At 39.8% G+C, this 61,361-nt stretch overlaps 1 protein-coding gene and 1 pseudogene across 1 annotated transcript; both read right to left on the reverse strand.

The window, feature by feature from the left end:
* Positions 1–3,461, reverse strand: part of LOC104568324 (uncharacterized) — a 13,847-nt pseudogene extending 10,386 nt beyond the window's left edge.
* A 4,338-nt stretch (positions 3,462–7,799) lies between these two features.
* LOC104568323 (poly(A) RNA polymerase GLD2-like) lies at positions 7,800–55,224 on the reverse strand. The gene is made up of 14 exons (XM_010215212.2): positions 55,037–55,224; positions 54,274–54,399; positions 52,189–52,438; positions 51,260–51,374; positions 51,048–51,139; positions 50,226–50,292; positions 39,327–39,396; positions 37,259–37,335; positions 33,046–33,174; positions 29,528–29,571; positions 23,514–23,650; positions 14,350–14,441; positions 9,052–9,131; positions 7,800–8,333 (listed from the first exon to the last, which is right to left on the reverse strand). The coding sequence occupies exons 1-14, from the start codon at positions 55,189–55,191 to the stop codon at positions 8,259–8,261; spliced, it is 1,509 nt and encodes a 502-aa protein (XP_010213514.2). The 5' UTR covers positions 55,192–55,224; the 3' UTR covers positions 7,800–8,258.
* Between the last annotated feature and the right edge of the window lie 6,137 nt (positions 55,225–61,361).

The raw sequence follows: 61,361 nt of genomic DNA on the forward strand, positions 1-61,361 counted from the left end.
CTCAGTTACTTCAGTAGTGCATGAGAAATCTGCATGTTCTGTTTCCAGTTGCGCACTCTCTGTCTGCTTGTTTTGTTCAGGGAAACTAATGTGGTGATCCAAATCTACTGCTGTACTTACAGGCAAAAATTTCTGTGTTTCCTGTGTTTCTGCATGAACAGGATATGAAATGCCAAAATATTTCAACTCTATTTTTTTCCAGAATACGCAAATGTGATTTAATTTCTTGCTCTTCTGCTTTCTGAACAAAGCGGGGAGAGTCTTGTTTTTCAGACTCTAGCTGAGTGCTTACAGAGCGAGCCTGAATACTTTGCTTCTCTAAATGAACATTTGCGGTCTCTGGTACTGGGGTCTTTTGTTTCTCTGCTTTTTTAGCAGAATAGGGCAAAGCTGAGTACTCAGTTTCTGACTTTGCAGTTGCTGATAACTGATACTCAGTTTCTTGTTTCTCTGCTTCATCTCCAGAATGTGAAAAAAAACACACACACAGCTTCTGACTGTGTAGTTTTGGATGATGGAGGAGTTACGTCCTCCTGTGTTGCTTTGGATAGCAGGGATTATTTGGATTTAACTGATGGAGCGCTACATAAGTAAGACTGAATCGCTGACTTCTGAATTTCTTATATTTAAACTATTAACTCCAGGTGGTACTAGAAACAACAGACATCCGTTGGGATGATCATCTCCCACAGGACAGTACCCAAGGGTCAGACCAGGCTGAACATCGAGGTGGGTATTTGTGCAGACAAGGATGCGATGCCTCAGTCCATTCTCCTAACCCCTTCTGACACCCCACATTAGCCTTGCTGCTTGGATTGAAAAACTGCATTAGAAAATGCACAATGATTTAAAGATTACATTGAAACGATTGCTAAAGAGGTAAAGCCCCAACTTTTCTGCTCTTTATAGGCAGATATGGTAACTGTTGGGCAATTCCTACATTAGGCTGCAGCAGTCTTTTATTGTTTTATTTTTATATGTATATATATATATATTTATTTATTTATTTTAAACCACCTTCTCAGTGGAGAGTGCCCTGTGTGAGGGGAATCGCAGTCCCAGCGGTGGCAGAGGGGTGGCAGCAGCAGTGGCTCCGGTCGGCCCTGGTGTTTGGCAGCGACGCGGAGAGAGCAGCATCCTGGGAGCCTCCCCTGATGCTGCCCTGCAAGCACTTTGTGACCTTGGGCCTCTGCTTTGGGACATAATGCTTTAATACAATGGGAATATTTAGCACACTTGAGAGAGATGACACCCATTTCAATGGAAATTGGAGGCAGCAGCGAGCAATTTCCTGCTGTTCGCAGCTCTACAGAATCAGGTGCTATTCGGCTATGCGGAGAACGGGAACAGCCAAGCAACAGGCAGCTCCGAGCTTAAAAATAAACCAGTGACATCAGGGTCCAGCACAGACTGTCTTTAGCCAAGTTTAGGTATTGGTCACCTCTCCTCCAAGATGTGTTTTCAAATCACTGAAGAAATTCTATTCTGTAATAGAGTCTTTAAAATGTGTTTCTCAACTAATAATTAATTTACAGACCAAAAAAATACATGTTTAGGGCTTGGCCAGTCCTTCCTCAGAGTTCTGCATGGACTGCAAGCATTAGAGAAGACCTAAAGCTCAACAGACATACTGATATCCTCAACCACAAAATACAAGCCTTAGAGAATCTCCTTTACTTAATAAGCTGTTCCTGAGCTCTCAGAACTGTGCCAAAACTCAACATTTTAGATCTCCATTGGACTAATTAAACTAAGCAAAGCTCAGTAGTGCAATATAGGTAAACACACTCAGTTACCACAGAGCACAGCCTCTCCAGTAAGCTCCAATCTATTTTACCATCAAACTGAGCAAGGATAGATAACGAACACAATACTGAGAACTAAAAGGAACAACTGCTGTGATTCAGTCAATCACCAAATTTAACGTCCTTGCAAGGCAAGGCCTGAGCTTGCATTGCAGAAGCTCCCAGCCAGGAGGGGGCCCCAAACAAAAGCCGCCCTCCCAGCGTGTCAGGGAGCTAACTGCAATCGATGGCGAGCATGCCTGCTGGAGGTGTTAGACATTCCTACCTGTGTTTTAAATTTAAATAGAAGTATTTGCTATTTAAAGGCAAATGGCATCAGGAATATCTACCTGACTGACTATGTTTTAATTGTTTGCAAGGACTAATTGCTTTCCCTCAGCTTCAGTTGGTTTTCTTGGTTATTTTTACACATATGCGCAATTCATCTTTTCAGTTATGTAGTCCATCTGCTGCTGGGGGATGTAGCGGAAAAGCAAAGTGTCCCTCAGAAAAAAATCAGCTTTCACTTTTGGGAATGTTCACCCATTTCTCTGGAAAACTAGCCGTTCCTTCTCACTGCGCTTTCCTAATATCCTGGCCTCTATTTCCCTTCCTGCAGCTCCTGGCATGGCTTGGTTTGTGCAGAGGCCACCACTTTCCTGCCCTCCTGTGCTGCCAACAGAGATGGGTAAAGCAGGAAACAGCTTCCAAAAGTGATATGCTCAGAGGGGCTGGAAATAAAGAATGGCTCAAGAGATTTTAGGAACTGCACAGCCCCTATTTCTTAAGGAAGACGTGAACATGACTGCTTGGGCTGTTGCGCAGTGCACAGTTCAAGCAGGCAGGCGTTGCTCACAGAGCACGGCAGAGCTGTGCAATGCGATATGGCCAGACGCACCCTCAGCCCCATTGTTTCCTGCGGCCCCCGCAGGGATCCAATTGCAGCAGCTCCACAGACTGAGCTGGAGCCCACACGCTCCCATGGGAGCCACTTCCTCTGCCGCTTCCCCTGTGGTGGGGCCTTTGCGCAAGAGCCCGGCCTGCGGCTCCCCCCTGTGGCCCCCGTGTCTGGCGCCCAAATCCGCACCCACAGTGAGGAACGCTGAGAGAAAAATTCCCTCTTTTTTGGGGAAAGGGGAGGGAGGCACAGTCAGGCAGTAGAAAGAATGAGCTAAAACGCTCTCTTCTGGCGCTGGGCCGTGTTCCCCATGTCAGGCAGCTCTCCAGAGCATGTCAGAGCAGTGCATGACAAGGAGGTGCCAGGGAGGGAGGCGCAGGGGACACCGCTGCACGAGCTGGCACCACACAGCTCCCAAAATAGAAAAGTTTCCCTGGAGCCAAGGGCAGCGCTTACTGCCCAAAACTTACAGCTGCATTCATCAGAAACTGCCCAATTAGCTGCACCCACAAATGTTCACAGTTGTGGTGAAAAAAGAGGAAAAGGGAAAAATAAGGGGGGAAATATATATATATATATATATTTCTGGGCAGTGGCCCAGAGTGGCGCTTTGCACCAAAACCGTCAGCTCCGTCAACGACTGCTGCCTCTCCAGGGAGGCTGTACCTGTTAGTCAGCTCCTCCGCTTCCTCAGGATCCACAGCCTCCTCTTCTTCATCCTCTAAGATGGAGGAGGTCTCGGAAGCCTGGTCGCGCTTGGCGTTGCAGCGACCCTCCATGTTGCCAGTAGCTCAGGCACGTACCGGTGATGTTTACCCCCAACCCTGTCCTCCCCAGGGAGGCCTGAAGCAACTGTCATGCCTGTCAGAACTTGCTGCTCCTGACTCAGGGCAGGCTTTAAATAGCAGGAGGCAGCGTTACAGCAGTAGCTCAGCTCGCGCCTGCCACAGCCCTGCGTCCCAGCACCAACCAGGTGTCACAGGCCAGGGTGGCATGTGCCTGGGGCCACCACTGCAGCACAAACACTGGCTGTGCCACGGGGAGGAGGGTGCTTGGTCCCACCACGCACCTGCCCCACCAAGCCCCAGGGGCTGGGACACTGACAAAGCAGCAGATTTAGGAGGCTCTGGAAAGCCAGACTCCTGGGCTTGGCTCCATAGAAAGGGTGGATAAAGTTACCATTGGATGAGCCTGACACACGTGTTTAATTAACACAGCACTCTTAAAAAATTACAGTGTATGGGATATCTCTTAACAAAGTGCAGGAAATGTATTTGAACCCCTAAACTGGCCGAGACATTAAATCATTGGACATTTCAAATTTCCTCTCCTCCCCTTCCAAGGGGTTGGAAGCAAAGAAAACTCTACCTGGAGATACTGGTTGAAGTAGAGTCACCTTTTTTTCTTTATTATTTTCCCATTTTCATACAAAATGCAATGCTTCCAAACTGTATTAACCAAATATATATGCACATATATATATATATATATTTAGAGACATAGTCAGACTCAGTTTATAAAGAACTTCCACATGCTTTCAAGTATGAATATTATATACACAGTACAACTCTATTCCCATTTCCCCTTTTTTGGATCTTCAAATAAATGGCTGGTTGTAAATGAATCAGCAAACTCATCCTAGACTTATAAGAATAGAAATACCCAAGCTGGTATTTCCATGTACAAGCTTTCCCTACAGTGCAAAATTAAAATCCTCCTGATAAATTTACACATTGCAAAATATTTCCGAAATGGCACATACAAAAAAAAATTCCCCAATTCACCCACTGAGGCCTATGGTGCACAGTTTACAAGGCATACTCTATACCCGAACACCACTTGTTAAACAACTATCCTAGAAAGAGACACTAAAGTTACACTCCAGATTTTCCCACGAGCACAGCGGAAGGAAACACAGCACAGTGGAGAATTTTCTTTTAAGGTATTCCTTACCTATAGAAGGCACAGTATTGTGGTCCTGCAGAAATGCTTATAGAGGAAAAATATGTACAAGTTTGTTTTCATCTTCAACACAACCAAAGAATGGTGACGAAACTTTTACCAGGACCCATTCAAGTTATTTTCAGAGCTAGTGTAGCTCTCGCAATTTAATTTGACCTGTAATTAGACCAAGATAATGTGCTCTTGCATGTTCTTTTCACAAGCACCATACTCTTTATATAATAAATGTAAGAGCGAAAGATGTATATCAGTACCTACAGGGATTAACAGGTCAACAGGATTCCTAACAAAAACAAGAACTCTACAAAACATATACAAGATCCCCAAAGCAAGAAGAACCCATTGGATCAAGAGCAATGTTCTCCAATAGACTTACATTTAACATTAAGTAAACCAAGAACCGAGTCCAGAAACCTAAGTTCAATTAAAGCATAGCTTCTAAATAGGCATTCAAGATGCTCTACACAAAGGCTACTTCAAGTTGACTACCCTTCCTCTTTCATCCGTTTACTATAACGGATAGATAAACATTTCATCCTGTTTCTCCCCTATCACTCTGCCACTCCTCAGTTTGATTCTCAAAACCATTATGCATTGAATTCTTCATAATGGATTCCTTAAAAACAACCTCTTAAAATATTAAAACACCTTAAAATACACTGACTACAATATGTATACATTATTTGATGCTATGTTTCTTTCACAAGTTAGTTCAAAATACATGAAGCCTCAGAGATGCTGTCATCTTGCACAAACACCAAGACTGTGGTCAGTCGGGGAGGGGGAGACTTTTTACAGGTCTCCCATAAGACTATTCCTTAGTCCCTATAAGGAGCACACAAAGGTTTTTATTTTGAAGTGGAGGAAAAAGGGAAAACTTTGTGTTAACACCAAGATTTATGATAGCTAGTAGTGGATTTCCTCACTCGATACTTGCCCTGAGTAGATAAAAATCCAGGTCATTAAATCTTCTCCCAAAACCTTCAGCCTATGTAGAACCTCCACCCCATCCCAAAACAATTTATGTTGTGACATTCTATCTGATATTTTCTGTCAAAAGTTACAGCCCACTATGCAACAACTCTCATTACGCTCACTGGCTGTTGGTCTGTCACTTCCACACAAAGTGCTGCTGATTTTGTTTTGGCTTGAGGGACGAATACTACAATTTCATAAAATTTACTTTCTCAGTCACTCAAACTGTTCTTTAACATATGTGACTACTGCCACCCTGTGCTTTTGCCAGATGAACCACTTGCCAATAGCTACAGAGTGCTTATTTTGCACAAAACTATGGCAGTACTCTGTGGCCACTGGGCCAGGCCAAGACACACACACCTTGCATTTTTCAGTGGATAGTTCCTGCAGCTCAGCTAGCACACAGTAAATTAGCAGTGAGTTTTCTGTTGCTAGAGGATGCGATGAACGTGTCCATCTCCCTATGCTTGGGAAAAATTACCATCTGGTCTTCATGTTTCTGATTATAAATAGAGCTTACCAAAAGTACAAGAACTTAAGAACAAAATTGCAATAAGATTGTTTTTAAATGCACAGGCCAGTATAATCACAGATCTTGCAGTGTATTAAAAGAACCACCGAGTTGGTGTGGCATAGGCTGCAAGAGAGACATAGAGAAGTTATCATGTGGCAGGAAAAACATATTTTTATCTATTTTAGAATAGATATGAAGAAGCAATTTCAAATATTGCTCTATAATTTGAAGTGTGGTGTATATTAATTCCTTAGGTGACACTTATTTTTCTTTTTGCTGCAAAGTTCTCAGATGCAAAGTCTCATGAGAAAGACATACATATACATGTAGTTTCATACCTCACATCCGGCTCACTCAAAATGTAATTTTTTTTAAAGTTTAAACATGAATATCCCTGTCTGGCTTATCTTATTTAAAGAAAATTTTGCAAAGGGCACATTATAAAAATATTATAAAAATCCATCTTGGGTTTGCAAAGCATCTTAAAATCCAGACATGATTCTGTACTAAAACAAACAAACAAAAAAAAAATCAAAAACAAACAAAACAAACCACACTTTGGTGTTTATAAAGGGCATTTATAAAGTGAATATTTCATTAAGATCAAGTCTACCATCTTACTAAGAGAGGAGAAGTTAGTGAGGGAGAGCAGAGATACAGAATGAGAATGTTTGTGTATTGCCAGAGTCCAATAAAACCAAAAAGACTGCTTAAACTGTAGAAGCAAGCCAAAAATATTTGATAGACCAGATCCCAGTAAAGGCTGTACACTAAGTAACCTCACAGTGGGCAGAGTTTACAATTTCTAAACATTAAATTCAAAACCCTGAAAAAACTTAAGAGCTGCCAAAAAAAACAACAAACAAACATAAAAAACACAAACGTAAAATAAGTGTGGTGAGTTTTTTTCATCGTTAAAGACTTTCAGAATCTCCTTAGAAACGGTAGTGGTAAAGCATTTACCTGTACACACATGCAGTGCAAAAAAGACCTTGACCTATACATAGCATTTTCTTTTCTACATAGTTATACAAGTAACTATGTATATACATTGTATTTGTATTATTACATTTGTATTGTATTTGCATTGTATATACAATACAAAATAACATCAAACTAGAAAAAGGAGCTGTATTTTCCATATAAATTTTATTCCACAGGACACCATACAAATTATTAAACTAAAAAAAAAAAAAAAAAAACCAACAAATACATGAGAGGCACAAACTGTGCTACAGCAGGTCTAAAGTTTCACAACTTTGGGAAAGCTAAAATTTTCAAGATGACTTATTTAATTTACAGTAGCTGACCAATTTACAAATATTTACACAAAATCAAAACAAAAGCCCAGCTTGCTGCAGCAGGAGGGAGTGTTTGTTTGCAGACATCACTAATACTACAAATATGTAAAAGGAAGCACGAAAAGGTATCTGGACAATTCTGTGCAAATATAAAGTATTTACATATATTGATTTGCCATTTTTTATTTCAACTTCTTTGTAGTAGATCTGCTGCTTGAAAATTCTAGTTTAGATTACAGTTCCTGGTATCCAGAACGCTGTCGAATATAATCTGGTTTAATTTTCATAAACTGTTGCTTGTTGTTCCATGTAAGAAGCAAATTGAATTGGAAGGTGCCAAGTTGAGCAAAAGCGCATACTGCGTTAAGCAGATGGAAAGCCCAGGCTGTATGTTCATTAAAGTGTGTACTGTGTGCAGTGCCTTAAGGATATAGTTGGGCTAGTACATTGCTTAGCTCTGAATTCCTTTATTTCATGGTTAAGTGTGTCTGAATTAATGATTACACATATTATGGAAGCAACAAGTCAATATATTCCAATACTTTCCTTAAAATAGTTTTGGGTAGCTGTGGGCTGCTTTTTGAATGACATCAGTCTCTTCTAGAAGTCAACAATGCAAGCATTTTCAGAAAACATATCTTGAAAGTGAAGCTGTATTAACAAATGTCAATAATAAAATATGCAATCTGTCTTATAAAGATTTTCTTAACAAAAGTTTAAAGAGAAAAATACATCATAAAAAACAATGGGGTAACTGCATCGATTTTGATACTGTTCTTTATTTCAGTAGGATCCAATAAGGAGGAAATGAAAAAATTTGATTATCTTTTCTGTATGGTTGTTCTTAAAGGTAATATACAGTTCAAGTCTTTCTTGTCTCGTAATATCTGCCAAGACTGGGGAAAAAAGTACAAGGTTTTAAAAGGCTAAATCATCTTCTGTGCCATTAATACTTAAACACCATTGTAAGCATTAAACCCCAAAGATCTACAAGAAATAAAAAGGTTGGCACTTTTTCTCTCTAGAAAAGAGATGTCTGTCTTAGGGAGGAAGAATTTAAAGATGCACAAAATGTAATGAACCATTGGGAAATATATGTCTATCCAGGAAGAGAGAGTATTTGAGAAGATAGAGATGTTAACATTCTTTATGTTAAGAATGATCATATCTTAACATTGATATTCTGACTGAAAAATGATTGTCTCAAATATACACATGCGGAAATGCCTGATATAAGAACTTATCCTCTGATATCTCCAGAGCTTATAAGTAGGTCTTTAAAATAGGTTATTTCCACTTCTTTCTGTATTCTGTCCTGGATTCCAGGACAACTCTGTCATATCTGTTAGGCCATGAACCTGCAAATAATTGCACCAAACCTCCTTTCTTTATGCAGAGCCTATTTTAACCACAGTGCATAATGAAACTCCATCTCGATGACAATAAGACAAATAGATTCCTCAGTGTTTTTTTTTTTTTTTTTTTTTTAAAAAAAAAAAAGGAGGGTGGGCACATAAGCAGACATTCATAAGTACATTGACTACCTTTCACATATGTAACACGTATCTTGAATATCAAATTGACTGGAAAAATTAAACTGGATGCAATTTTTACCTTCATAAATTCATCTTTGATAATGTCAAACTTCTGTTTTTCATGTACAGCTCTAGCTGTGTTCGTCCCATCAAAAGGCTCTGCAAGATCAAACACAAACATTAAAAGTGTTAAGAACACTAGTGTTAGGCTGTCTTCACTGAGCAAGCAATCAGGAAAAAAACAAACAAAAAAATAAAAAAAACACCCACAAAAAACACAGAGGAGTTAACATATCATTACATCCCAAGAGGGTTTTAAGCACCTGAGTCCACTTTGCTTTTGCATTTCTCTGTATACATATTATTCATTCCTCCCATCAAACACTCTAATATTATATAATTCACAATAAAAATCAGACTATTATTTCTAAAAGTACACCACAGCTGTGCTGAATTCATGAATCTGTAATTATTTGTGATGGTTTAATGATTTGTTCTGACCTACAGAATATGATTTGGCATAATAAAATGTTTTGGAACTTACTGCACATATCCGTCCTTGGAACTGTTCACTTTAGATTCATGTCATTCAATAATCAGTGAAATACAAGAATTACAGTAAAATATTCACAACTTTTTACATAAAAGAGTATTAACTAGTTATAAAATACATATTTTATTACTTATGAATAGATGAAGTAGAATAGATTTTAAGTAGACAACTTGAGGCTTCCTTCTTGTTTCCAGACTAATAATTTATATGATGCTTACCATTTTTTTTGCCAGCAAAATCAGTTAGGTGGACAGATTTTATTTTTTTTTTATTAAATATATTGACAGATTTAAAAGTACTCCTTGTTACTGAGATGGTTGTCTACCTTACAGTAAATAAGCCAATACTAAAGAACTGAGATGCAAAGACTATGTGTTGCAACACATTGCAAACAGATTTTATACAGTTTATTTCCTTGCCTTATTAGAGAAATGCTAAATAAATGTGGCATATTTTAGACTGGCAGAATGCCTGAAAAGATCCTAGAATCCAGGGAATGACAGAAGTCTTTGTTATATCAGGTAACATTTATATTGAGTTGGTTATGAATTGGTTGGAATATTCACACATCAGAAGTGATTTTGACATTATGGAGACTGGGACTTTAAATCTGGAAAATGTTCCATGGCATTGGGTTTTTAATATGAAAGCTATTTAAGCTCTCAATCAGGGAGATTGTTCCAAGCAATAAAAGTTGCATTTAGCATATTCCTAGAAGGTTTTTCTTTAAACTACCTACAAAGTATTTGAATGGATGTTTACACACAGATTTATCTTAATCTAGACTACATCGTATAGTGCAACATCATACTGGATCACAACACTGGCAAGCAAATAATTAAAAAAAAGTATCTAGTTCTCTCATTCTAGTCACACAATTTGATACAGTGACAGGCACATAATTTGATACGGTTAAAAGAATTACACGTGAAGTAGAGCACTTTGCATTTTCTACATTTCATGTTTCTTTAATGCTAGGATGTTTATGTATTTAATCTTGTATCAAATAAATGTTTTTAAAAAGTAACAAGAGCAAAGCTGTACCATCTTCTAAAACTGACAGCTACAAAAGCTGACTCGCATCTTCCGTTTACTGCATATTTACTAAGTCTCTAAAGACATTCATTCCCTGAGACACAGCAAGAATTTTGCTATCAGCAACTATTTACACCGCTAAAATTTTTTAAGCATGAAGGCAGTGAGAATCCTTCATTAGGGAGTTTGTCAACAGTTTTAGAGGAAAAGTTTTTCAACTTCAACACTATGATACCTGAGGAAAAGGGATCACATCCCCAAATAAAAATACAAGAAACCATAAAAATTCAAAGCAAGCTTTGAAAAATTATTTTTAGAAATGAAAATGTGTATTAAATTCTCATGGAGATGAAAGATTTATAAATACAGACATGAATCAGGCACAGCAAATGACTGTCAATTAATTGTCTTACAAAATTGCCAAATTCATACAATCATAGAATGCTTAAGGTTGGAAGGGACCTCTAGAGGTCATCTAGTCCAACCCCCCTGCACACGCAGGGTCACCTAGAGCACGTGGCACAGGACTGCGTCCAAGCAGGTTTTGAAGATCTCCAGAGAAGGAGACTCCACAACCTCTCTGGGCAGCCTGTTCCAGTGCTCTGTCACCCTCACTGTTAAGAAATTTTTCCTTAATTTCCTGTGGAACTTTTGGTGCTTCAGTTTGTGGCCATTACCTCTAGTTCTGTCAGTGGCCACCACTGAAAAGAGACCAGCACCATTCTCTTCACTGCCTCCCTTGAGGTACTTGTAGACACTGATCAGATCCCCTCTCAGCCTTCTCTTCTCCAGGCTGAACAGGCCCAGCTCCCTCAGCCTCTCCTCATAGGGCAGATGTTCCAGGCCCCTGATCATCCTTGTGGCCCTGCACTGGACTCTCTCCAGCAGCTCCACATCCCTCTTGTACTGTGGAGCCCAGAACTGGACACAATACTCCAGATGTGGCCTCACTAGGGCTGAGTAGAGGGGCAGGATCACCTCCCTCGACCTGCTGGAGACGCTCTTCTTAGTGCACCCCAGGATCCCATTGGCCTTCTTGGCCACAAGAGCACACTGCTAAAAAAAAATCCAATTTTTTTTTCTCCTAAATATGCTTTTTTCAAAAGGATATGATACTATCTGATATAGACAAGAGTTAAACTAAACCAGAATAGTCATTAACAGTTTAGATCTTCTGATAAGGGACATTCCCAAAGGGTCACTGAGAGTGGCCATTCTTGATATCACCATAATGCTAATGCTACATTCGTTTTTCAAACAGCAGAAATACAAGTGAGAATCAGTGTTAAGACGTATTAAAAGAAATTAAAACAGAACTTTTTTTTCTTTCAGCAAGCTTAAATATAGTGCTACACGTAGAATGATGGCAACTTCCAGACAGATTTATATAATCTATACTTTTAAAAATACATAATATTCAATAAGTAATAACAACTATTGAAATTTTAGTCTACTAAATAGATAAAGCTTACAGAGACTTTCAAACTAGAATACGTCAACATGTTTATCTAACTTTTCAAAGCTTCTCTTCCTCTCAGTACAGGTTCATCTACCTATTTTCAGTTAAACTAGTTCATCCTAGTAGGTCTTACAGATATGAGGCCTACTTTGAATATAAACAGGAAATCTAATTTTTTCCTTCAGAATTATTAATAGAAACTTGATACATGAGGATCATGTCCACACTAATAAAGTCTTGAAGCACGTGGAAACAGGAAGGAATCAGATGAACCAGCTACAGGCAGTTGCTGCTTCAACAGTTCAAATGCAAAATGCACCCTCCTCGGAGTTATATGTAATCATGCACATTCAATACACACTCTAAAATGCCTAACTTCTGTGTTGAGTTTCTATTTCCCAAATAAACTGAAGAAAAGGCCAACTATTCATCCACTTTCTAATGTTCAGAGAGACAGTGAGCCTGAAACAGCTCCTGGCTCAGCCCACACGGGTGCAGGGGGGGCAACTGTGGAACATTCCCAGCTCCCACAGTGGGAATAGCAGTGCTTGGGCAATGTCTACATGGCACTATCCCATTTCATTTCAGCTGTGCAGATACTCCACTTCTCACATTTCTTAACTCTGCATGCTTCACTTCGTAAGCTTCACTTCTAGTCCAACCCTCCTGCTCCAGCAGGGACACCCAGAGCACGTGGCACAGGGTGGTGTCCAGGCAGCTTTGGAAGATCTCCAGGGAGGGAGATGCCACAGCCTCTCTGGGTAGCCTGTGCCAGGGCTCTGGCACCCTCACAGGAAAGAAGTTCTTCCTCACATGGAGGTGGAACTGCCTGTGTTTCAACTTGCACCCGTTACCCCTTGTCCTGTCACTGGCCACCACGGAGAAGAGCCTGGCCCCATCCTCCCTACAATCACCCCTCAGGTACTTGAACATGTTGATCAAGTCTCCTCTCAGCCTTCTCTTCTCCAGGCTAAACAGGCCCAGCTCGCTCAGTCTTTCCTCATACGATAGATGCTCCAGTCCCTTCATCATCTTCGTGGCCCTACGCTGGACCCTCTCTAGAAGCTCCACGTCCCCCCTGTCCTGGGGAGCCCAGAACTGCCCCCACTACTCCAGGTGCGGCCTCACGAGAGCTAAGCAGAGGGGCAGGATCCCCTCCCTCGCCCTGCTGGCAATGCTCCTCCTCATGCAGGCCAGGAGCCCATTGGCCTTCTTAGCCACGAGGGCACATTGCTGCCTCATGGGTAACCTGTTGTCAGCCAGGGCTCCCAAATCCCTCTCCGCGGAGCTGCTTTCCAGCAGGTAAATCTCCTCATCCTAACCGAGTCTCCCATTGAGGGCCAAGGCTCCCTCCCTCATTCTAGACCTTTCCTCTTCATCCCAGTATACTCAACCACCATTTCTAATTCTACCTCTACTCCACCTTGGTTCCTTATCCATGATGTCTTGTCCAGTTGATTTCCACTCACTTGCTACCTACCAGTACTCACTTCCTTTTCTTATTTGCTTGTGTTAACTGTTTTCTCTTTACATTGCAGTTCCCAGTCCCATTCCTGCTTTTCCTTCTCCCTTCTAACATCATAATCCTTCTCTTAATTTATTATTTTTTTCCTTTTCCTGTTCCAAGCTTCATATCTCCTATGCCTGCAAACTGTTCATATTCCTTCTTCATGGAGGCTCCCAGTGGCAGCTTTAAGACATCAAGAGGACACAGAACAGTTCAAACATGCAGTGAAGCTAGCATTCAAGAGCTGTAACTCCAAAAGGAGGCCCGAATTAACCCCTTGTTGATGTTTTGGAGAAGATCATGAATGTCACCACAGTAACTGTATAAAGCCAAGTAGCCACAAAGGGACCAGCATACGCACATTCAGTCACTAGAACTTGTGATGCCAAAGCATTACCGGAACAAAGTATAGTCTTAGAGAGGAATCTGATTCTGTGCCCACTGTGTTTTTGCAGAAGCTCAAACTTGGAAAAAATGATCACTATTTTTTTTAGAACAGCAAAAAACAGATTACTGTCACAAAGACCATTACTTCTCAAAATCCCCATCTCTGTTTCAAAAGTAACAGGGCAATGAGTCCACTTGAAGAAAAGGTCAGGAGAACGATTTTTTAAACATTATAGAAGAACTTAAAAACATCTGAGAAGGAAGCTTTAAGAGATACTCTGTTACATAATTATAGAACAATCTACATTGTAGAATGTGTTATCAAAATGTGTTATCAAAAACATCACATTTAAATATGACGGGTAAAGTCCAAGTGACAGATTCAGGTGTTTGGAGTATTAACAGTCCAAAATAATAATGCAGTTTTACATTTTACCTTCCACACAAATATACTTGTTTCTCCATTCAATACCACCAGGTCTTGGAATAGCTTTGGCCTCACGAACTGAAATCATTTGATGGCTCCAGCTAGGGAAAAGAAAAACAGTTTACTGACCTTATAAACTGTTGATTTTGAGTAACATCAGTTTGCCTTAAAAAGATGTCAGAATACTATGGATAGCACAATCCTTTTTCATAACCTGTAACAGAGTACAACAGTTTAATCTTCACAATATGAAGTAAGGAATAATGGGTAGGAAACAAGAAACATTTTTTCAAACACATTTATTTATGAAAACATCTGCTAAACAGAATACCACAGGTTTCTACAAGTAGCATACTTTTTTTTTTCCAGAAACCACTGTCAAATCGAACACTGAAACTTTTTTTTTTTTTTCTTTTCTAAATACAAAAGAAATTAGCACTTTGTAAATCCATCTTTCACAGTTTTCTGTAGGGAAAAAGGAAGGTAAAGACTTTTAAGTCCAGATTAAGTTACATAACGGATGTCATTGCAAAGTATGTGATGGGCCAATATAAAGATAGCCCGCTTACAAGTCAGCATTCCTGCTGCAAGGAACCTATTAAAAAGCAGTCATGTTTCGTTTATGCCAAATTTTAGATCCTCTACAGCTGTACTGCCAGTGCAGCAAATACACATTTGTAGATAACTTACTTTTTACATACAATTTTCTAAAAGTGAAAACATAGGAAGTAATCTTACCAAAGAGGGAATAGCAATACAGTTTAGAGGGAAATAATGAAAAATACTGGATATATGTGTTTGGCACAGCTGTAGGTCAAAAATAATGGCAACCAAATTGAACCATTTACAGTTTGATGATCTTAAACAATCATATATAGCCAGTTCCCAGCCGCTCTTAACTAAACCAGAAAACCACCATTATCAACAAAAAGCCAGGAATGCCAAGAGCGGGTCACCACTCCCTGGCCATTAGATAAGGGCTAGAAATAAGGGAGCAGCACTGCTGACAGCAGCAATGTTTTGTGCACGGCTGACTGGAACTGCTGACAATATGGATCTTTTGATATCTTACAAAGAGCGAAGAACCTGGCTAAGTAACATTCCTGCAGCTATGTAAATATCCACTGTAAATTAAAATACAATCTGTAAATCATCAGTTAAATCTGGAAGAATTCTGTGCTTCTTAGGTCATAGCTCAGCTGTCATAACTCTATTAAGTCAAGGGTGATAAGAGTTTGCACCAGCTAATAGTCTGCCCCCACAGATTCTACAAATTATCTTGGAAACAACTCATGATTAAAGCTACTTAGGAAAGTCAGCTGTTTGAATAACTGCACTTCCACAGGCATTATTCTTGTATTTATTATATGAATAGTTCCCCCCCCAGTATTTCAAAAGGTTGCAGGCAGAGCACATGAAGCACACATCAGGATATCTTGGATTACTTATTCATATATGTTCATTTATATTTCTCTTGATCTACTCTTTAAAGATCAGTATAGATGTTGATGACCATTTCCAGCATTCGAAGACTCAAAGCAAAGGGAATTTTCCTTCTAATCCATTACTCCCTAATTCCCAAAGTAGACCACATTTGTAAGAATCAGATACACTGTGAAGTACCAAACAGTTTGCTGCATATATAAAAAATATATATATATTTTTATATATAAAATATATAAAAAAAGTAGGGCCCCAAGTGCCCAAATGATAATTACTAGTTTCCTAGCAATACGTTCAGGAAAGAGAAGCAAGGCCTTGTTTCAGGGTCTCACTTGGCAAAAAGCCAGCCAAGCAAAAACCTGCTGCCTTCACTCACAGCTGCACAAGTGAAATCAGACACTCTTCAGAGGGCCTGGTAAACATGGGACAAGCTTCCAAATATGTTGGTTTGGGAACACTGCCATACGTTTTTCTGCTTTTTTTTGCTGGCAGATGCCATAGCTAAGCCGCTCTCCATCATCTTTGAACGATCCTGGAGAACGGGGGAGGTGCCGGAAGACTGGAAGAAGGCCAATGTCACGCCAGTCTTCAAAAAAGGTAAGAAGGAGGACCCAGGCAACTACAGGCCAGTCAGCCTCACCTCCGTCCCCGGAAAAGTGATGGAACGGCTCATGCTGGCCGTTGTCTCCAAGCACATGGAGGACAAGAAGGTGCTCAAGAGTAGTCAGCATGGATTCACCAAGGGGAAATCTTGCCCGACTAACCTGATAGCCTTCTATGATGAAATGACTGGCTGGATAGACGAGGGGAGAGCGGTGGATGTCGTCTATCTCGACTTCACCAAGGCTTTTGACACCGTCCCTCACAACATCCTCCTGGGCAAGCTCCGGAAGTGTGGGATAAATGGCTGGATGGAACTGGCTGGATGGTAGGGCCCAGAGAGTGGTGATCAGCGGTGCAGAGTCTAGTTGGAGGCCTGTAGCTAGCGGGGTGCCCCAGGGGTCAGTCCTTGGTCCAGTCCTGTTCAATTTATTCATCAATGACCTGGATGAAGGCACAGAGTGCTCCCTCAGCAAGTTTGCTGATGACACGAAACTGGGAGGAGTAGCCGATACCCCAGAGGGCTGCGCTGCCATCCAGAGGGACCTGGACAGACTGGACAACTGGGCGGTGAAAAACCTCATGCAATTCAACAAGGCCAAGTGCAAGGTCCTGCACCTGGGGAGGAATAACCCCAGACACCAGTACAGGCTGGGAACCGACCTTCTGGAGAGCAGCTCTGCAGAGAAAGACCTGGGTGTCATGGTGGATGACAAAGTGACCATGAGGCAGCAGTGTGCCCTCGTGGCCAAGAAGGCCAATGGAATCCTGGGGTGCATTAAGAAGAGCGTCTCCAGCAGGTCGAGGGAGGTGATCCTGCCCCTCTACTCAGCCCTGGTGAGGCCGGATCTGGAGTATTGTGTCCAGTTCTGGGCTCCACAGTACAAGAGGGATGTGGAGCTTCTGGAGAGAGTCCAGCGCAGGGCCACAAGGATGATCGGGGGCCTGGAACATCTGCCCTATGAGGAGAGGCTGAGGGAGCTGGGCCTGTTCAGCCTGGAGAAGAGAAGGCTGAGAGGGGATCTAATCAGTGTATATAAGTACCTCAAGGGAGGGAGTGCAGAGGACGGTGATGGTCTCTTTTCAGTGGTGGCCACTGATAGGACTAGAGGAAATGGCCGGAAACTGAAACACCAAAAATTCCATAGGAACTTAAGGAAAAATTTCTTAACAGTGAGGGTGACAGAGCACTGGAACAGGCTGCCCAGAGAGGTTGTGGAGTCTCCTTCTCTGGAGATCTTCAAAACCCGCTTGGATGCAGTCCTGTGCCACGTGCTCTAGGTGTCCCTGCGTATGCAGGGGGGTTGGACTAGATGATCTCTAGAGGTCCCTTCCAACCCTAAGCATTCTATGATTCTATGATCAGATTCACTGCATAATCAGCATAATTCTGATAATGAGAAACACTGAATACTAGAACTGTGCTAAACGCATACTTTAGTCTGCTGAATCATGTGAAATGTTATATAGGTACTGTCACTTGAACTCTGTGGCAGGCTAGTTACACAAGCCTGCTGGCAAACTGCATGAGCTTGGCCAGATGTGGTGTCGAAGCCCAACACAGGCAGCCATTTCCAAATAACACTACTCATAACTTATGAAGGGGAAAACAGTTACTTTCTATACAAAGAGCAAATAAAAAAAATAAATAAAAATCAGAGTAGGAATGTTGGATGGGCACTGTGTAAGTATATGGTAGTCAGTCTCTTCGGAAAGAGCTTATAATCTAAATAAATGAAGCAAATGAAATAACAAAAGGGAAAAACAACACACGGAAATAAAGTTCTTGAAAGCTGCAGATCATGCAGAGCTATTCTTTCTCCCTTTTGTGGCCTACTCATTGGTCCCATCCTGCCAGTAAGTATTACTTATTACATCAAGTAAAAGAACATATAGCTTTTAATGGAAATACCTACTGGCCTTTGCTAGACCAAGAGGGAAATTTAAAATAATTCATCTCTAGCTTCCCAACCAATACATGCGAGTGTATCCCTATCAGTTGACCATTGCAGGCAGGTAACTTGAGTGACTCATTCTGTTCCAAACACTGATCTTCATATGTTATCTGATCATTCTTGACTAGGCTGTTCTTTCAGCAAAAGACATCCTGTGTATCAAATCTTGTAGTTGTGTCCTACTTCATAGATAGGAATCTACTCAAGTTACCTGTGTGACTATTGTAGTAGTATTTTATTTAGTAATCTTTTTATCAAAACACATTACAGTTCAATAGCAAGAAGTTCACTGGCACAGTACAGGTCATTTAAATATGTGACGTGACTTAGCAGTCATGTCATCTGGAACTGAATCTCAAGAATTCTGCACAAAATGAGACCCTAGTAAGTGTCTTACAGGAAAAGCAAAGAATGATAAAATTGATTAGAGCATTAAAATATTCTATATGTTCAGGAATGAAAATATTAATGCCATAAAAGGCAGAAGTAAGAGCCCTCTGTTACGTGCATTTAACTCTCATTCTAATTCCCATGTGCAATAATATTTCTGTCATTCCAAATATAGTTTCCATCAGCATCAGCAACCTGAAAGCAAGGATAACGTACACTATGGACAGCTTGGAACTACATTTGTTCTTAGTGACTGGCTATCAGACAAATGAAAATATTTAAAAACTATGTTCTACCTGCCTTTCTGAGCATGGGCAGTAATTTGGGATTTTCTCCTCCATCCAATTAAGAGTTTTCCTAAAACTTTAAGAAACTCCAATATCTTTGAGATCTCCATCCTGCTCCTTTCAAACAGGGTTTAAAGTTATCAGGGAGACATGGATGACTACAGCCAAGTAATGAGAACCCATTAAGTTGTATTTCCATAGCACAAATAGCTAAAAATAATATAGTTTGCTGCAGTAAGTGTGTCATTTCCTGATACGATATCTCCGCATAATATTCCCAATATGGAAGTTAGAGTATTTTCTATAACTTTTTAGCATAATATCACTAGTCAAAAGTTTAAATATTGAACAAGTAATTAATGTTGAAAAACTGGCAATATGTTCACTGTTTGTTTTTGAAATATTTTCTTCTCTTGACTTCAGAAACTATCCTATTGTCACTCTGTACTTGGAGTCTTAGTTTTTCTTTTAGGAGGTTTTCATATCCACACCCTCAAATCTTCATTTTCATTCCAATCTTCTTTAGAGAATCCAAAGGCCTTTTGATTTCTGATTCCATTTTCTTCTGCTTCTAGACCTACACTAAGCCCCTCAATCTTTCCAGGCTTTCTTTTTTTTTTTTTTTTTTTTTTTTTTTTTTTTTTTTTTAAACCAGAAGTTCCTACATCACACTAAAATTAAATGCAGATAACATTTTTCCTTATTAAATTAAAATATAATATATATAAAATATATATATAAAAGATGTTATCTGCATTTAATTTTATGTATATTTTCCAATGATGATGACGATTGCTAAAAAGTAATATTTAGGAATTACAAACAGTTCAGGTAATGATACTTTAAGCAACAAAACCCAGACACCAACTTCCCAAGAATGTGCTCCAAACTGTATGCTGACAAGCACATGAATGAGGAGAGTCACATTAGATGTTTTTCACAGATTTGGACAAGAACTTACCTGGTAGTTTAGGCAGGCAAACCAGAAGCTTCTTCCACCATGGATAATTATTTACTAAATAGATCACTTTCCTATAATTTCACCATCCTATAATTTTGGGGTTTAGCAAGCAGTACCTGGACAGGTAAAAAGACACAACCCAAATGGAATCTCTAGGGGTGGATGATGAGCAAGTTGAGAGCTTGTGGGTAAGGGTTAAAGGGCAGGCTAATGTGGGAGACACTGTGGTGGGTGTCTGCTACAGGCCACCTGACCAAGACGAGGAGGTTGATGAGGCCTTCTATAGGCAGCTGGATATTGCCTCACAATCACAGGCCCTGGTTCTCATGGGGGACTTCAACCACCCTGACATCAACTGGAAGGACAACACAGCCAGGCACAAACAGTCCTGGAGGTTCCCGCAGAGCATCGATGATAACTTTTTGACACAGGTTGTGGAGGAGGCAATGAGGAGAGGTGGGCTACTGCACCTTGTGCTAACAAAGAGAGAGGGACTCGTAGGAGATGTGAAGGTGCTGGCGGGGGAGGGGGTAGCCTTGGCTGCAGTGACCATGAGGTGGTGGAGTTCAGGATCCAACAAGGAGGAAGCAGAGCTGTAAGTAGCCTTGCACCCATGGACTTCAGGAGGGCCAACTTTAGCCTCTTCAGAGACCTCCTTGGAAGAATCCCATGGGCTAGAGCTGTAGAAGGTAGGGGGGCCCCCAAGACAGCTGGTTAGTTTTCAAGCAGCACTTCCTCCACGCGCAGCAACAGTGCATCCCTCTGCGTAAGAAGTCAAGCAGAGGGGGCAGGAGACCTGTGTGGATAAACAAGGAGTTGCTGGCAAAACTCAAACAGAAAAAGGCGGTGTACAGAAAGTGGAAAAAAGAACAGGCCCCCTGGGAGGAATATAGGAAAGTTGTCAGGGAATGCAGGGATGTGACAAGGAAAGCCAAGGCACGTTTGGAACGCAATCTGGCAAGAGACGTTAAAAATAACAAGAAAAACTTCTTCAAATATATTAACAGCAAAAGGAAGACCAGGGAAAACGTGGGTCCGCTGGTGAACGGGATGGGCACCCTGGTTACAAATAACACAGAAAAAGCAGAGTTGCTGAATGCCTTCTTTGCTTTGGTGTTTACCAAGGGCAGCCCTTTAGAGCCCCAGGCCCTAGGGACAAGAGAATAAACCTGGAGAGAGAAAGACTTGCCCTGGGTAGAGGAAGATTGAGTCAGAGAGCACCTAAGGAAACTCGATACCCACAAATCCATGGGCCCTGATGGGATGCACCCCAGAGTGCTGCGGGAGCTGGCAGAGGTCATAGTTAAGCCCCTCTCCATCATCTTTCAAAGATCCTGGAGAATGGGGGAGGTGCCAGAGGACTGGAAGAAAGCCAATGTCACACCAGTCTTCAAAGGCGGCAAGAAGGAGGACCCAGGCAACTACAGGCTAGTGAGCCTCACCTCGATCCCCAGAAAACTGATGGAACGGCTCATACTGGCTATTGTCTCAGGGCACATGGAGGACAAGAAGGTGCTCAAGAGTAGTCAGCATGGATTCACCAAGGGGGAATCTTGCTTGACTAGCCTGATGGCCTTCTATGATGGAATGACTGGCTGGATAGATGAGGGGAGAGCAGTGGATGTCGTCTATCTCGACTTCACCAAGGCTTTTGACACTGTGTCCCTCACAACATCCTCCTGGGCAAGCTCTGGAAGTGTGGGATAGATGAGTGCACAGTGAGGTGGATTAGGAACTGGCTGGATGGCAGGGCCCAGAGGGTGGTGATCAGCGGTGCAGAGTCTAGTTGGAGGCCTGTAGCTAGCGGTGTCCCCCAGGGGTCAGTCCTCAGTGCAGTCCTGTTCAATTTATTCATCAATGACCTGGATGAAGGCACAGAGTGCTCCCTCAGCAAGTTTGCTGATGATACGAAGCTGGGAGGAGTAGCTGATACCCCAGAGGGTTGTGCTGCCTTCCAGAGGAAACTGGACAGACTGGACAACTGGGCGGTGAAAACCTCATGCAATTCAACAAGGCCAAGTGCAAGGTCCTGCACCTGGGGAGAAATAACCCCAGACACCAGTACAGGCTGGGGACCGACCTTCGGGAGAGCAGCTCTGCAGAGAGGGACCTGGGTGTCATGGTGGACATACACACACACACACACACACTTACTTCATATAAATAAGAAGTCACAGAAAATGCATAGACAAATATTAGGTGATCCTGCCCCTCTACTCAGCCCTGGTGAGGCCACATCTGGAGTATTGTGTCCAGTTCTGGGCTCCACAGGACAAGAGGGATGTGGAGCTGCTGGAGAGAGTCCAGTGCAGGGCTACGAGGATGATCAGGGGTCTGGAGCATCTGCCCTATGAGGAGAGGCTGAGGGAGCTGGGCCTGTTCAGCCTGGAGAAGAGAAGGCTGAGAGGGGATCTAATCAGTGTCTATAAGTACCTCAAGGGAGGGAGTGAGGAGGATGGTGCTGGCCTCTTTTCACTGGTGGCCACTGACAGAACTAGAGGAAACAGCCACAAACTGAAGCATTAAAAGTTCCACAGGAACTTAAGGAAAAATTTTTTAACAGTGAGGGTGACAGAGCACTGGAACAGGCTGCCCAGAGAGGTTGTGGAGTCTCCTTCTCTGGACATCTTCCAAACCCGCTTGGACGCAGCCCTGTGCCACGTGCTCTAGGTGACCCTGTGTGTGCAGGGGGGTTGGACTAGATGACCTCTAGAGGTCACGTCCAACCTTAAGCATTTCTTTAAAAAAAAAAAAAAAAAAAAAGACAACACATCTGCAAAACATGTTAAAGGAAAGCTTAAAGATTAAATAAATAATTTTGTCTTTAGACAAATACAAACATCTAGTGTTTTATATGCACAAGCAATCTTTGTAATAGATTCTCAACTAGCAGTTTGGTAAAACGTTCATAACCTATGGTTTTCTAGGATTCTTCTATAACTTTGTCTTCTATTTCTCTTTTACAAGAAAGATCAGATGCCAAAATTCTAGCAAACCAACCAGGTTAGCGAACCACATAGGAATTTTCTCATATCTAAGTAAAAATGGCCTCTATAAATTTAACCGTAACCGTTGGTTATGGTTAAGTTATTGTCCAGATGTCTCCTTCAGTGACTTGGAGTGACAGAACACTATTAGGGTTCAAGCAATTCCACACCATGAGATATACCTTATGTTAAAACTAGAATAGATCTTTTTGCACAGAGATATGCAGTTTTTAAACATTTTTCTATATATAATATATATTTAAAAAAATATAAATAAAAATCCAGCTATTTCAGAAGGCCAGAGCTATCTACATTTTGATAGCTATTTTACAGAATAAGTAGCTTGGTTAATCAAAAGACTTTAGATAACACTTTTTATATCAGCATTCCCAATGCCCTCAATTCCTTTCACTTGTTTCCTCTCTATCAATTATCACTTCTGCATTGCTGCTATTCTTTCCTATTTAAGAGGCTTAAAATGCTGATGTATCAAACAAAAGAAAGCAAAGTCTTACATATTTCAAAATTGTAAGATGAGTTTAATACTTACTCAAATTCTGTGGCGTAATATTTGAAGAAGCCTATTAGCAAATCTCCAAGACTTGATCCATTTTTTGAGAGGTAAGGAGGAATGGTGCATGGAGCTTTATGAACAAGGTGCAACTGCATAGTAGGATCAAAAGAGTCCTGTCAAAATAAAATCAGAGAGTGGGTGTGTGTATACATACATATACATATACACATACACACACACACACAGAGCTTTAACTTAGTATGTATTTTTATTTATAACAACACTAAGGTTGCCCATCATTTGCTTATTTAAATTGCAAGCACAAATTAAAAGGAGAAAAGCACTACCTTTCCTTTCCTGTGCTAGATACTACTTACTCCTACCAAGCTCAAGTAGGATCACCTTGCCCAGGAGAGCAAGACCATCCCTTACCTTCTGTTTGCTTAAGAATTTTAACAAAGAACCACCTTTGACATGAACTTATGCTTACATATTAGTGAAACCACATGAGTAGAAGCAGAATAAGGTAGCCTGCACTGAGCTGGCTGCAGTTGAGCTGACACAGGGTGTGTGAAGCTAACACAGGTGTCACTAAGTCTCCATAACCACAGTACAGAAACACTCTGTCCAAAAGGAAGGCCTCATTTCCCACACCACAGAATTCAATTTGATGCCAACCCCACCAGCTCAAACACAAACTTGTGCCTTCCCACATAAATGAGTTCAAAGACTGTGGTAGCACTTCCTCTGTCCCAGCTATCTGAAAGACTAAAAAGTGAGTTATAAAGCAGACTCCATTCACTTAAGCTGAAGTACGCTTTTCTTTTAGAAAAGATGCAGATTTTCTAAAAAGAAAAATCACCACTACCAGCATAAAAAGTTACTCAGGACTAAGCTAATATTGTTTTAAGTTTGCTACACTGCTTAAGTGTCCATTATATTACTTCTGTTCCGCTCACAAACTGGCTTTGAGAAGTTGATAATGCCAGGATGTTATATTTTACCACAATGTCTGGTGAATTTTTAGGAAAATAAATCCAAGATGCACAAAAAGTTAGGAACCTATTTAGTCATATTAGTGCATCTCCCCCTCCTCACTTTGTTGTTTTAGAGAGTAACATCAGGTAGGAGTCTCCAACTTTTTAGTACTAGAATATACTGAAAATATTGCACGCTATTTCCATGTTAGCACCAGCAATACTTCTTCTAATGAGGTTAGTGATCAAACGAGTAAGATCTCTAAGATCTTGTCCTCTTTTGTCAATTCCAGCAAAGTTTTCTGGTAACCTGAGCAACATATCTTCCATAAAAAAAAAAAGTCATGTTTCCAGCTGTAAAAGCTTTGGGCTTTTGCTCTCACAGCACAGAATTTTTATGAGGTATTATGATAGTTACCAGAGCTCAGAATTTAACACCTTACAACCCAGCAAAACACAACAAAGCATGCAGGGAACATGAAAAGCATGTACGAAGAGATACATGGCATACATTCAAAGATCTAAAAGGGGAAGAGAACTTTTCCCTGGATTGTGCAGTATATATGACCTTTTATATACTTACAGGACTGAAAGTCCTTGCCCATGCATGGGGAGAAAGAGCAATGAGAACTGCTAACTTCAACAATAAAAGCAGGAATGCAGTGAAGTTACCATGCCACATGTCAACTGATATGAAACATTTCCTTACTAGATTTAGTAGACACTTTTAAAAAGCACAACTTTTCCTTTATGCTTTAGATATTCAAATTACTGAAAATTTCTCAGCTGCAAGAAAAATCTGCCACTGCAAGGCCATTAATATACTGAGCAATTAAAAACCTAGACTATGGGTTATTATTTTTTCAGAATAAATAAGCTATTTTCTTTATTACTATTCCTAATTTAGAAAAGATGTTGTTTATTCTTAGCAATCTTGACATTAAGTGCACCTCAAACAGAAGCAAGGATGTTGTCTATGTTTTATTTTTTTTATATTAATCAAGATTAGTTAATTTGTAGTAATGTTGTATTGATGTGAATTTGAATAAAGAAAGCAATGAACTAGTAAAATAGCGAAAGACAATGTATCCATTATTATTGCAATAAAACTTATGGCAAAAAGACAGATGCACCTGCATGCCTCTGTGTCTATGTGATTAAATGCAGTAGAAAGGAAAAGGGCAAAAAGATACAAAGCACCATTTTATCCAAAAATATTTTATCAGTACGATTTGCTGACACAACATGAAGTTAGAAAAATATACAGTTTTATTATAAAAAATGTATTTTTAAAGTGATGATTGTTATAGAAGTATAGTCTAAATGAAGGCATTTTTCAGAATATTCAGTTTGCCTGTTTCTCCATTGAATTTACAGCTGATCAGAAGTCATATAAGCACCACAGAGGCAAAACCTGAAGGACTCATTTGAGGAGCAGAAAACAGAACACATTTCAAAGACTCCCATTCTGGGTAGAAGAGATGCAATTACTAATTTTTCAGAATTATTTATTAAAAAAAACAAAAACAAACAAACAAACAAACAACCCCACACATTGCTAATCACCATTTGTAGAGAAGAAAACACAAATGTTTTGTTCTTCTCATACACAGAAAATCTGCTATGGAGGAAATTGCTATTAGAAATTTTTACCTATTAAACCATATTAATTATTGCTTTAACCTGAGAAAGGACACGGGGAAGATTTAATGAAAGTTTCTGTCAAGATACATCCGTAACCTACAATACAGCCTGTTTAAGGTCATTTCATAACAGTGCAATTGCTCTGTGTCCAGTGAATAAGACATCAGATTGGCCACAGGAAAACTGGACTGATTTTCTGCTTTGCCACAGACAACCCATGAACCCTCATTAGTCTATTCCAGTTCGTTCATCTATTCTAAAACAGGACTAACAGTCCAGTTCTTACTACTAGATGAACTCAATGAATAACTAGCTAAATGGAGCAAGGTGCAGATTACAGATAATATACCTAAAGGAGGCTGGTAATGACAGACTTTCAAAGCATCCTTAAAATTAGCTCAGTTTCAAGTAGACTTGCAGGTTTTCCCTTCTTAACTCGCTCTAGAAGGCAAAAGAAAAAACTCAATTTCTTTTAGAACTAGTCCATTTGTCTACTGCACATTTGCCTCATAATATTCTGAGAAATGAAAAAAGAAATTTACAAACTGATAGGGGGCAGGAAGAGAAATAATTGAGCTATCCATCATTTTTGAGCTATCCATCATTTCAAAAAACTCCAGAAAAAGTGACCACAAAGGTTTTTTTCCTTCTTCTCCCATTTTTTTTTCTCCTCCTTTTTTCCCCCCCTCCCCAGATCTCTCCTCCTATTTTGTTTGACTGGTTCCTCAAGGAAACACTAGCGTAGAGCAGCATGCACCACATTCAAGCTACAATATGCATCAAGCTCACATGTTCTCCTTTCCACTTACACACTGAAAAGCAATATGACTATACATATTCTATACATCAAGATACTCCAATGCAAAATCAGCTTAATTCTGACTGTATAAAAATTTTCCTTAAAAAAATTATAACTGTATATATGCACACATAGATGCATATATATTTACAAAAATTACCTTTCTCCAGTCTCATAAATACTAGTGAAATTTAACTTATCAAAAATGTTTTTTTTTTAATCAAAATTTATCAAAAAGGGGGGGGGGGGGCAATTTTAAGTAGGGAGCAAACTGTACCTCTCCAAGAATAAACTCCCAATGCTTTAAAGCAGTGACAGTAGCTTAAGCACAACCCCATCTCCTGCCCCATCCCTTTCCCCCACTTGTGAAGGGGAGGCAGCAGGATGACAGGCATGCTGAAGCCAGTCACTGAAGTTCCCAATCCAGAGCACAGCTGGAAAGCCACCTCCACCTGGATTTAACTGATGTGCCAGACGGGCACCTGCAACATGAGGGGCTCCCACCTCAGGTGCACCTCAGTGCTCCTGCCCAACTCGCACCTGCCCAGGATACCCCAGGGCAGCATGGCCCACACTGGGGCAGAGCTGGGGGCCTGCCAGGATTTCTCACTCTGTCAGGGGAGACACTCCATCAGAGGATCTGCCTTTGGGTTCTTATTCAAGGCACGTATGTCACTTCTACATTGCACCTGCAATTTAAAACATGCAGTTTTTCAAAGCCTAGAAGTCTCTTCAAGCTGTAGTTAGAGCTGCAAATTTGTGTCTGAAAAAAGCTGCCTGCAAGTAGAAAGGTTTTGCCTCAGAAGGGGAGACGCAGCATTTATGGGCAGCATGAGAACTGGGGCACTGCTTTGAGCAGCTGCAAGCACAAGTAAAATGCATCGTTTCTTAGGACACTGACATTTTCCCATGCTTTGTAATTATTATTGTAAGCTAGACATAAATCCAGAATTGTTCTAGTGTATTTCTTATTTTGAACTTTACATTTACTCACTGTTTCAGTATTCAGAAATTCTAACTTTTACGACACTTAAGCACTTAATAGGGACGACAGATAAAATATATTTGAAAATTTCTAGCATGATTTTTGCTTTTATAGTAAGCAAGTATAGAGTATATAAAATATTTTACTAGTAACCTTAGAATGTTTATTCCGTCCTCCCAAACACAAGATAACACAAATCTATGTTAAAACAAAAGGCTACTTTTATTGCAGTGTTTGAGAAAGCACACAGGAACCTGCACCTTTTACCATTGTCGTGGGGTACAATAAGAACCCTTGCATTTTGTACAAATTCAAAGTTTTCAACTTTAGTCATTTAAATCATTTAAAGCATTTGTGAAGTAAACTAAAACATTTACACAGTTCAAATTATAAACTTGTTTGAATAATTGTTACAAAGCGATACAGAAGCTACTGATTCTTAGTTATTTTCCTTAAGCCACATGCTGCAAAATACTATGGCATGAGCTTCAGGCAAGTGCAATTACCAAATTGGGTAATAAAAATAATAATAAAAGATTTAGTTACATGTGCAAGAAAGAGTCAAATGCTTTTCAGCATTAACAATGAAGGGATCAGAAGATGCATAGTAGAATAATAAAGACCAAAACTTAAAAACATAACAAAAGGTACACAAACAGGACTACAAAATAAGGATAAAACTGCAAGTTACTGTTGCTCAAAGCCTTTTTTGCATCTTAGTTATCTAATTACCCAGAATGGCTGACCTCACAATATTTCTCCCTGATACACAGTGACATCAAATCTTCCCATTTCAGCACAACAGGAAGTGTATGCAAAAAAAAATAATGGCTTTTGGAGACTAACTCAGTCCAACTAAGCACACACAGACAGGAAGACCAAACTATAGCAACTATGAATAAGAATTAAAGTGATACATGAGAAGTAAGGTGAGGAGGAAGGCACACAGAATTCCTCTACACAAATCATTGCTTACAACTATTCAGCAATAACTCCTTTGTCCCAGACAAGTATTTAAGAGGATAGCTGTTATTTCTAGGTAATCTTCCTTAGATTAAGTCTTAATAGTTGCAGCCTTGATTCTGCTGAGGATCAGAGCATACAGACCCACATAGTTCTCTAGAAAACAACACAGTATAATCTGGACACAACAGCAAAATCCAAAAAGGAGATTTTTCTGTATCAACTGAAGCACAGTTTTGTGAGGTCACAAGATACATACACAATTAATCCTCTGAATCAAGAAACATCTGATGGAGGACACAAGCAACTCAGCTGTCCAAAGTTATAAAATTCTGATACATGACAATCAGATGGAAACAATGGTAGTTAATATACTAAGAAATAAGTCAAATTTACAGATGACACTGGAGCATTTGCACCCTAGCATGGAGAGAATTTGGTGAACAGCACTAGTCACCGAGTGTAAAGTTCTCACATATATAAAAAGCTGTTTTTATTGTTTTCACTAGAGAAACGATCAAGAGCAGCAACTAAACATTTTCACACTCATGCTTAGTGTATCAATGACTACGTTTACAGTCTAGGTTTAACTTAATCTGTTATAGACACTTAAGAATTCATATATTTTAGATACGTTTCATACACATAAATGATGTAGCAATAATTCATAAGAAACACTTACTGGGTAATTTTTTTGGAGGGATGGAAGGATGGGTTCAGGTAGGGCTATAAAAAAAAAAAAAAGTTTAAAGTTGCTGTGATTCATATAATTCACAGGAAGCAACATCATATCAACTACACCAAAGGGCTGGACTGAAATTCCATGTTAGAAACATCTGCCCAGAACTTCAATTTCAGGCATTTTGTAAAATGAGTTATTCCACAAATCCTTCTAATACTACATGTTATCTATGGCAGAATAAGTAGTAAATTGAGTTAAAGGAGGCTATTACTAAGATACTACTACTTGTAGAAGACAAGAAAAACTCTACAGTAGCTGGATACCCCCTGCCTTTTAAAATTCATGTTAATTCGAGGTCACAGGAAACTCCCTCTAAAGAGCAGTCAACCATTGTTTCACACAAGCTCTCTTTCCTTTTTAAATAATCTAATACAGTCTGATTACTTTCCATGCTATGATATATCCAGATTCTGGACAAGCATATATTCGTTGGCTTAATTTTTTTTTAATGTTGAGTCTCCCAAAGTAAACTTGAACTACAGCTAAAATGCCCAATATATTTAGTCAGTATTGCTAGCAAAAATCCTATAAAAAAGTATATCTAATCTAATGCTGTTAGCTGATCTATTAAATAGAAAGCAGAATATAAAGTTCATACAGAAGCTAGAGATACTAATTAATCATTTATGAAAGCCACGGGTAGGTAAAATATTGCATACTAAAAATAACAAGACAAAGAATCATCTTGTGGATGTAGCACCAGGTCAGGTGGTGCTACAGATACAAAGACAGAAAAATAATCCCCAAACATTCACATCCCAGTCAACTCTTACAGCAGCTACAAAACTGTTAGATCATCCCTAGTAGGAAGGTTTTAATATCACTTCATTAGCATGTTTTTTTAAGCAAAATTGGTCTATATCATTTACTAGGGAAAATGCAATTATGTTCAACACAGGAGTTTACCATGGCATTTAATTCACCCTTGAATCAAGGTCTCGCAGAGGAAGAGATGTTCAAGCATCTTTTTTTTTTCCTATAGTGATAAAAATCAGAATAGCAAAACTCCCAGAACATGCTTGGGATATTTTCAAAGAGTATACTATATTAACTAGCATAAGTGCTAATAATATGGAAATATGAAGGAGTATATTATTTCGACAACATCTTGAATATTTTCCAATTCTATGCTTTACTGAAAGAACAGGCAAAAAAATATGAGTGGTATGAGTAATGAAGATATTTCATGCATTAAGACAATAGGGTTAAGGGAAAAAATTACCACTAACATTTACCGCCTGAATTTTTCTTTTCCTACTGTACAAGATAGTTGGACCTGTTACCTGGAAGAAAGTTCAAGAACAAAACATTGATGCATCTACAAAATAAACTCAAGCCACACTAACCTTAGGTCAAAAAGCTTCCATACTAGTAATGATAAGAATATTGAAATAGATTAAGTAATTCAGAAATTTCCCTAATGAAGAGAGATCATATTTACTGCTAAAAGAAAGCAGTTATTCCTATCTGTTTTTTCTGGCCAGTACCATCAACAAAAGTCCTACTAGCAAATTCTATGATTAGGACACAAGCAGCTTTCAGTAGTATTATATACAAGTAGCAGAAGCGAGAAAAAGAGTTAAAACTTGAGGAAAAAACAGTATTCCAACACTTGGCGCCAGATACATGTCCAGAGCACCTTTCTCCAAACTTTTTAAGGAAAGAGCTCATGGAACACAGGTTAAAAACTCCCCATCTCTGGCCTCAAGACTGCTGATACTTCATAGGCAGCTACCACTGATGACTACAGCAAATGCCCTCATGCTTGTAGGGTCGTTAACATCGCTGCAAGCCTACACATTTATATCTGCTTGCAGCTCCCACTCTCTTCCTTTTGTGCATTACTTTTATCCACAGCTCAGTAACTGGCTATTCCTGACAGCACCCAGCATCTAATACAAGAAATTCCATACTCCCAGTCTCTAGAGTTACTATAATACTGAAAATATACTTTGAGAATAAATTTCCAAGTGAAAAGGCCTGCTTCCACTAAAAATCTTAATAGCAGCAGTATCAAATGCTTCTCAAGTCACAGTTGAGATGGTCATGAATTGCTAGACAGTGTAAGGATCTCTTCTCTTGCATGTGCTTCAACTTTGCAGAGCAATCTGCACCCAGTAGCTTTCATCAGTTTCACTCTTGGATCTAATAATCAGTGTAACCATTTTATTTTTACGTAGATATGTCATTTCATCTCTTCCAATCAACAATTCATTTTTTATTGTTGTTAAGAATCTATATTAAAGATTTATCACCTACAATATCATTTCAGAGTTGTGGCAACAGATTCATAACATTTTTCCCATTTTTTCTTTCTTTTCACAGAAACAAATCTATGAAACGCTACCAAAGGAAGTGTAGAGAAAGGATACTGACTGACAAAAGGAAAAAGACAAAATGAAAACTTATACAGTTTGTCCAGCTTATCTACAGATGTAATCACAAAATATTAAAAATCCACTGTTATTAAAATACACCAATCAAGAACAATCAGCATGTTACCAAAAAAATAAAGAATGAATATAAGCAGCAAAATACAAAGTCTATATACGAGCTGACAGGAATTAAGGAAATATTTCTGCAGGCATGTTACTGCATAAGACATGCACCTCAGGGGTTATGGCCAACCCTTCTGAAATTACCCATCTCCTAATAAATGAAAACCTCATACTGACCTAAATGGTTTCTTATGCAGTTCCTTAGGTCTTAAGGAATAATTGCAACTTAAAAATTACAAACACAGATTTCTCTAATAACAGAGACTAATAGGGGGAAATTAATTTCAGTCTATTCTTCAGGAACACTTCCGGACCACACAGCTTCCTTAACTCTGCAGGAAGCTCCTGACAAAATCTCAGTGTTTCAATATATTAAAGTCACAACATAAGATGCTGCTAGTGGCAGCCGAATATCCCAACTTCTTATGTGACACTCATCTCTCAACAGACAGTAATCCAAAAAATCTTCTAGTTACATATGCGGTCTTGCACATATATATGCCCCATTATTCATATCTGATTATCAAAACAGGGAACTATCACCCCATAGCATTTGTCATGCCTTCAATTTTCTTGGAAGTTCCCAAATAAAAGAAACTTGAAATTGTAATGTTTTAGCTTTTTCCCTTGGAACTACTAATTTTTTTTTTTACCCACAGTACAGTGGATATCTAACAGAGGGCTTTTTTTAGTTAAAATGAGAGCTTGAGTTTATTTTATAGTTACACAATGTCCTGCAGGTACACCGAGTTTCTTTTTTTCTTTTAAACTTGTAACTCTGACTCCAGAAAAAAAAGGTCCATTTGCTAAATAAAAATGCAGTACTAAGGGAGGGAATAAAACCCAGCACTTTGTTTTCAGATTTTTCTCTGTGGAAAATGATTCCTGCTGATGTTTAATTTTAAAGTCTACACAAATACAAACTTAAAAAGAACAGTTTCTAAAGACAAATATACTTACTCTGTAAATAGTGCAAAACCATCAACACAAGACTATAGCTGCTTAGAGTACCACGGCTGGCATCATTTATGTCATGAAAACTTGCCCATTTCTTCACAACCAGTACTAGTGGACGAACTCGATTCTCAACTGTAAATACAACAAATACTTATAAAAAAGCACAATAACTAGACAGTGCTCAAATTTTTATTCCCACTTGATCAATGACACTCATTTTGCACTCTAAAGTTACCTTTTTATAGACTTTATCTCTTCATAGACCATTTATAGACTTTACTTAATTATCCAACAACTATCATCCATTATATAAAAAACACTTTTCAAATTAGATTTATCTTTTATAAAATATCGTTTGAGTAGGAAGATCCCCAGATACATTACAAAATGGCCATGTCAGGTAGCTCTCAAATGAGACAAACCTGGATGTTCAGTCAATGCAACAGTTCCCTCCAGTTCATTGTACTAATTTTTTTAGATTATATAAGCTTTGAGGACAGAAAAAAAAGAATTCTTCCAATTGGAGAACACAGAGATTGTGCTTAATTTTCCCTCAGGGAAAATGAAAGCAGTAAACACTGCATCCAAACATTAATTCTAAAATTGCCTGGTCCTCAGTAGCTTCTGATGAAGCTGATGAAACTCATTTAACAGATAAGTTTTGTTAGATAAAATACTACATTAGATCAAATTATCCATTTCATCACAAAAGACACCAATATAGTCACATTCCAGTTTTGATCTTTGAAGTCACAGGAGATTTATAAAGCCTTCTGCACAAAGGTTTAACACATTTTAGGAGATGTCACTAACCATCACCTCCTAGGGAGCTCACAACATACTTTATTGATTATTTGAAGGTATGTGGAAGTTGATCCTCAGCCCAGTGAGCTGCCTTACTATGGACTAGATAATCCTGTGACTTGGAGTACCTTTTTTTAATCTGACATTTTTATGCAAAGTTTTGTATGCTGCACATCAAGACAGGAACCTGTCAGCTGGCAACTGTTTCATCCAGGACAAGAGATACCTTCCATAGCAGTGTCTCCCTAACGCTGCTATTCTGGAAATCCCATCAAAGCAGCTGCCTCCTACAACCTATTTACAATGGTTCAGTAGACATGTCTCTGAACAGCACGCTCTTCTTGTAGATCCCAAGTTAAATCTGGAAGACCTCTTGAAAACCAAGCTCCCTGTGACCAGTCACCTGATCCTCTTCATCATTCACTAGTGGTTGGATTAAAAAATTATGATTGTTACTAAATAAAATGCATAATAGTTAGTATACAGAAAATAACAATAACATTCTCAATAACAGAAGCACGAGGTTTTTCATGAGACAAATAGGCTCAAATTATAAACTGGATTTTGCTTTGAGTGTGAAATGCAAATGCATTTCACAATGGAAAGGATTTTGTTTTAATTAAATTCATTCTGAGATCAAGCTGTGTCTGCTTGTATTCATCATTAATGTATAATGAAATTAGTGTGTAACACTGCCACTAAGGTTTTTCTGACATTCTTCCAACAGTTTCCAATCTAATCCCTCAAGAAAATGCATAGTAATATCATTTGCTCAAAGCTTCCTCTGTAACTGAAAAATTCCACCTATGAATTGCTGACTGAATTCCAGACATGCCTCCTTAGGTGGCCAACAGATTACACAAAAACGATAGATCCCAGTTATTAGCTCTACTTAATCTACCTATATTTTCTCTTTCTGTGGACCTTCTGCTCCACTTAGTCATATAAACTTTGATCTCCTCTACAGCACCTGATGCACCAATATAGAAGGGCTGGATTAGAAAAGACAGAAGAGTATCCACATATCCACATTTATAAACATTTTTAGCATGCCCACAAAGTTAATCAGCCCCTTGTTTGCTTGAGCATCTAATTATATGATACAAAAATATCAGTATGCCTTATACAAGAGTTTTTTTTTCCCTCCCCCCCTGCATGTAGGGTGAAGCCCTTCAGACATGAAAAAGTTAGTAGGCTAACACTTTTAATGCCATCTGTCCTGGTTGATGACTTTTAAAAGTATGTAAAAAACTATTGCCAGACATCTAGTTTCTCATTTGTTTTTGTTTACCTGAAGTCATATGAGAGCTTTCTTATGCAAAAGAGATGATAGACTATGCTTGATAAAGATTACCTATTTATGAAGGTCTTGCACATTTGTCACAGAACGAGTGGTGGTGGGGGTAAGTGACACAATGCACTTCACTCGTGGGAAAGAAATAGGAATAGGTTTTATTGGTAATGACAATGGTTTCATGAGATTCTATGGCAAGGTCACTTATTAGTTATTGCATGGAGGTTCAAGACACACACAGAATTATCAAGGACATCCTCCCGTTGGGTCACAAGGTTCAGACTGGACCCCCTTTGCTTTCCAAACTCCTTCTGAGAGGAGTCTGGGTGCGGCTGGATCCAGTCCTAGTCCCAGACCTGGTCAACGGTTTATGTCTGAGGGATTTGTGCACAGTTACAAAGTAAAGTTTACAAGTTCAGAAAGAGAAAGGCGCGCTATAGTCACTTACCACGAATCTGTAGTGGGAAGGATCTCTTAACCTCGAGGAGTATCCTTGAGAGGTGTCCCTGCTCAAGGGGAGATCCCTGCCTGCAGCCCGCTGCCATGCAAGGAAAGCTCAATGGGCTCTCGGGCTGTCCCCGTTTTTATAGGATAAGATGATTGACTGGTAGTCATTCTTTCAATTCAGAAATGACTGGTGGCTGGTGTACTCACAGTTAGCCTTATATCCCCATCAGGACTGTTATTGATGGTTAATGTCTGGGTGGGGGAAGAAATCAGGGAGGCAACTACCAGGATCAGATAATGTGGTAGTTAACACCTGAACAGGGCTACGTGTGAGAAGTCAGGATGAGCTAGGGAAGGCGCATATCTGTCACAACATTGAGGAGATTATCTTTTCAACCAAAAGTTTCTCCCTTAGTAACTCACTCCTTGACCTCAAGAAAATAGTGGCATTTATCACTATCATCAAGAGATATTAATTTTGACTGAGCATATTAGGGAGCCTGCAAACCCTATAAAGGTGGACACCAGGACAGAAAAAATAAAGAAGCTGGGCCACATAGACCCCTTCCACTGCCTGTTTCACATCTGTATGTTTGTCTGTCCATAGCGATTTGCTGAGAGAAGCAAGTGTCAAGACATGGAAACCAGTGGCAGAAGCTGGGAACAATGTTAACATTAGACGTAGTGAAGTGACCCCATACCTGTAGTTGTGAATGATAAAGATTATTTTTCTAAACTTTTTGAGCTTAGAAGGAAATTCCTTTCTAGGTTAATGCCTTACTGGGTACATGAAGAAATTAGAATTAAGCAACTTTTACAGGACAAGATGCCCACGAATATGGGACATTGTGAAACTACAGTTCTAATTACTAGTCAAAAGTAGCTAGCAAGCAGAACTTGTACCAATAACTTCCTACCCTAAAATGGAAGGAATTCATATATGCAAGAACTGAAGGTAGTGGCAAGCAGAAAAAATTGTAGGTGGCACTAGCCCAATGTCCGCTCCTTACGCACTTATCTAAGCAAGAAAACGAACAAAAACCCCACAACTTAGCACTAAGAGTGTGTTTTTTATTACTTCCCCTTTAGAAGTCTGTACCATGATATCCCACTGAAATGGACACAACCCAGTTTTGTTTTAAGGTTAATCTGAAAACTAAATGTGTTATTTCAGGTTTTCCAATGAAAGACTGTATTATAAGGCAGAGCCTCAGCTAGCTATCAGGCACACATACCTATCAGTAGCTGTAGGAGAGGGCAAAAAATTAAAACAAACAAACAAACCCTAAATGGTATCACATGATAAACATTGGTAATGTAATATACAAATACATTATAATGCAATAATGTATTTGGTTCTGCTCCTCTTCCCCCACCTCATTATCTGCAGAGGACTGAAGCAGCCATTGTAATAAATGTGGATCTTAACATGAAGATATTTTATCTTCTGAATATTATAATATTCATTTAAAAAAACATAGTGAGCTAATGTTTTTTTCCATACATTTAGAGCAACAAGAAATTACCTTAGAGCTATCTAATGGAGCTAATTAGGTACTATACACAGTAACTTAATATAATATGTTCAACTGAATTTGTTAGTCTATTAAAACTAAAATATAAGCAGGCAAAAAAAAAAACAAAGAAATAAGAAAATTATTAAAAACTTACTGTATGCATAGGTTCTCAGAAGGAATGTATTTCTTATTCCTACAACATTGTTTACATTCAAGTCAAACTCCACACAGCTATAGAGAAGTAGAAAAAGAATCAAATATCATCGCATTCAGCTTCAGAATATTTATTACCTATTAGCAAGGGAAGTAAAGAAGTGCAACTTTAAGGTAATATTTTAGAATTTGCCTTCCTCAAACAGGAAGAGTTTTAAGGCTATAGCTTCCATTTTGGATCTGCATACAGTAAAATTATGGACTTGAATTCTATTGTTAACAAAATGCAGTTGCTGATTTATATAGAGGATTCAAGCTGAACTGAGTTTAGAACTTAGGACAACTTAATTGCTGTATTTTTTAACAAATGCTTATCTGAGCTAGTTTTCAAATACATGATTCACTATAGATAGTGTGTTTTATAAACATATTTTGATATCAGGCAGGATTCTGAGGCTTTAGTTCATCTTATCACACCAATAATCTGAGAACTAACTATAATAGCTCAGAATGTAAGAATCTCCTTACAGATTTCAAATTTTACTCTTATCCATAAGATATTCCAATTTAACAGTACATTTCAGTACCCCTACTTCAATTCTGTAGTGATGGTTAGAGATAAGCAACAAGCACTTTGACAATAAATCTATTAGTAAACAGTGCATGTTTTATAAAAATCATTTTAACTATATCAGAGCTTGTAATTTTAGCAATTGTTTAATATTGTTAATAACAAATAATAACATAGTAAACAAATATTATCCACTTTAACTTACCACTCCAATAATTTCATATTGCACATGCAGCTTAAATAGAGTGCTCAAGATACAATATTCAAATTTATGATCAATAAATTATAACATTTTAACTTGCAAAAAGAATGGCTTCATTGACAAGACAGCAGGGATTTACAATGTACAGCTCTTCAAAAATCTATTCTTTGTATTTATGAATTAGCTACACTAAAACATCCTTTGTATCAAAAATATTACACAGTTTAAAACATGAATTAAACATGGCTTCTTAGATGTTTTGAGAGGGTAGTAAACAATAACAACAGTGGAAAAAAACAAGCTTGAGCTACGGCTTGATAATTGTTAAAATATGTACAAACATCAGTAAGAACATTAGTTATAGGTGCAAATATAGTAAAGAAAATTGTCAGGCAGCATATGCAATTCCAGTTAACTCCATTTGGCAAGATAACATTTTAGCAGAGGTTGATTAAACAAGTTTTATCATAGTTCTGTTGTACTTCAACATGCACACTTGATAAATGTTGCAGTTACGGCAACTGAAAAGGGATTTGTGATGTTTTGACTCAAGCTCTACCAAAGGACTAATGGGGTGGGGAAGTCACTGCACATCAAATGCAGCAGAACAGAAAGGTTTTGCATCCTCTACACCATGGAATTGTTTTTAACCAAAGGCCTAATACCAGCTCTGCTACCAGTTAGAATTATTTCCTGGGAAAGACACCAAAAAAAAATAGGGATATTAAATAAAAGGCCACCAAAACAGTACCTACTGCTGAAGAGTGCATGTTATACTACACATTGTTAAAACTCTGAACATCTCCCTAGAAAAAAGAATACAGTCTAAAATGAATTGTTTTCTTGCTTAAGTGTGCAAACTATGTCATTACAAAAAATATGGTTTGTTTTATGGTGTTTATACAATACAAAAACTGTGAATTATTTCTCAAGTAGCTCAAGATTCAAGACGTATGTACAGAAAGCTAAGTCATCTTTCACAGCAGTTTTCTTCCCACCTTTATCTCCTGCGAGGAAGCATCTGTTAATTGGAGTCTGCTACACCAAAACTGACCACAAAAATACAGCAAGTAATGCTATTAATTCACATCATAGAAACTCCCAAACACAAAAACTGTTGCAAGCCACAGGGAGGTAAACTCATTGCCACTGCATATTAGCTACACAAATCTGCAAGCTCTCTACAGTACAAGGTGAAAAAACAAACCATGACTTCAGTGGAAATACTCACATGCACAGTACATAAACATAAATTCTTAGCCTTCCTCACAGGAAAATAGTTAACAGACTACTTGCCTGACTTTATCCCTGAACTTCACTATTGGCACTTTTGCTCGAATCAGCTGAGGTCGCTCAATGTACCTTGCTGAAAGGGAGAAAATACCCAATCAAGTCCCATACAAAATGTGGATATTAAAACAAAAACTAATCAAAAAAGAAAAACCCAACAACGAAAGCAATTCCCCCTACTCCCAAAACAGAGTGAAGTCAAATTGACTGTTGATACTAGTAACACCAAAAATATTCCTCGAAGTGTTCTGATAAACTAAGTAACTTTAGCAACTAGCAACAAAAATACAATCTATTAAACTGTGTAAGAACAATAATAATAATAAAAAAGCATAAAATGTTAGAGAAAAGCATTAGTGGAAGATTTTAAGAATATTCAGGAGTTTCAAACATAAGGAGACCAGTTCTACACTGCCTTCACTGAGCAGTTGTAATGCAAATCCTGAACAATTATAATCACAATTCAAAAAAGCAGGGAAGAACAGACCCATCCTAGATGGCCAGATACACAAGTCTGGCATTGTGCTGTGAAGAGGACGCTGGTGGATGAACTGCTCAGCCTGGTGGTGAACCTAAAGGAGGAGGTAGAAAGGCTGAGGGCCATCAGGGAATGTGAAAAAGAAATAGACTGGCGGAGCTGCGTTCTGCAGTCTTCCCAGGAAAGCCACTCGGAGAACCCCCCAATTCAGTCTGTAAATCCAGTACCCTCTTGCCATAGGGCAGAGGGGGCAGAATTAACAGTATCCAGGGACGATCAACAATGGAAACAGGTCCCTACTCGAGGGGGCAGGAGAACCCTTCCACGGCCCACCTCACCTCCACCTGTGACCACATCCAACAGGTACGAGGCCCTGGAACTTGGGGATCAGATAGAGGAGGCCTTGAACCAAGGCCCATCTAGGGGGCTGTCTACAGAGAGGCAGTCAGGTCCACACCCTGAGGCTGCTCCCCCTAAGGAGAAAAGGAGCACCCGGAAGAAGCGGCGGGTGATCGTCGTGGGTGACTCCCTGCTGCAGGGCATGGAGGCACTGATATGTAGACCGGACGCCTCATCCAGAGAGGTCTGCTGCTTGCCAGGGGCCCGAATAAGGGATGTTACAGAAAGGCTCCCAAGGCTTGTCCAGGAGTCTGACTATTACCTGCTGGCACTGTTTCATGTGGGCACTAATGATGCCATGGGGAAACTGAGGGACATCAAGTGAGATTTCAGAGCCCTAGGGATGGCCATCAAAGGTACGGGAGCCCAGGTTGTGTTCTCCTCTATCCTACCAATAAGGGGAATGGATTGCAAGGAGGAAAAGGCAGATATCGCAGATGAACAACTGGCTGTGCTGCTGGGCTTGGCAGCAGGGTTTTGGCTTCTATGACCATGAGACTCTGTTTGATGACCACCAACTAGTGGGGAATGATGGGATCCATCTCAGCAAGAGGGGCACAGGTCTCTCTGCCAATCTGGTTAGAAGGGCTTTAAACTAGGCAAGAAGGGGGGAGTGTCACACAGACACAGGAAGCAGTACCACGCAGCAAAAGTCAGATGGCATCCAGGGGGAGTATGGTAGTGGGGAAGTGAGGATAGGACATGATTATAGAAGGTCCTCTTTCACCCCTCCTGGGAAACCTGCAGGCTCGATTACTTCCCTGAAATGCCTGTACACCAATGCGCGAAGCATGGGGAATAAGCAGGACGAACTGGAGATCTGTGTGCGGTCCCAGCGTCATGATCTCATTGGAATCACAGAGACAGGGTGGGACAGCACACACGACTGGAGCGCTGTGATGAAAGGCTATGTGCTCTTTAGGAAGGACAGGCTGGGAAGGCAAGGTGGTGGAGTTGCTCTTTATGTGAGAGCAACTGGAATGCATGGAGCTCAACCTGGGAGTGGAGGATGAGCGAGTTGAGAGCTTGTGGATAAGGATTAGAGGGCAGGCTAATGTGGGAGACACTGTGGTGGGTGTCTGCTACAGGCCACCTGACCAGGATGAGGAGATTGATGAGGCCTTATATAGTCAGCTGGATATTGCCTCACAATCACAGGCCCTGGTTCTCATGGGGGACTTCAACTACCCTGACATCAACTGGAAGGACAACACAGCCAGGCACAAACAGTCCTGGAGGTTCCCGCAGAGCATCGATGATAACTTTTTGACACAGGTTGTGGAGGAGGCAATGAGGAGAGGTGGGCTACTGCACCTTCTGCTAACAAAGAGAGAGGGACTCGTAGGAGATGTGAAGGTGCTGGCGGGGGAGGGGAGGGAAGGGGTAGCCTTGGCTGCAGTGACCATGAGGTGGTGGAGTTCAGGATCCAACAAGGAGGAAGCAGAGCTGTAAGTAGCCTTGCACCCATGGACTTCAGGAGGGCCAACTTTAGCCTCTTCAGAGACCTCCTTGGAAGAATCCCATGGGCTAGAGCTGTAGAAGGTAGGGGGGCCCCCAAGACAGCTGGTTAGTTTTCAAGCAGCACTTCCTCCATGCGCAGCAACAGTGCATCCCTCTCCGTAAGAAGTCAAGCAGAGGGGGCAGGAGACCTGTGTGGATGAACAAGGAGTTGCTGGCAAAACTCAAACAGAAAAAGGCGGTGTACAGAAAGTGGAAAAAAGAACAGGCCCCCTGGGAGGAATATAGGAAAGTTGTCAGGGAATGCAGGGATGCGACAAGGAAAGCCAAGGCACGTTTGGAACGCAATCTGGCAAGAGACGTTAAAAATAATATATTTGAAGAAGTTTTCCTTGGTAACAGCAAAAGGAAGATCAGGGAAAACGTGGGTCCGCTGGTGAACGGGATGGGCACCCTGGTTACAAATAACACAGAAAAAGCAGAGTTGCTGAATGCCTTCTTTGCTTTGGTGTTTACCAAGGGCAGCCCTTTAGAGCCCCAGGCCCTAGGGACAAGAGAATAAACCTGGAGAGAGAAAGACTTGCCCTGGGTAGAGGAAGATTGAGTCAGAGAGCACCTAAGGAAACTCGATACCCACAAATCCATGGGCCCTGATGGGATACACCCCAGAGTGCTGCGGGAGCTGGCAGAGGTCATAGTTAAGCCCCTCTCCATCATCTTTCAAAGATCCTGGAGAATGGGGGAGGTGCCAGAGGACTGGAAGAAAGCCAATGTCACACCAGTCTTCGAAGGCGGCAAGAAGGAGGACCCAGGCAACTACAGGCTAGTGAGCCTCACCTCGATCCCCAGAAAACTGATGGAACGGCTCATACTGGCTATTGTCTCAGGGCACATAGAGGACAAGAAGGTGCTCAAGAGTAGTCAGCATGGATTCACCAAGGGGGAATCTTGCTTGACTAGCCTGATGGCCTTCTATGATGGAATGACCGGCTGGATAGATGAGGGGAGAGCGGTGGCTGTCGTCTATCTCGACTTCACCAAGGCTTTTGACACCGTGTCCCTCACAACATCCTCCTGGGCAAGCTCCGGAAGTGTGGGATAGATGAGTGCACAGTGAGGTGGATTAGGAACTGGCTGGATGGCAGGGCCCAGAGAGTGGTGATCAGCAGTGCCAAGTCTAGTTGGAGGCCTGTAGCTAGCTGGGTCCCCAGGGGTCAGTCCTCAGTCCAGCCCTGTTCAATTTATGCATTGATGACCTGGATGAAGGCACAGAGTGCTCCCTCAGCAAGTTTGCTGATGACACGAAACTGGGAGGATAGGTTAAAACCCCAGAGGGCTGCGCTGCCATCCAGAGGAAACTGGACAGACTGGACAACTGGGTGGTGAAAAACCTCATGCAATTCAACAAGGCCAAGTGCAAGGTCCTGCACCTGGGGAGAAATAACCCCAGACACCAGTACAGGCTGGGGACCGACCTTCGGGAGAGCAGCTCTGCAGAGAAAGACCTGGGTGTCATGGTGGATGACAAAGTGACCATGAGGCAGTGTGTGCTCTTGTGGCCAAGAAGGCCAATGGAATCCTGGGGTGCATTAAGAAGAGCGTCTCCAGCAGGTCAAGGGAGGTGAACCTGCCCCTCTACTCAGCCCTGGTGAGGCTGCATCTGGAGTATTGTGTCCAGTTCTGGGCTCCACAGTACAAGAGGGATGTGGAGCTGCTGGAGAGAGTCCAGTGCAGGGCCACAAGGATGAGCATCTGCCCTATGAGGAGAGGCTGAGGGAGCTGGGCCTGTTCAGCCTGGAGAAGAGAAGGCTGAGAGGGGATCTGATCAGTGTCTACAAGTACCTCAAGGGAGGCAGTGAGGAAGATGGTGCTGGTCTCTTTTCAGTGGTGGCCACTGACAGAACTAGAGGAAACAGCCACAAACTGAAGCATCAAAAGTTCCACAGGAACTTAAGAAATTTTTCCTTAACAGTGAGGGTGACAGAGCACTGGAACAGGCTGTCCAGAGAGGTTGTGGAGTCTCCTTCTCTGGAGATCTTCCAAACCCGCTTGGACGCAGCCCTGTGCCACGTGCTCTAGGTGACCCTGTGTGTGCAGGGGGGTTGCACTAGATGACCTCTAGAGGTCCCTTCCAACGTTAATGATTCTGCGATTCTATGACACATGATCATCTGCTTCCTTTTAATCATGTCTTGTGCTTACAGTTTAAATGATGCATTTTACTGAAATTAAAACACGCACCTCTTATTGTATTCTCACTATACACAGTTTAAAGTTTCCTTTATAAACTCTTCCTTTAACAACTTACAGAAAATATGTAACAAGAAAGATGTTTCCTATTGTATTAGCACAGGAAACAAGGCATCAGACTTGCAACTATGGTATTACTTTCAATTAAAGATTGGATAAACTCCATTTGCCTTTGGCTTTAATGGAGATGGGACATGCAAGAGATATGGAATCATAGGACTGCATTAGAGACCTCCTCGGTAGAATCCCATGGGCTAGTGCTCTAGAAGGAAGGGGGGCCCAAGAGAGCTGGTTAGTTTTCAAGCAGCACTTCCTCCACGTCCAGCAACAGTGCATCCCTGTGTGTAAGAAGTCAGGCAGAGGGGGCAGGAGACCTGCGTGGATGAACCGGGAGGTGTGGCAATGCTCAAGCAGAAGAAGGCGGTGTACAGAATGTGGAAAAAAGGACAGGCCCCCTGGGAGAAATACAGGAACGTAGTCAGGGAATGCAGAGATGCAACAAGGAAAGCTAAAGCACGTCTGGAAGGCAAGCTGGCAAGGGACGTTAAAAATAACAAAAAAAAATTCTTCAAATACATTAACAGCAAAAGGAAGATCAGGGAAAACGTGGGTCCGCTGGAGGACGGGATGGGCACCTTGGTTACAAATAACACAGAAAAAGCAGAGTTGCTCAATGCCTTCTTTGCTTCGGTGTTTACCAAGGGCAGCCCTTTAGAGCCCCAGGCCCTAGAGACAAGAGAAGAAGCTGGTGGAGAGGAAGACTTGCCCTGGGTAGAGGAAGATTGGGTCAGAGAGCACCTAAGGAACCTCGATACCCACAAATCCATGGGCCCTGATGGGATGCACCCCAGAGTGCTGCGGGAGCTGGCAGATGCCATAGCTAAGCCGCTCTCCATCATCTTTGAAAGATCCTGGAGAACAGGGGAGGTGCCGGAAGACTGGAAGAAGGCCAATGTCACGCCAGTCTTCAAAAAAGGCAAGAAGGAGGACCCAGGCAACTACAGGCCTGTCAGCCTCACCTCCGTGCCCGGAAAAGTGATGGAACAGCTCATACTGGCCGTTGTCTCCAGGCACATAGAGGACAAGAAGGTGCTCAAGAGTAGTCAGCATGGATTCACCAAGGGGAAATCTTGCCTGACTAACCTGATAGCCTTCTATGATGAAATGACCGGCTGGATAGATGAGAGGAGAGTGGTGGATGTCGTCTATCTCGACTTCACCAAGGCTTTTGACACCGTCCCTCACAGCATCCTCCTGGGCAAGCTCCGGAAGTGTGGGATAGATGAGTGCACAGTGAGGTGGATTAGGAACTGGCTGGATGGCAGGGCCCAGAGAGTGGTGATCAGCGGTGCAGAGTCTAGTTGGAGGCCTGTGGCTAGTGGGGTCCCCCAGGGGTCAGTCCTTGGTCCAGTCCTGTTCAATTTATTCATCAATGACCTGGATGAAGGCACAGAGTGCTCCCTCAGCAAGTTTGCTGATGACACGAAACTGGGAGGAGTAGCCGATACCCCAGAGGGCTGCGCTGCCATCCAGAGGGACCTGGACAGACTGGACAACTGGGCGGTGAAAAACCTCATGCAATTCAACAAGGCCAAGTGCAAGGTCCTGCACCTGGGGAGGAATAACCCCAGACACCAGTACAGGCTGGGAACCGACCTTCTGGAGAGCAGCTCTGCAGAGAAAGACCTGGGTGTCATGGTGGATGACAAAGTGACCATGAGGCAGCAGTGTGCTCTCGTGGCCAAGAAGGCCAATGGGATCCTGGGGTGCATTAAGAAGAGCGTCTCCAGCAGGTCAAGGGAGGTGATCCTGCCCCTCTACTCAGCCCTGGTGAGGCTGCATCTGGAGTATTGTGTCCAGTTCTGGGCTCCACAGTTAGAAGAGGGATGTGGAGCTGCTGGAGAGAGTCCAGCGCAGGGCCACAAGGATGAGCATCTGCCCTATGAGGAGAGGCTGAGGGAGCTGGGCCTGTTCAGCCTGGAGAAGAGAAGGCTGAGAGGGGATCTGATCAGTGTCTATAAGTACCTCAAGGGAGGGAGTGCAGAGGACGGTGATGGTCTCTTTTCAGTGGTGGCCACTGATAGGACTAGAGGAAATGGCCGGAAACTGAAACACCAAAAATTCCATAGGAACTTAAGGAAAAATTTCTTAACAGTGAGGGTGACAGAGCACTGGAACAGGCTGCCCAGAGAGGTTGTAGAGTCTCCTTCTCTGGAGATCTTCAAAACCCGCTTGGATGCAGTCCTGTGCCACGTGCTCTAGGTGTCCCTGCGTGTGCAGGGGGGTTGGACTAGATGATCTCTAGAGGTCCCTTCCAACCCTAAGCATTCTATGATTCTATCTCAGCTGACCATCCTCACAGCACAGACATGCAGGCTTAGTGCCAGGCCACCCAACCCAGAAGTTATAAAGCCCTGCCAGACTCAGGCACTGCCCCCAAATGCATCTTTACACTGAGTTCCCCAAAACTCCTGCAGCAGCCATATTATCTGTGATTTCCTAATTCTTCACAAAATAAAAGGCATTTGACCACAATCCTTAACAAAAAATGTACCTAAGAAGATGATGGAATAAGAGAAAGAAAAACAGAATCCATAGTTTCACAGTATGAATCTGGCCAACACCGCAGTTTGAGTAACTTAAGTCAAAACCGTAGGGCCCCTTGAATTTGACCATATTTAATATCATCCATTTTTTCCCCTTTGAGGAAATTAACCTAAGCTGAGTAAGCATGACCAAGGTAGAAGCAGTGTAGATTACAAAATAATAATAATAAGCACTAGCTTTTCCTTTTAGGGAGAAAAGGAGGCATTTCTTTGTCAGGTTCAATAGCAACCTTGATTAAAGAGTCAGCTACATTGCATTTGGGTGATAATAGAATATTACACTTCAAATCTGTAGCTAGGAACTTTTTTTTCTTTGAGGCTTTCTCTAAATGTTTTACGGAGATGCATGCTTGGATGGATTTGCCCTTTTGTAACCCTTTATCTGAATTTGATTTCACTTTATGATCCTAGAGTAATATGCAGCAATCTGGCAATCAAAGAAAAGGGATAATGTCACTAGCTTAGAGTAACATTATTAATGGTTTTAAATGAAGAATATTATAACTGGCATTTGAGAAGAATTTTAATCCACATTCACTGACTGAACAGTCTAGCACGACTCAGCACAAGTGACCCCTCTCCCTAGCTGCACCCACAGGGGCATCTAATCACCCTCCTCCAGCATCTCAGAACACTCTGAATGTGAGGCTATTTGTAGTGAAAAAGTGCATAATCATTTCCAAGAAAACTGAACACTTCTATGTAAATTCATTCATGCATAATTTCAGATGAAACAGCTTAAATCTTTTGCTGAAAAAGTGCAACTGTACAAAATATTAATCCCAATATTTTTAGCAACCTGCACACACAGTCTAGCCTTGTGTTACCACAGAGGAAGAAATAAAGATGAAGCTTTTAAGTATATCTAGAAAAATTTCAGATGAAAGTTTCTAAACTGCAATTTCTCTCATTCTACAACTGGAAAAGGCTAAAAAGGCTTGGAACATCATATATTCCACAGGTACACTCTTTAACAAAAATCATTTCCGATTCATCCTTTATCTCTTTTATAAAGTATGGCTTTAAGTAGTATCAAACAACTTCTCTTCCCCCTTCTTGTCTTTCACACACCCTGGCACATATTTGCTTCACTTTCATGCTTGGCCTACAATATATTTATTTCTATTCTCTCATGTGAAGCAAAGAATAACGACAGCTCATACACTTGCTGAGAATCTTAATATAGGTGCAGTCCTCCTCTCCCAAAATAAGAAGAAACTGAAAAATAGTATGACTAAGATTATAGGATACCGTTATTTGCATTAACTGGACAGCACAAAATTTAAGAATACTGCAATTCTTAGAAGTTTTGTACAGACCAATCTTACACTTGCTTTTATACACAACAGCAGCAGACACGTACTCATATTCTGCCTTTTAAGTCTACAAGTGTGGCCCTCATGACCACTGCACCAGGAATTCTGATTCAAGTTTATAAACAAAGAGATGATTGACAACCCTAGCTTCCATTTGTACTTAATGTCTCAAAAGTGTGACATGAAGTCTCTCCAGACGCCTAGCCATCTATCAGGGAGCTTTCAAAGTCTATCTTCAAATGAAAAGTTATTCTGAACATGTGAATGACAACAATTTTATTTGTCTAAATAAGCTTTAATCAAAGTAATTGGCATACTTATTTCAAGATTATTAAACTTCAGCATAGTCAAGTTGAGCAGAATGCTCAAGTTTCTGTGTTCATCAATAAGGGGATTTCTCCACAGTTTGGCTGAAGAGCAGGACAAAGGGAAGGGAGAGTGAGCAGAGCCATGAGGGAGTGGGACAAAAAGAGCCATCTGCAAGGAGATGGGGGCCTTTACAAAGGAGGGAAATAGGGCAATTCCCCCACATTCTTCAGCAAGGGGGACAAAGGAGTTGCTGAGCTCAGGTGAGAACAGATGGCGGGAGGCCGGAGTTCGGTGTAGGCGGGCCGGGAAGGCTGTAACTTCTGAGTACCTTGGCCAATGGGGAAAAGGAGAGGGCGTCCCTCGGTCGGGAAATTAGGATAAAAGGGGGGCTGCGTCCCCCAGCAATTTGAGACCCCACAGGGATATGCCCGGTGTACTCTCCCTTTATTTGAATAAAGTTTTAGGACTCCTCTGTCTCCTTTTTGGACATTCAGTTCTTGACAGCGAGATTTTCCGCACAAAGTCATAGCTTGCAAATGGAGCAAACCAAATAGAAAGACCCGTAAGCAAAAGCATTTCTATTTTGAACTTGAAAATTTTTCTTTGCAAGTAAAACAATATTTAACAACTTTTGTCTATGAATTCTAGCCACAAAGCATCCATACTGGGGGGGGGGGGGGGGGGGAAGAGCACCCTAAGAGCACCATGCCCACAGAGATGTTAGAATTACAAAGAGATGATCTAAGATCTAGATAACAAAACTGACAAGAGTCACACAGAATCAGTCCCACAACAGTGATGTCTCTTTGTTCCCCAGCACACGAACTTGATTTTGTCTAAAGCCATCTCACAGAACACAGCCTCTTGAAGAAAGAAAAGATGGTCATAATTTATTTAGACGGTCCCTTTCAGGTCCCTGAAAACATGGCTACTTTATCATTATGCTTCCCAGAAAGCACTGGAACAAGATGTTTTGAAACCTGCACTGAAATTTATGGTTTGTTCCTCTTACCATTGCAGGACAATTCAGAGCAGCAACAAAAGAAGCTGCATCAAAGAACATATCACAAGTCTGAGAACTAAGTGGACAAAATCATTGATATAAAAGAACCTGTTGTCTATTAATAATTCAAAGGATGGTACAAAAACCTCTTTGAAGTAGAAGGTATTCACGAGACCTGTCCCTGTGAATTCTTCATCTAAAGGGAGTCTAAACAACAACTTAGAAGAACCATAGTTCAGACCTGTTTCTCCTATATATGCAGGTACCAATATCTCTTTTATGGAGGCATAGTACCTTGTCAGTAGATAATAGATGCCTTGTTAGTAGATAGTTAATCACAAGAATGCCTTAGTAGTGCACGGTTGATGGCCTGACCCGCAAGGACTAATGTCTTATCAGCAAAGAACAAAGCAGGAAAAGAAGGAGGACTACAACCACATGTGGAATGTCTTGTGAGCAGATAAGGAACAAAGCAAGAAGATAACCACAACTGCATGGCTGGCAAGATGCTGATTGGTTGTAAGCTTTGCAACACTTGTGTTAAGAGAGTATAAAAGAGGTTGGTTTGAGAATAAAGTTGTCTCACTCTGCATCCCAGACTGAGTCCGTTCTTTCGCAAGGTACATCTTTCAGTAGATACCCAAATTAACTGTTTCACAAGTATCAAGGTCCATAAAAAGACTGTAGAGAAATTTGAGTGACATTCTACTTGAAAACTTTTTAGGGTATCATCTTAAGGAAAGCATTGCAATCTAAAAGAAATAATAGTTCACTAGCAGAGGTTTCCAAACAGGAATATTACTTTTGAATCATGGACCACGAAGAGAGGCAAAAAAAAAAAAAGCTACCCATTTTTTAAATCCACTAGTTTGCAGGGTATCCCTTAGGTTGTTTTAATTATCCATCAATTTCATCATACAAAATAAGAAGTTCTACTATGATCAAATTTTCTGGAATGGGGGAAAAGATAGTTAAGATTAGAAACTAGACAACATGCAAGTACACAGGTAGTTGCCTGAACTGTAGGTTAACACTCCTTGCAGAGCTGCCATTAATCTTACCACCTTGCTGTAGACTGGAACTTACAAAGTTTAGTACTGAAGAGTTTTTGGACTAAACTGAGTATATGCCTTGCTTCTGTCTTCTGATTCACCTGAAACATTATATAAAATATTATAAAAATAATATTTTAAGATTATAATTGTAATATTATTAATAAAAATAATTTTTTAATCCTTAAATAACCAGCATGCTTTATTTAAAAAAAAAGGCCTATTAAGTCTTAGAATAAGCAGCAAACATGCATACCAACACATTCCTCAGTCAACATATTTTATGTTCCTTTTCCCAAATTAAATAATTCAGATCTAAAGTACCTAGCAGACATTCAGAGATCTTAGAACTCTGAAGGAAAGCTAGCCCCACTTTCCCAGTGGAAAGCTTGCCCTTGCCTTCTCCTATCACAATTTCATCAGGGTAACAGTTTTCAGTAGAAAAAAATATATATATTTAACATATACTATGGAAATGTCTGGCTTTGCTTTTTCAACATGGTAGCTAAAAACCTAAACAAGTTTTTTTTTAAAAAAAAAAAAAAAAAAAAAAGTTGTTCTTGCATCTAAAAGAATTAGATGCTCCTTGTTACTCTGTGCTTTGTCCGTTTGTGTAATTAAGGTAATGCATAATTTTCAAAGATTTTACTGGGTTAAAAGGTTTATAAAGTCAAATTCATTTTTGCAATAACACAGGAACCACAGTTCATAGCTACTATGAGTGCAAATTATATATTATTAAATCCAAGGATTTGACTATTTGTTTCTTATTTTTAAATAGTTACCAAATTTAAAGTGCTCAGGTTCCAGAGAGTGCACCATGCAAATAGACTTAAATATATTTAAAGTTACTTACCGGTTCTTCTTTAACTACGAGGCACAGATCACCATCACTGCTACGAGTGCCAAAGCCATTCAGTGAGGATCCAACCAAAAAGAGCCTGCTCTCTATAACAAGAGAACCACAGGAGAAAAACTGATGGGACATATCTTCTTTTGGAAAGAAGGGAAAACAGGGAATGTCAAGAACATTCAAACTGATAATAAATGGTCAAATTCAAAACATACGTGGAAAAATTCGCTGAATTTCCCTCTGGAGTTCTGTTCTGCAGAGTTCTTTTCTGTTCAAGTCACAGGTCTGTTGCTGACATGCTTGAAACAACTCCAAAACCTGCTGACTTATCTTGACACATACATTAAAAAAAGTAAAGAGCAGTAGAAGATTTTCTCTTAAGAGAAATGCAATTATACAAAAAATAAAAAACAGAAAGCATTGCATTAACAACAAATAAATAGCAACATTGTTTCCCATAATCTGTTTGAAATTTTATTCTGCTTAAATTCATATTGAACACCTCCCCACATGAAATTTCTACAGTTTCTATTATTAAGTTTGTCCAATCCTAGAAAATATGTCTATCCAAATAAAGTAAGCTTTGCCCAAATAGCATCTGCAGCTTTTCAGGGAACAAGCAGCCAAAGACCACAGATATCTTCTGCCAACTTTAAAGTCACTAGTTTGACCAACTATAATAAGCATAAAAATAAAGATGAAAAACTGACTTAAGCTAGCTTTTTTTCTTTTATTATTATTTTTATTTCAACCCCACTCAAATAATCAAAGTAGTAGTCAGATCTTTGGTGGAGGCAGGTGTTGATTATCTCCTCTTTAATGACAATACTTCTATACACTACAATCAACTGACAAAAATCCTTTCCATCATGTTGATGCAAGATGAAATATAAAGAATGATTTGCTGCAATCCTTTTCTTAAGGAACAGTTCCAATTCCATTGGCCACTTGAAGACATCCTCTTCTGCATATACACACATGAACCATAACTTTTCTCTCCTTTCAATACACTGCTATTCCTTACAAATAAAGCACAGCAGCAGAGACTTAATGACCCGGTGGAAGTTTCTGTTCTCTTCCACAGCATCACAAGTCTCACCTCCTCACGAGGGCAACATAAAGTACAGGCATATGTAAGTATTACCTTATCTTTAGCCACAGGAAGTGTGGTCTCTATAGGGTCTGAAAACAAAGTGTCTCGCAATGGAGGGACATGTCCAGTTAAATCAGGAAAATAACACGCGTGGAACAGTCGAGATGGAGTGGATCCTGGGAAGGAGTATCTACGTTCTTCTGCTAAAGGCACTGTTTGGTTAACTACCGTTGTTTCGCGATGAGGTGAATGAAACCGCTGCCGTTTAACATCACATGGAACACTTTGTTCCCTTATTCTCCTACAAAATAAAACACAAAAACAATTCTAAGCTTCCAAAGCTCCAACTTATGATTAAAGCATATTTGCTACAAAGTACAAATAATCACAGTAATTAATCATGAGTATTTCACTAAAACCAAACATTCTACAGAATCAAAAGGCATGCCCCGTCCTAGATATTAAGTGAAATAAACCTGGACTGGAAAATGCAAGAAAATATACAACTGCAGAAGTGCAACTACCCTTGAAGTGGATTGATGCAAATTGCTTAACAAGAGAATTTATATTAGCTACTTGAAACCAAAGGGCAAGTCCAGTCACGCAGGACAGCTAGAAAAGATGAATACTGGTCATACTATATTAAAAACCAAAAAACACCCCCCCCCCCCCCCCCCCCCCAAAAACACATACCCACAAACTTACCACAATAGCCATTCAAAATGCAGCATTTGTCTGTGTAGGCTTAGATTGTACAGACAGTGAAATGTGTAATCTTGGCAAAAAAGAATCACTATTCATTTGACAAATCAAACTAACGATTGTATTAAGCTATGTAGGTCATAAACCTAACATTTACAAACATTATCAACATTTCAACATATCAACATAAACCTAACATTTACAAACAAGGTCATTTACAAACAAACTCTATTCCCACATTAATTCGTCACAGAAACTCATATGTACTTTAAAAGAGATTGTCATCTTATGGATAGCCCCTTATACATTAAGTACCTGCATAAAAACTGAGGAGTATGGGGATATTCACTTCAGCTTATTTTAGCCGAGAACTTACATGAACTGATCTCCATGGAAAATACCTTAAGAGTTGATTAAAGATCTAAATAACTAGTTGACTGCAAGTCCCTCAGCACAGCATAGTTTTCCATAAGTCAGACTGCTCAAGGAAAAAATATGTACACAGCATGTGAAACCAGGACTTTCTTTAGTTGATGAGATGCATAATGCTAAGTTATAATTGGTTATACAAGTATTTAACTATTCAACTATTCATATCCTATCAGCAAGAGGAATAACATACAGGCAAGAGTTTCAAAGATGGGGTTTCTTAAGGCTTCCTCCCTATCACCCGATTCACAGAACCGCAAAAAAAAAAAAAAAATTCAATTATTATTTCTCAACTGATAAGCGGGATAGGAAAGTAATTCTTCTAACATGTCACGAAGAAATAAAAGTTACATTCATCTGGAATTTATCTTATTGTTGCACAAAGGAAGCTCCCTAAATTAGTAAAGTTTTTCCAAAAAGGAGGGAGGAAAAAAAAAAAAAAAGTTTTCATAAAATCCCCCCTCAAGTGCTTGAATTTAGAACTTTGTTTGAAAAAATAAATAAATGAATAAATAAAACTTCACATAATTAAGAAGTGCAGGAGAAATATCTAGTCCATCATCAGAAAAATATCACAATTCCCCTCAAAACACTAAAGGAGCTTTTTTACTCTCAACTTGGTAAATCAACAAGAAAACATTCAATGTATTGATACAAGCCTTCTATCAGTCAAGCATAGATAGATTAGGACCTACTACAACATTAAAATAAAACAAACAAGTCTGTTCTGCTACAACTGTTGCAAGAGAAAAACTACACATATTAAATCACTACTATGGAATAAAGTTCTCAAAAACAAGTAAAAGAACACTACAAAGTACCATAACATGTGAATTGTGGACTACATCAGAAAGGCTTTATTCACTATTCTTAGAAGCTCCATCAAAATTCAAGTCACACAAGAAGCATGCAATATATAACCTATGTCATACATTATGATCAGAATTAGTTAAACATTAATTATTACACAGAGTTAACTATACACACACACACTAAAGAACTTACTTTCTTCCTCGGAATGACGTAGAGGCAGCAGATGCATGTACTGAACTGCCATTTCCATAAAGCAATGGCTGAGATGTAACAGTTGGAAAAGTTGCAAGGTTACCACTCAACTGAGTCCTAGAAAGACTACAGTCCATAATCATTATTCATACAATAACCAAGAATTTTTTTTAGGCGATTTGTATTTACTGAAGAAAAGTAAACTTTGCAAGTCCTGTCATTTTTTCTTCTTAGAAACAACACACCTCTCTTTTCTATTAAAGACAGGAAGTTTCAGTAGACAGCACATATGCTAAAACTTTGCAAACCAAGTAGCTTAAGGCAGCATTAAAGCTAAAAGGCTAAAAGCACTATCATTTTTCAAGTTTCACACAATGCATAAGAGTTTCTTCTTCTCATCTCCTTCCTGGATTCCCCAGTGAACATACATAACTGAATTTGTTAAAACTAACAAATTGTTGTAAAAATTATTAACTAGTCAGTAAACGAGTTAACTAATGAAATAGTATCTCACATTACACACACAAGCATTAAAACTTGCAGATCATCAACAAAGGTGAAATAGTGTTTTTTTTTGTTTGTTTGTTTTTTTTTAAAGACACACAAGATATTCTCTTTAGATTTCATGCTTTATGCAATATAATTTTAAAAATACTGACAATAATTTTCCATAAACAAAAATACTTATTTCAGAAGACAGCTGTCTTTTACAACCCCCTACCCCAAATCAACTTGATCAAAAATCAAGTATTATTGTACTTACACTGCATTCTGGAAGTTAAACTGAGCATCAGTAATATGCTGGTGAGAGAGAAGAGTAGGTGGTATGTTTAGAGGAAGCTTATTGAACAAGGTACTGCGTTGCTGATGTTTTGGAGGGAAGGGTGGATGACCCAAGTTGGAGGAATTTGGGAACATGCTCTTCTTTACTGAAAGCAAACATGTATCCTTTTACCTACCCAAAAACATATTAAAAAAGAAAAATATATCAGGCAACAAAATAACAACTAGTTATCTTTTAAACTTTGGGGTTAAGAATGCTATAATCTAAAATCTATTTCTACAAATTGTGCAGTGATTGTGGACATGCTTATCACCTTTCAGGTTACGCTGGAAGAAAATACAATGCTGTTCAAGTTTCACTATTACTATTTTATTTACTTTAAAAGTTAATTTTGCTCAAAAATCTCTCAATTGTAGCTTTTACTTCAGGAGAGTAACAGAAAATAAAGTTGTTCACTTTTCCAAGTAAAATTACCTTTTTAATTGAGTATGTTTTATACTTCAAAAATTCCCCCAAGATGCTCACAAGGTACATGAAGAAACACTTGACTACACTACAAGAACATGATACAGCTGATCACAAACTGCAAACAAAATTAGTTTATTTTCATAATATGATAAGCAAATAAGGCAGCTAAAGGATTAAAGTTATTTGAAGGTAATCTACTTACATTTTAAGAATATCACATTCATAATGTAGTTTTGTGTGTGTGCCTGCAGAATGGACAGTCCTTTGACAATAAGTCTATGTTTTTATCTCTCCATTTTAAAATTGATTCTGATACAACTGACAACTTGATCTTGCATTATTATATGCATTATACATTAGCAGAAAGATTATATGAAAAAGTCTGCCTCTTCAAGAGGTAAAACAATGTGATATTATATATAGTATATACGTAATATTTTGCAATTTATCAGTATTCCTGACCTAAAAACTCAACTTCAGATGTCAAACTTATTTCCTACATGTACCTGGCAAGACCAGAACTCTCATAAAATCCAGTTACCCATCCTGTATAAAACTCTTAGCTGCAGGACTAAACACAACATTATTTTCAAGTTTCATCAATCAGTTTCATTTTAGTCTTAAAGCAGAATTCTGCAAACAAACAAGCTGTGCCACTAACACTGCCATTCATACTTGATCTTAGTGCTTTGAACATATTTACCCTATTACAGCAATAGTGGGATTCAAATAAAACAGCAGTTTGATTAAGCATTGTAAGAGGAACATTTAGAAGTCCTAAGACCAATGGCACTGTTTTCCTAATTATTGTATTATATATTAAAAAATTAATAACTTTTATAAACTCAAGGCTGCAGTAATATAATAAAAAAAGCACTGACGATTCATGCACGAGCATGGAAAACCAATTACCACATCCAAAGTTAAGTTGGAATAAACTTAAGAGTTCTCAATTATCAAAGTAATACTTAAAAAAAAAAAAAAAAGTAATTAAGTCACATTGATTCTGCTATAGTTCCTGCTATAACGTCAGGCAGCATCAACAAAGACCCTAGGCTAAGCCATTTTAGGTGTTTATCCTCAATTCTTCTAAAGAGCAAAAACAACACTGCACAATGAGAAAGTAACCCGATATTTAGGTGCAGTCTGAGTGACATTTTCCTGCAATTCTAACAACATACAACAGTACAAAACACAACACACACATGCAGAAGCACTAATTCTGTCACTTTAAAAAAAGAAAGGCATAGTAAGGACTCCATTGATAAAGAAAAGGAAACTATGTTTCACAGAAACAAGTCTCTTGAGCTTTTCCATTTCTAGAAGTAGGTACACAATGTAACTGTTTATGCACCTCATTTGGCCCTGGTAATTTTGGGCACTGCCAGCACTACATAAAGCAGGCATAAGGATTCGGCAGAACATGGTCAACAGTAGTAGAACCGCACACAGAAACTCGGGATGTAGTTTGGAAAGTAATGGCCTTCTAGCCGTTACAACCACCAGAAAGCAAAATTACTTTCCCCAAGTCAAGACCAGGAGCGCAGTCAGGCAGCAGCACAGGCGCCCCGGAGAGGCAGCTCCGGCCCCTCCGCCGCCGCGCACAGAGCGCGAGCCCCTGCCCAGCCCCGCGCCCCAGTGACGGCCGCAGTGCCCCCGCCGCAACACTCACTCTAGGCCTGGGCGCGCCAGCGACGCCCAGCAGCCCGCCACCCCCCCCCCCGCCTCCACCCTGCTCCGCTCAGTCCCCCTCGCAGGGCTGAGGCGTGAGGTGCTGTCCCGGTCTCCGCTCAGCTCCCCCCAGGTCAGGAGCTTAGAAGAAGGGCTGCTCTTAACTAAGCACAACCCCAACCCAGATCCGCACAAGCGCCGGCAGGAAATGGCCGCGGAGCCACCGCTGCCCCAGCCGGGGCCGGTTGCCGGCACCGCCCCGCACATGCGCGCCCGCACCCAACATGCGCCGTACGGCCGTTGGGCAGCCGTTACCGCCCCGCGTTCCAAAACCCCGTCCGCCCCGCCGCTGGCATCAATAGTAGAGGGAAGAGGCTGCAGCAGCCGGGGCTCCCCTAGCAAGCAGTACTGGCTAAAGGCAAGAGATAGGAACGGCGCTGCAGGTACTTCGACATTTAAACTTACCCGTGGTTTCTAACCGAGCTGCAGTGCAGAAGTGTGTCAAAGTGTTAATATATGAGTAACTAAGTGAAGGTTTGGCCACCAGAGATGGTAGGTGTGCTAGAACAAATCTCAAGGGACAGTGTCAAGAATTCCTTAAATGAATGTTCCCTGAAAAATGCAGAATTCAGAGATTTGCATATCAGCCCACAGTTAAGCTTAAGGCTGAGATAAAGGCTATGGTTTAGAAGGCAGGAGTTGTTTGAGTGTTGATAAGAGTTTGCAATGGAAGGGCTGAGATCGAAAATCAATTCTGCCATGTGAAGGTGTTAAACCCCAAGGGAGCTTTAACAGAGAATGAGCCATATAGTAGACCTCTATTTTCATATGCCAATGTGCACTTTTATGTGACTTCAACTTGATTTTTCATCTGGAACTCAGCCCTCTTCATATGCTATCATATTTAGTTGGAAACAAAATGGAACATGCCATTCTTCAAGGCTTTTCATATTTGCCACGTCTCTTCAGTAAATTGTGCATTGGTAGTAGGCAGTACTTGTAGTAGTGTATTAAGCCCCACATTTGTTGTACAACTGAAAATGAAAGAGAGAGAGGTTTATAGTTCCCAACACCTAACTTGTTTTGCTGCTTTCACTTGTCTGCTTTTCCTCCACTCCACTAGCAGGCACAACCCGCTATTTTGTGTTTGCTTTAATCTACATACTTAACCATTTGGGACATAGCTTGCCCACACTTAAGGGTTCTTTTGCATGTCATGCCTGCTATCTCTTTGTCAAAATAGCTGCACATTTCACTTAGTCATCTAAATAATCTGATATTTTCCAAGTCACCAACAGACTTCTGAGACAAATATCTATGCCATGGCATGATGTATTCTTCTGATTTTTCCAGTATGTGCATTTTTCCTTGCTTTCTAATCCTGACAGTGAGCTCAGAAAATCATAGCAGTAATAATTGTAATAGATTGCTTAGATATTCTTTTTTTTTGTTTGATTGTTTTGCCAGAATAGACCTGCAAAACTTTACAGCTACTTTTACATATTCCTGACAAAGAATCACACTGCTGGTCAAGAGACACTTTCCTGAACAACCTAAGCAACGGGGAATTTGAAAAGTAGCACTTGAGACTTCAGCAGATCTCTCCAGTAGAATATGATTAGAAATGATCTTGTGTTTATACCTCCACAGAAATTATTGATATGGAATATTGTAATGAGATAGTTTGTAGGACAAACTTTTTAGAACAACAACAGAGAATCTGAATGAAGAGTGAAATAAGTTTGTGATCTAAAATAGAAGCAGAGGCTGAATTCAGCCTTTAAAAACTATGAACAATATTTAGCCCTGAAAGATAGAGAAGAAAATGGCTTCCAGAAGTCACTGTAAAAGAAGTCTGGCACACCATCTGCAATCTCAGTTATAGAATGGTTTGAAAATATAGAAGTGAGGTCATGAATTTTAATCGAAAACAGTGGAGGGTGCCAATTTTACAACATTAGAGTTCCTGTTTGGTCTTATTCATAATTTTCTGAAACTCTTTTTGCACCAAAATGTTCTAAGCTTAGTTGCTCTTTAAAGGTGGAAAATTTGGTCAAAGTAGTTCAGTATTTAATAGCAAAAGTAGAGAAAGTGGAGAAATGTCTAATCTTCTAGGGAAACCTTTGCTCTTAAAAAGTCTATAGGCTCCTTTCTTTATCTTTTGCACCAGACAAGACTTATGGGAGCTGGTCCAGGAGAATGTTTACAATATACTTTATGATAGGAAGCTCATTATTATAAAAGAGCAATGCATGCTACAGCTTTTAAAAGTGTTATCAGATTAAGAATAATTTACCCAGTTAACTGTGATGTTTTTCTATGAGGAAACTATTCAACTTTCTATAAATATATTTCTTGAAACATTTTTTTCAGCTTGGGATGCAGTTACAATGCATTTTTTTCACCAGAATCCAGGACCAGATATGGAATAATGAAAGTTGCATCAGCACAATGTTTCATTTTACATATATCCTTTTTCATATTTTGCACTGAGACAGAGCATGGCGAGTATATTAAAATAAGAAATATAACCTCCAATGAAATAAATGGAGCTTTAACAGGGATTAATATGGCTCAGGATCCACGGTGATCCTGACTAGACTACTGTCTAGTAGTTTTTTTAATCATGATACCCATATGATACACTTTGCAGTTTGTTTAGAAATCAGGATATTCTGGGATTGAAGCCAGACCAGAGACTTAAATCTAAAATAAATCTTCTGTACCAGGCAAAAGCAAATTTATTAATTAAAACAATATTGGATTTTACTAATAATACAAAGAACTTATATCAGATGTGCATTAAGAAACTGTATTAAAGAAAACAAAAGTAAAAACAAATTACTTGCTAGATTTTGGCAGATGTCCATATAAATATATAAGTATCCACCTTAACTACAAAATTCACAAGCTTATCAAGAAAATGCTGAAGGTAAAATTCATAGTTTTCTTTAATTAAGAAATACAAAATATTTTATGTTGTTTCTGACTTATCAATGATTTTTATTTTATGCCCATACCTGCTTTCTCTAGTGCTTTTCAAGTGAGAAATCAGTTGATATATTTATAAGTTAATTTATATAAATATATATATATTGTTAACATACAGTGCACTCAAAAATCAATTAATATATAAATATGCCAATGTATATTAACTATACTAATGTGCGTATGTATTATAGCTTAAAATTATAAAATACAGATTATGTAAATCTATTCTGATGATCTATGGCTTAATATGTATGTATGGTGATTTTTATTTGGGATGACTTAAAAATGTCTACCCATGAATGATCCCTCGTCTCCTAAATTAATCAGTAAAGTATTTGAAAGGTTTACATGATAAGCCAATTTCTGAAGGTTAATCCTTTAACAGAGAATTTGATTACTGCTATGAAAGTCTAGCTGATATTTCACTGTGACCTAGCTGGTCTTTTTACCAATAGCTTAAAAAAAAAATCGTTAATGGATCATATACCTAATGATTAACTTAACTTTGTGCCTTAGAAACCCAAACTAGGGGCGGAGGGGAAGAAGAGGTAGGCAGTGGACATATGGACAGAATAATCTGCTTTTCCTGGCTATTAAGCAATTCCTTACTCTTATCCTTCCTGAAAGATTTTTGAAGATAATACTATTCTGGATATTACAAGCTTCTTTACACAAAAAGTATTTGTAAAGTTATAAAAGGGTTGACAGAATAAGGTACATTTTAAGTATAAAGACTTTGAAATAAAATGTTCTAATATTTGAGAGTTTTTACTCAAGAACTTACAACACTGACAATATCTGTTTTCTTTGGGGCTTTTCTATGAAGTCTCAAAATGTAAATAACAAAAAACATGTTTTTCATTAAGATCTTCAGTAAAGCAGACTGTACAGAGTGGGACCTAAGTACTTGGGAATGGAAAACCCAGGCCTCTTTCTCTCAAGTTACTTGAATTTGTGCTATTATCCAACTATAAAAATAGTTTTCTTTCTAAGATGCATCCAGTCAACAGATGGACAGATATCTGTGGGCAAGAAATGCCCATATGTATTCCTAGTGAAGTCAGTTACAGAAGTCTATCAAAAATTATAGGTTCAAAATTGAAACAATACTGTCCACTGCAGCAATAATTCATAATATTGTTTTTATTCACAACCAAATACACTTGATATTTTC

The sequence above is a fragment of the Tinamus guttatus genome, unplaced genomic scaffold (assembly GCF_059628265.1).
Source record: "Tinamus guttatus ecotype Peru unplaced genomic scaffold, ASM5962826v1 Tinamus_guttatus_pri_ptg000415l, whole genome shotgun sequence".
In the NCBI taxonomy this organism is placed as follows: domain Eukaryota; kingdom Metazoa; phylum Chordata; class Aves; order Tinamiformes; family Tinamidae; genus Tinamus; species Tinamus guttatus.

Coding starts and splice junctions, on each gene's coding strand:
- LOC104568323 (XM_010215212.2), bottom strand. CDS start 55,191: ATGTTCCCAAATTCCTCCAACTTGGGTCATCCACCCTTCCCTCCAAAA. Junction 52,439..54,273: donor ACGTCATTCCGAGGAAGAAA/GTAAGTTCTTTA, acceptor TTTATTTTGTAG/GAGAATAAGGGAACAAAGTG. Junction 14,442..23,513: donor TATTACGCCACAGAATTTGA/GTAAGTATTAAA, acceptor TCTTTTCCCTAG/CTGGAGCCATCAAATGATTT.